Consider the following 52,936-nt stretch of genomic DNA (forward strand, 5'->3'; position numbering starts at 1 on the left):
GGCGGCTACCTATGGACAACCCTTCTTAGGAAGTTTTTCCTGATGTCAAGTCTACATTTTCCACTTTCCAACTCCTTACCTATGGGCAGAGCCTGCTAAGGCTCTTCTGAGATCCACTGAAATCCACTTTGACATGATATTTCAGATAACTGAACTCTCTGTTCCTCAATATGGCTCTGTCTCTATCTGTTTCTCTGTCTCTGTATCTTTCTTACTCTCTGTCCCTTTTCTTTACTCTAAAACCATCCCCTTTCTGTCTTCATAATTTCTTATAGCACAATCATATTCCAGCACAGTCATATACCACAACTTGCTCAGCCATTCCCTAGTTGATGAGCATCTCCCTAATTTCCAATTCTTTGCCATCATAAAAAGAACTGCCAGAAAAAATTTTATACATAGAGTTCCTTTTCCTTTTCCCTTGATCTCTGGGAGTATGAGCAGTATTGCTGAGTCGATAGGTACATACAATTTAATAGTTTTTTGGACATGGTTCCAAATTGCTTTCCAGATTGGACTAGTTTAAAACTCCACTATAAGTGCCTTAGGTACCTTTTCCCCCACACTCTTTCCAGCATTTTTAATATTCTTTTCTTATAGAATATGGGCAAACCCTGAGAATCAAAAATTCTGTGCTAAATCTTGAAGCTTTGCCACCTGCTTCTAGATAGGTGTACCAATAGACCTTGCGAAACAGAAAATCCCACTTCTTTACACAATCAAGGAGGCAGGCCTTGGTCCCAACACATTTAGTTCCCCTACTCTTCCCAAGAAAAATAGTGGGAAGGTAATAAACTGGAGCAAATCTAGGGAGCTTGGAATGCTAGAGGAGACTCATTTTGTATCAGTCCCTCCTAAATTACCTGCATTACAAGAAATGGCAATTTAAAAAATTAAAATATTGCACTAGCTTAATAAAGTTTCATGCCTAAAACAGTTCTCCCTGCTACTTGTAATTTATTACAACTCTGATGCAAAACTCTCCTCAATAAGCAGGGACTTAAACTTCCACTGACCCTTTATTCAGACTTCCAATGGGGAAGATAAGATTTTAGGATAAGCAGGAAAACCTTCAAAATTGTCTCTAATTGTCTTCTCAACGCTGACCAAGTTGAGGTGGCAAAGATAGACAGACAAGAAGGGAAGGAAGAATTAGGGTGTTATAATCTAATTAGAGCCTGAATTTGTAACTGAAATATATATTTCCAAATTGTGGTTTGAAGGCTTTTGCACATGTTGAAATATTTTAGTGGGTTTTTTTTAAATGTTGGGATGGGGTTTGTAGCTCTTTAGGATTAAAATTACATGAAAAGAGTAATGAAGACCTTTAAAAAAAATTAGTCTTTTTCCTGGAGGTAGACAGATTCATTGTTTCAGTAGAAGGTGATTTCACCCCCTAGAGGATGCTAAGAAAATCTCAAAGCAAAAGAGAGGAAAAAAAACGTTAAGCAAAATTAAATTTTAGGATATTGTAGCCACACGATTGTATTTTCTTCACTGAATGATTGAATAAAACTTATTGTTTAGATAAATTAGAAGCAAAATTTCTTAAAAGAAAGTGGAATAGATCATGTAACTCAAAATTTGAATAGGAGAGATTCAGTGGAATTAGATTGTAGATGACTGGGAAACAAGATGATAAAGTAGTGAAGGTAAGTGAAATGACAAATTAGAAGGTTTTGAGGTTTTGGGGGGTTTAATAAAAGTCAAGCAGAAGAGAAAAGCAAGAAAGTTGAGATGAGAGGATGAGAGATAGAAAATTAAAGTTAGAATCCATTTGTATTGATAATGTGAGGTAAGACTTTGAATTTAGGGAAAGGTTTGAGGAAGCTTTTTATCTCATGGACATAAAAAGTATATAAGAAACTAAGATGATTTGGAGAAATGCCTATTGGCATTTTAAGATTGACAGTACTCTATCAAGTTATAATATATATCAAATAGAAATAAATTTGCAGCATAGAATTATTTAGGGTATAGAATACTAAAATTCTTTCCTTGAAGGAACATTTTCCCTAAGGAAACAAATCTAGTTAAATAGATTTTATAAGTAAACTAAGTCAAGTTACAGATAAAACACTGCAAACTCCTATATTTAGAACACTACCAGGCTACATTTAAAAATCACAATGGCTAATGGAAAGGAAGGGATTTATATGTCACTAGAATAATCCCTGGAAGCTAGGTGGTACAATGGATAGAGTACCAGGAGGATGTGTTGCAATTTTTATGTGAGGGATATACATTTACATTATTGTTTATGATTTTCACATTTTGGAGTGCATCATGGACCCCAAATAAGGGAAATGAAAATGTTAGATGCCACCACAAATCTGTGGAAGATAACTGAAAGCAGTGGTCTCTTGGGAAAATTGAGATTTTGAATACTACCATTTATTACTATAAATTCAGAATTGTCCTTAAACTAAATTATGTGATTTTATTTAAAGTGAAATATGTTCTTCTAGTAAGATAATTATGGTGTTTAGTCCTCTACAAGTGGATTAGACCTTAATGCAAAATATACTTGATATTATTAAAGCAATATGCTTAGAAAATATATGGGAAAGAATTAAAAATATAATTGCTTCAAAATTATACTGCTTTTTGAATGCCATTAATATAGAATATACCATATTGATAGAATATTTTCTACATAACATGATTTTTAAAAATACATTCAACTGAATTGATGTTACTTGACTAAAAATTAATTTTGTTTGTTTTAAACTTTATAATGTTTATATCATTGTGAGACTTCTAATTTTTCTTGTATTGTAATTTTTGGGAAATCACTGTATAAGATAATGCTATATATTTTAAAAATGTTATCGAGAGTGATATAATTGTCTCCTAAAATTTAAGTTCTCTTTTAATCTGGATGCTGTTAGATTAAGAAATGAAGTGTTAGAAAATGTGGTTACATCATTTCAAAACTGCTAAGTATTTAATTGTATATATTTCATTTAAATAACTAATTATGATAATTGACTGGGAAAATACAACAGATTTTGCAGGTTCTCTTATCTATGAAGTGTTTTGGGGACTTACCAAGTTCCTTGGGACCTTCTATTTGAGCAAAGTTATAAATATTATTAGCCTGGCTGACAGCATATTGTGAAAATCTCAAGTAATGAGGTGGCTTAATAAGAAATTAGGACCTCTCACAGTTGAAGTAATGGGTTGTACAAGTTTGTTTTATAAGAATGGATTTTTGTCTAATAGATTGGCCACTGCTTATTTTTTGAAACTTTTATGTATTTATTGATTTTAAACTTAAATTGAAAATAGGAAGAGGAAAAAACAAAACAAAACAAAACATTGCCATAGGTATAGCAGAGTATAAAAGAGGATTCATGATATAAAGCAATAAGAAAGCCCACCTATAAAATAAATACTACACATTGTGTTCAGACCTGTCATTGCTTATTAAAATAGTAGAATTGGGTCTGGAATAGTGTTATTAAAGTTACACTTTTAAGCCATTTTAGTCTCAATAGACTCCAGATTTAAAGATTTTGTTTTGGATTTACGTGGATATAAATCCAGCATGAAAGCTTATAGTGGATCAGATCTTCCTGATTCCAAACCTGGTATTCTATCCACTGTTCCACTTAGCTGCCTGGGATTATTTTAGTGACAAATAAATCTCTTCCTTTCATTTAGTTCATTGTGACTTCCTTTAAATGCAGCTTTGTAATTTTTTAAATGTAGGATTTTGTAAGCTCTTTTTGTTACCTGAGTTTGTTTACTTACAGAGTCTATTTAACTAGACTTGTTTCCTTAAGAGAAATACGAGTTTTTGATTTTGTTCTAATTTAATTTGTTCAACTTTAATTGAAGAAAGCATTAGATACTGCATTTGTTTTACTAAGCCTATGTTACTTTTATGATCTTCTAAACCATAAAGGTGGTTATAAGTTTAAAAATAAAATTCTCTGCCTTTCTGATTTTCTACATACAGACTTTAAGTTTTCTATATAAAGACTTGTTAAAAAGTTCAATCTTGGGTCAGGGTTAGGATCCTGAATTTTTGAATCCTGAATCTGTGCTTAATTTTTTTTTTTCCTCTGAGATTTTTACCTTTATGATTTCTGTGTCTTGGTAGATTTTTTTCTCCAGCAATAACCTACCATCCAAACTCAAAGTGGACACATTTCTCATTGTAAAGTTTTTTTTTTCTTTTCTATTTAAAACTTAAATAAAAAATAGAAAAAAAAAAAACAAAATAAGAAAAAACAAACAGAAAAAACCACTCATATGCACAGTAGAACATATCCATTTCAAGAAAGCATATATAATAGAATGCATTATATTCAGAACTGTCCATCTTTTCTTTGCTTCCTTGTAGGTTTTTTGTTGTTCTCTACTGTGCACTTTTTATTTTATTCTTTTTTCCCCCTTCCTCCCTACCTCCCCAAGAAGGCTACCATTAATCATGAATGTATTTATGTTTACATATACACACACATGCAATATACATATATACACACTCATGTGCACACATACATATATACACATAGATACATTCATACATACATATACATGCATTATCTCATTTCCTATCCTTCTAACTCTTGTACTTTACTACTAACTGCTAACTTGCCTTGCTATTACTTAACCTCACCCACTCCACCCCAAGGATCCCTCCTGTATCCTCTCCCCCTCCCTTTTCCCTCTTTATCCCTTTCCCATTAAATCTGTACAACTTAACTTATTCCCATTAATCTACACATCTTTCTATATCTCACATTAACATATTCCCTCCACCTCTTATTTATTAAATTTTGGAGAGTGTTATACTGTGTTATACCTGTCTAGGTGTGTGTGTGTATATATCTTATTATTAAATTTACTTTTTATTAAATTACTTTTTTAATTATTAAATTCCTTTTTAGAATCACATCATAATCAGCTCTACCCCAATCTTTCTTTTTTTTATTATTTATTATTCAATTACTATTGACAATCTTAGATATATGATTTACATTTCCATGTATAAAACATAGTTTGTATGGACATGTATACATACATTGTATTTAACTTATACTTTAACATATTTAACATGTATTGGTCTACCTGCCATCTGGGGGAGGAGGTGGAGGGAAGAAGGGGAAAAATTGGCACAAAAGGTTTTGCAACTGTCAATGCTGAAAAATTACCAATGTGTATATCTTGTAAAGAAAAAGCTATAATAAAAAAAATTTTAAAAAATAGTTTGTCCTTATTGAGTGCTTTGAAATTAGAATTTGATGTAGATTCTTATATGTCAAATTTTCTATTGAGTTCAAATTTGCAACAAAATCCTGCGAATCTGACAATTCATTACATGTCCACTTTTTTCATTCAATAGTACACTTAATTTTCCTGGATATAATATTTTTGGTGGCAATCCTTGCTTCTTTGATTGTTGATGTATGTAATGCAAGACGTGTGGTCTATTATAATTGCTGATAGTTCTTTTGTGACTCTAATTGTAACTTAAGCATATTTAAATTTGATTTTGTTATTGTTGTTGCTTCTTGTAAAATTTTTTCTTTAATCTGGAGGTTTCAAAATTTAGCAATAATGTTTCTGTATGTTTTTCTAGCAGGACTTTTTTTCTTTTTTAAATTTCCTTTTTTTAAAAAGCTTTTTATTTTCAAAACATATGCACGAATGATTTTTCAGCATTGACCCTTGCACAGCCTTGTGTTTCAGATCCCCCCCTTCCCCCACCCCTTCCCTAGATGGCAAGCAATCCAATGTATGTTATACATGTTAAAATATATATTAAATCCAATATGTATAAACATATTTATACAGTTCTCTTGTTACATAAGAAAAAATCAGATCAAAAGAAAAAAATGAGTAAGAAAACAAAATACAAGCGAACAATAACAAAGAGTGAGAATGTTATGTTGTGATCCATATTCATTTCCCACCGTTCTCTCTTTGAGTGTAGATGGCTCTATTCATCACAATATCATTGGAACTGATCTGAATCATCTCATTGTTGGAAAGAGCCATGTTCATCAGAATTAATTGTCATACAGTCTTGTTGTTGCTGTGTACAATGATCTCCTGGTCCTGCTCATTTCATTCGCTATCAGTTCATGTAAGTATCTCTAGACCTCTCTAAAATCATCCTGCTGATCATTTCTTATAGAATAATAATATTCCATAACATTCATAACTTATTCAACCATTTCCCAATGATGAGCATCCGTTCAGTTTCCAGTTTCTTGCCACTACAAAAGATCTGCCACAAACATTCCTGCACATGTGGGTCCCTTTCCCTCCTTTAAGATCTCTTTGGGATATTAGCCCAGTAGAAACATTAGCAGCATTTTCAGTGGTGATTGGTGGATTTTTAAAAATTTCAACTTTCTCCTCTGGTCTATCACTTCAGGACAATATTCTTTGAATACTTCTTGTATTATTGTATCAAGGTGTTTTTTGTTTGTTTGTTTGTTTTATTTTGGTTTTTTTTGGTCATAGCTTTCAGGTAATCCAATTATTATGTTTTCTTTTCTTGATTTGTTCTCCAGATCTGTTGATTTTCTTATGAGATGTTTTCATTCTTTTCTATTTTTTCATTCTTTATATTTTGTTTTATTATTTCTTGGTCTCTTAAAAATTTTACTGACTTCCCCTTGCCCAATTCTAATTTTCAAAACTTCATTTTTCCCCTTAAGATTCTGGATCATTTTTTCTAATTGGTCGACTTTCTTTTCATAATCTTGTTTTTCTTGGATTGTTCTTTTTTTAGTTTTTTCTCAATCTCTTTCAATTGATTTGTAAAGTCTTTTTTGACTCTCTCATTTTTTTTTCACTTCAGTGTCTTCCTCTAAAGATGAACCCTTGTCTTCCCTGTTCCCACAGTAAGTTTCTATGGTTGAGTTTCTTCTTTTTTGCTGGTTCATTTTTTAAAAATAAGTATTTGTGTAAGCATCTCTAATAGTGGGATGGGGGATGGTGTCTCTAGTTTCACTTCAGCTCTCCCCTCTGACCTGGAACCCCACACTAAGACTTCCCTGCTCCAGCAGAGTCCCTGCCCCCCTGCTTCCACACCCATGGAGTGGGCTGGTTCCTTGCTGCCCAAGGCTGCATTTTGCTTTGCTGGGCCTGAGGTTCCTAATCAGCTGAGGTTCCTTCAGCTCTGGCTCTGACTGGACTCCCCTCACCATCCCAGTTGAAAGTTCCTGGGTTTCTGGCTGACACTCCCCACTGGTGTTTTTGGGAGTTCTGCCCTAGTCTGATTTGTTTCGGGGGTCTGTTTGTCCTGAGGCACAATTTTGTTCTCTATGAACTGACCCCTCCCACCCCCCAGAAGGGGGTTTCTTCAGGGGCTGAATCACAAAGTGTCTCAGCCTCTCCCAACATGGGATAATTTGGTCATGACACCAAGTGACTCTGGGTGGGGGTAGAACCGGGTCTATCCTGGGGTTGAGGACACTGGACATCTCCACTGCCACACCCCCCTGTGTCTAGCCCCACCTCCTCTGTCCCTTAATTCTCTGCCCCAGAGGCTGGGTCTTCAGGCTTGATTTTTGTAGTGGGGGTCTCTGAGGCTCTGGGGAAGGGCTGACACTGGCCCTCAGTCCCTGGCCCTGCAGCAGATCTCTTGGCAGCACAGAATGCAGCCTGCCCCATGACCCCTTACTGGCCCCCTTAAGCTTCCGGAGTCTGGAGTGCCCCAAGGCCACCGGCTGTTGTCCATCTGTCCCGGCCCAGCAGACTTCTGCAGCCTGGATTGGGGATCTCCAGAGAAAAGGAGGAAACGCCAAGGTGGGATGGGCCTTCACTGGAGGGGTGGGGGAAGGGCCGAGGGGGCTGCAGGTGGCAGTTCATGGGGGAGGGGACAGCTGGCTGGGTGGGGCAGGGATCGGCTTTGAGTTAACCTTCCTCTTGAATTCTGGGGGTGTTGAGTCAGAAACACAGCAGAAGTTTCCTTATCTTTGGCACATAATTTCTGTTTGGAAGCCTTCTGAGACTCAGTAAAAAAAACATCCAGGCTGCCATCTTGTTGGTCATGTGACCCAGAAGCTCTCCTTTCCCCCTTTATTTGCTGTTTATCCTGTTTGTAGTTTGTTTGGACACTGCTCTTTGTCTACTGTCTCCTCCTTTAACTGTAAGCTCCTTTTGGGCAGGGAAGGTCTTTGCCTCATTTTGTATCTCCAGCCGCTTTAGTACAGGGTCTGGCACAGGAGGGGATGATGATGGTGATGAACCTTTGTATAGCAATGGGCCCTGTGCTGGCAAGCCTCTGAGCGTTAGCTCAACTGCTTCTCACAATGGCTACCTACACCCCTCGCTGCTGCTAGTGCTGCTATTACCACTAGTACTACTACTACTACCACTACTACTACTAGTATTATCACTACTAGTATCACTACTAGTACTACTACTACTACTATTATTATTACTATTACTACTGTCACCTCCACTACTACTACTACTACCACCACTACTATCATTATTATTTACTATTACTACATTGTCACCTCCACTACTACTACTACGACTACAACCACTACTATTATTACTACTACCTCCACTACTAGTATTATCACTACTAGTACTACTACTACTATTATTATTATTACTATTATTGTCACCTCCACTACTATTACTACTACCATCACCACTACTAATATTATCATTACTAGTACTACTACTACTATTATTATTACTATTACTACTATTGTCACCTCCACTACTACTACTACTACTACCACCATTACTACTAGTATTATCACTACTAGTACTACCACTACTACTATTATTATTACTATTACTACTATTGTCACTTTCACTACTACTACTACTACTACCACCACTACTACTATTATTATTATTACTATTGTTACCTCCACTACTACTACTACTATTATTGCTACTACTACCACCACTACTACTGCTCTTATTACTACTACCATCACTACCACTACTAGCCTCCTACTATAACTTCTACTATTATTATTATTTATATAGCACCTACCATGTGTCAGGCATTATGATAATTATTTAAAAAATATTATCTCCTTTGATCTTCACAACAATCCTGAAAGATGATAATAATAATAATAATAATAATAATAATAATAATCAGCATTTATATAACACGTCCTATGTGTCAGGCATTATAGTGGTTTACAAATATCCCATTTGCTCTTTACAACCACCTTGCAAGGTAACAATAATAATATTATGACAACTACTACACTAACCAACATTTATTTATATAGTACCCACTATATGCCAGGCACTGTGCCAATTGCTTTACAATTATCTCATTTGATTCTTTTGACAATGACCCTGTGGAGTAATAATAATAATATAACTACCACTACTACTACTACTAATAATGGTAGCCAACTTTTATATAGTGTTTACTATGTACCAGGTTCTGTAATAAGTATTTTACAAATATAATTTCATTTGATCTTTACAACAATCTTGAAGGTAATAATAATATTACCTTAATAATAATTATAATTATGATAGTTACCATGAATAATAATAGCTAACATTTATTTATATAAAACTTATTATGTGCTCAGTGATTTACAATTATCTCATTTGATCCTCATGACAATGATACTCCTAAGTAATAGTAGTAATATTAATACCACAACTAATAATGATAGCCATCATTTAAATTGTGTCTACTTTGTGCCCAGCACTGTGCTAAGTGCTTTACAATGTAATCCGACTTGACTCTTACAACTACTCAAAGAGGGAGGAAGGTATTGTTATTCTCATTTTACAAATTAGGAAGCTGAGGCAAAGAGGTTAAAGCAACTTGTAAGTCCCTTTTTTTTTGAGGTAGGACTAGAACTTGGGTGTTTCTGACTCCAGACCTGGTGCTCTGTCCTGGTGCTCTGAGTCACTTGGCTGGCATTTAATAAATGTTTATTGATTGGCTGGGATATAACCCACACAAACAAAGAGTTTGTGTTGCTGGGTGAGTCCTTGATTATTTTTAAGAGAACAAGGAGTGTTAAGCGTGAGTACCACTGGACTAGACTAGTAGTACTAATGATAACAGCAATGATAATAAATAGCTAACATTTACTTAGTGCTTTAAAGTTGGTGAAGCATTTTAAGTAACCCATCTCATTTGATCTTCATCGCTACCCCATGAGTGGGCGCCATTATTGTCCCATTTTACTGCTAAGGAAATTGAAGTTGAGAGCAGTTAGATGCTTAGCCTTGGGTCACACAGAAGAATAGTCTGAGGTGGGTCTTGAACTCAGCTCTCCTTGACCCTATCTGGTTGTTCAATCCCCCAGAAGCATGTTCTGTGGGGACCGAGGATTGGGGAGAGGGACCTGCACTGTTTGTGCATTATGGTGGTTCCACTTTTCCAGCTTGTCTGAGTCTTCTCACTGATCCCCTTTTCCAGGGTTCCTCCCGTCAGAAAATGAAGCCTTTAACTTCATTTTAGGATTTCTAAAGTCTAACAAACAGGTAGGAACATCTTTCTGGATCGTCCTGGGACTGGAGCGTGGGTGGGAGCGCGGCGGTTGAAAGGAGTTCGTCCGCATCCCCTCCCTTCTCCATGGCTTACTTTGTCTGACTACGTATTCTATCCACCCACTCTGTGTTCTGTGAACATTATTCTCCTTGGGGAGAATCCCTGAGGATTAGGCAATTGTTCAGTGCTCTTCTCCCCTCCTCACTTCACCAAAGTGTCCCGCAGTGGGGACAGTAAGTGTGTTGGGTTTGGGATCAGAGGACCCAGGCTTGAACCCAAGATCTTCCCCTTTGTGTGTGACCCCCGTTAGATTATGAGCTTCCAGGAGGTAAGAAGCGCCTTTTTATTTTCTTTGTATTCCGCATTTAGCACTGTGCTTGGCACACAATAGGCGCCTAATAAATGCTGAGTGCAGACTGACTGACTGATTTGGGCAAGCCACTTCAGCTCAAGGTCCCTTCCAGCTCTCTAGCTGTGATCCCTTCTATCTAGCCTCCCTAGACATGGGTCGTGCATACCTCCTCCCAAACAGAATGATTCCCTTGTGTTCCTTGAGGATGAAGAGCTGCCCCTTCTATGACAGACTTTGATGAGGGAAGAAGTAAGCACTGTGTTGGGGAAAAGTAGGAAGAGCATGGACTAGATCCACTTGGTTCCACGCATCCCCTTTGGGATCCATTACAAAATAGTTTGAATGAGGGAGAAACAAGGGAAAAGGCAGGAGGAAGGCTGGGTGAGTGTATCGTTCTAGGATGAAGCCACGAAGATGACATTCTTGAGTTCTGTGAACATCCTGTGCAGTGCTGTGAAAAGTCAGGAACACCGCAATATGGACTACTACTGCAATAAATCCATGTTGGCCGAGAGAGTGGAGGTGAGGACATCTTTGGGGGGAGCAGGGGAGGAGGAGTGGATTCCTCCTAGTCCGGATGTGAGTCTTTTGAAAGCCAATCATGGAAGATTTGGGAACCCGGGGAGCATGGGAAGGGGAGGGGGGACAGGTCTTGGGCTGGGCAGCCGGGTCTCTTGGAGGGGAGTTTTTGGCCATCTATTCTTCCTGGATCTTTCAGATGTTGATCATTGAGGAGCCTGTTGATATGCTGATCAGTTCTTTGAGACAACAAGCCATGTTCTGCATCATGGAAATGAGGTACCTGCCCTCCCCTGGCTTGTTCCATTGGTCAAAAGGGGACCCTCTTAGAAATTTGGGATGGAGGGTGGATGTTCTTGCAACTTCTCTTTTTTCCATGGATATCTGGCTACTAATGTCACTCTCTTAGCATGGGGGCAGGAGTGGGGAGAGGGACCCTCACTTGGGCAGGGATGGGTGATAGATGATTAACAGCTGGCTTTCTGATAAAACATAATATGCATGACATACTTTTAAGTTTAATATTAATTATTAACATTTCTCCATCGATTTCTCAAATTGAGATAATCAACAAAACAATAAATCGAATCCTAATTTGTAGCATTTGTTGATTTCTGAGATGTAGGTACTCACAATGAAAATTTAACAGTCTGCTCTTTAGAGTCAATTTCTCCAGCACACACCTGTTTGAGAGTCAGTATGAACTCAAAACAGTCTGGGAATATCCTGGGAAGTCCAGGCCTCTGGACCTTGACCAGGACACCCAGAACCATTCATTCTTCTCTGAAGGATAAATGGAACAGGTTTCTTCCACAGGTCACTAAACAAATAATCAAATGAAAACACCCACTCTGGTCCTACTTCAGTTAAGAGTCTCCTTGTTATCCCATTGCCTCCTCCAACCCCAGCCATGTGAACCCAAAGTTCCAGCCCTTACAAAGGATGGAGTTGATACAGTCAGGTATCTTCAGCCTGTTTTCCTTGCCTCCCAACATGGAGACTGACACCAACAGGGAGATCGTTAGTCTATACAGCCAGGTAATTTCTACAGCTGCCCCTGCTTCCCCTGCCACCTGGTTTCCTCTTGGACTTCAATGCCCAAAATAAAGGGGAGGGTAGGGCTTCCTTCTGGCCATCTCTCAACCTTTATTGTTCACTCTGCAATTAGACTGTTCGAGCCTTGGATGAAATGTTACAAGGACTAATGACTGAAAATGAGGACCCCAGCATGCTGGTGTTTATTGAAATTGTGGAGGTGGGTAATGCTTCCCAAGGAGGTAATTTGTGGAAGAAATAAAAATGGCAGATAGGTGATGAGGACTCTGGGATTACATCTTACCTCCATGATTTACTCCCTCTGTGCCCTTGAGCATTTCACCTCTCTCATGCATAAAATAAGGTAATTAGATTATGATACTCAAACTCCCATCAGTAAATGGTATGAAGCTGGATGATTAGCTTGTCAGGTAAGACTGAAAAAGTTTTGAATATCATGGTATCATTACATCCACCAACAAAGTCTTATTCTGATGCTACCTGGCAGTGTTGAGGGTCATTTACTACTATGTATTATGTACCTAATCTATCCCATTGATCCACTGCTCTGTTTTTATCCAGTATCAGATTGTTTTGATGATTACTACTTTGTAATATAATTGAAAATCTGCTAGACTTCCTTCTTTCATATTAAAAAAAAGATACCTTTAATATTCTTGAACTTTTGTTCTTCCAGATGAATTTTACTACTATTTTTTTCTAGCTCTTTAAAATAATTCTTTAGTAGTTTTATTGGCATGGAACTGAATAAGTAAATTAACTTAGGTAGAATTATCATTTTTATTTTATTGTCTCTGTCTACCCATGAGCAATCAATATTTCTCCAGTTGTTTAGATCTGTTTTTATTTGTGTGAAAAGTGTTTTGTAATTGTGTTCATGTAGTCCCTGTGTGGTCCTCAGTTTTTGAAGGTTATTCTAAGAGAGTACAACCTTTATTGATTTCTTCCAAATTGAAAATGGTTCATAATGCCCTGGTGACAGACTCTGTTTACTATCTGAGAATCAGCCTAACAAAGCTGGGAGAGATTTGTCTCAGGTAGTCTGAAAACTAAATGAGGAATTCTTTGACCATGGCAACCTGTTAAACAAGGAAAGGTACAAATGGTCCTCAGTCCACTATGAGGAATCTTCACAGGCTCTAGACATGATAAACACTGAATAACAACAAACATAAGTTGATAGTATCTCAGACAGGAAAACTGATTTCAGACAAGGGAATAATTTCTGAATCAGTCAAAAAGCATGTGTGTGTTGCAGTTTAGCTATCGATTAGTTAGAGTAAAAATCAAAATCAATACCACTTAAAATAGTTCTAACCTAATTTAAAAAAAAAGCTTTTAGTGCTGAAAAATGGATAAAGATAAAGATACTGGCTTTGGTTTCTACTGTTTGGGGTTGAAGTTAGTAGATATGAAGCTTTCATCACAACTAAGAGGTCAAAAGGGCCACCAAAATGGCCTTAGTTAGCTAACAGTTTATCTTCTTATAAAGAAACATAAAAGCCGAGTTAAATATTCACCAAGGACACTCTCAAGGTCTCTCTTAAGAACTTTAGAATTGATTGTATGATGTGGGAGACACTGGTCATGGCGTGCCCTTATCAGAGAAGTTTTTGGGCTCTATGAGCAAAGCAGAATTGAATTAGTTCAAAAGAAACTTGAGATGCTCAAAGTCAGAGAAGCTGCCCCAAATGTTCACAGGGACTATTTTTGTCCGACTTATGGCAGAGCATTCCAAGCTCGTATTGTCTGATCAGCCACAGTTGTATGTAACTTAATTCTAACATACTGATGTCATTTTGGTCCTCTTCAAGAATGTAGGACAACTGCAAAATCTGACTCTTTTTGTGCAGCAAAATAACTGTTTGGACATGTATACATATATTGTATTTAATTTATACTTTAACATATTTAACATGTATTGGTCAACCTGCCATTTGGGGGAGGAGATGGGGGGAAGGAGGGGAAAAGTTGGAACAAAAGGATTTGCAATTGTCAATGCTGAAAAATTACCCATGCATATAACTTGCAAATAAAAAACTATAATAATAAAAAAAAGAAGGAAAAAAAAGAATGAAGGACAACAACCAATCAACCAATCACCCATAGAGAACACTGATAGGAGGACAGGGACAAGAACAGTATAAAGTGTGGATGAGCTATGATGTACACCACTGAAAAGAGTAATCACATGTGTGTGGTAGTGTTTCCTGAAGTACTGAAGTAATAATAATATTATATACTTACAGATCATTTTGAACTCTTTAAAAAATAACTAAAATATAAAGAGACATTCTTCTTGTAGAGTACTTATAATACATATAATACAATGAATACTGGTAGGTTAAGTCTGCTCCTGGTTCATGCCTTCTACTCTGCTCAGTTCTATCTTTGGAAGATACCATGATCTTAAAAAAAAAAAATTAGGCTATTCTCCAGGCTGTTGGAGAAATTCTTACATATTCTGGGGGTAATTCTTTCTTAGAGAGTTAAGTGGTAGTGGACAATTTAGAAAGTAATAGATGAAAAATTAAAAAAAAAAACACCTTCCTTTGAACCTCATGCCTAGTAAATTAGAGGCAATCCTCATCCCTAGCTTGGCCTCCAGGGAAGGGCTGTTGTGTCTTCAAGAAGGTGATGATTTCTATATATTCTCAATTTTCTTCCTAGATCATCATGCCCTGGATCTTGTCAGATAAGATCTTTGAGAAAGTCCGAGCTTTGAGTACTCTTTCCCGACAACTGAGATTCATTTGCAACTTTCCTACACTAAGAGTGAGTGTCCCAGGTTTGTGACATTGTCCTCTTCCAAGCTATGCCCATGGCACTGGGATGGACCCTTAGTATATGCTCGACTTGGGCTTCCTAGGGAATAGATAGAGGAGTAAGAGGATAGATGTTCATAAAGCTTATAAATTCCTTGCACAGCTCCTTCTGTTGCTCTCCTATGTGGTGGGATCTGATTTTTCTGGACATATTTATGATTGGGATGGGGGAGGATTATCCCAAAGAACCTCCACTTCAGCCTTTTCTGTGTCCTAATCTCCCTGTTGAGAAGTTGGAGAGAATTCCCTTGCTTCTATAAAGGTGGGATGAACGTAGGGTTGTTGAGAAAAACTTGGTCTATGGTGACCAAAGACTTGGAGTTTCAACTCCTGAGATGAAGATGAAAGAAGTAAAATTATCATGGGTGGAGAGTAGTTAACTCCAGGGTTTGGAGAGGTAAATGGTTCCCAATCTTTTACAAAGCACTTAGAAGATTTCAAGATTGGTGGGAACTTGATGGGCATCTTGGGCCTCTTCTGTATGGACTATAACTATGAAGTCAGCTCATGGGCCTCAGCGGCACTCCATTACTGCTTCAAATTCTTTGTGAACCAGAGGCGTAAGTGTTGAAGAAAAAAATGTTGATATTATATTCTGTGTTTTAGGGACAATTCTGCTAGAAGTAATTTTTATTGATTTAATATTATTCAAAATCCAAGGACTTCTATTTGAGAGAGAAAAATGTTTTATGTGATATAGTCTTACCGCTGTCCTATGCCCTCAGATGTTTCTTTCCCTAAAATAATTTAAGCTAACATTTATAGGAATCTTGAACTAGGAAAATATCATAAAGTCATAAAATACAGTTTTGGGTTAACATTCTACTTCATCCAATGGAATAATCATCATTTAATCTTTTGGGAGCACTCCTGAAAAAACATACAGTCTTCTTTGATTGCTCTCAAAAGTTCTTCCTCCACTGGTCATAGGTAACTTAACAAAAGGACAACCTCTGATCAATACCTTAATCCCTTCAGGAAATGGAAAAGGAGGAACTGTCCTTAGGTGGGTCAGTGGATCAATATCCTCATCCTTTCATTGGAAGAGAAAAAGCAAAGGTTGGACCTGTGGTATTTCTTCTTCTAAGTTTAATTATTACCCATCATCCATTTTCTGAGGTCTTTTATTCTTAAACCTGTATACATTTCCTAAAGGGAAAAAATCTGGAAAGGACTTTAGACTGGATAAAACATTAGTTTTTTTAAAAAAATATTTTCAGATCTCATCATACAAACCAATATTTCCAAGTCATATTTCCCAAAGAGCACCTCATAGATTAAATAAACAGTAAACTGACAGATATTTTAGACGGCACTGAACTCATCCCCCACATTTTAGAGATCAGTTTAAAAGGCTTGTCCAAAATCAAGTGGCCAGCTCATTAGGGGCAGAGCCATGACTAGAACTCAAATTCTTTAACTGATAGGCTAAACATTTTGATATTATTCTATTAATATTATATATCTTGTGGCCTTCTTCAATTTGGGATCCTCATTTAGCTGCATTGAGTTAGGATCTATCTTCTCCAAACTCACTTTTCCAAATCCCCACTAATGACACATTTAGTTCACAACAGTTATTTTTAACTAAATAGAAATGGAAATTACATAATCACAGCACATTTTCATCTTTCTGTAAACCTTAAACTCACTCTCCATCATATATGGAGACAATTGATGAGAAGAGAGGAGCCTTATTAACCACAGATGGGAAACATATGGGCATCTACATATGAGAAAATATACATATAGAAAACATAGATTACCAAAAAATTCTAAGAGAGCCAAACCATGACTCTTATACTGCCTAACTGCCAGGGTCTTCCACTGATGCTCCATCTCTTTTTTGTTGAACCTAGTCCTTATGAGGCATTGCTCCTTATTCTAATTGGTAGTCAATCTGGGCTGGTTTTTAAAGGTCGTCTATAGACTGATACCATCTATAGTAGCTGCTGTAGTTATACCTCTTTTAGCCAACTCTACCAACCAGAGATGGTGCAGTTAAGGAAGTTCCTCTCCTTTTGGTTGAGAGGCAATATAGCTCTTTCAGATATTCCCATTAACTGTCTCTTTCTGAACCTCAGATATAGTCCTTAGCTTGAGTGCTATCATCAGAGTTAACTGAAATACTGGGTTTCATCTAGAGCTGAGAAATCTTAACATAGGATCAAATTTAGGATGTCTTCAAGCTTGAATGAAAAAAAGACATCTTTATTTTTACTATAGAGCAGCTAGGTGGCAAAATGAATAGAGTACCAGACCTGAAGTCAGGAAGACTAATCTTCGTGAGTTCGAGTCTAGAGGTACTATATTGGAAATCCTTTTGCCTTCAGAAAGTTTATTGCTATGATGTTTTCTTCAGCTCTGTCAGGCTTCTTGTCCAATAATTATAAAGTTTTCTGCAGTTTCTTTTTATTCAACCTTCTCAGCAAAGTTTTTCAGTCAATGATTATGAAACACATTCATTTTTAGACATGCTGGACCAAAAGATACAGAATCCTCAGCTGACATCAGGTCTGACTTTTTATTAGTTCTTAGAGAATTTATTCTTTTAAATGGTTGTCTTCTTCTAAACTTTTTAGCTACCTGGTCTTCTACCATCTTCCTTGAATCTCTCAATTTAACTCTCACTTAACTTACAATAAGACACCAATTCATAATTCTTGTCATACCTCTTGGTTGAAGGTTAATCTACTCAGAGCTTTACTTCCTTAAATAGAAAAGTGATTGAGAGGCACTGGGTAAATTGTTTTACACTTATTCTTACAACCCCTCTGTTTTATGAAAGTAGTCATTACTGTACTTGTTAAAAAAAAAATTAAAAATTCCAGGGACCTTTTAGGTTCTTTTTAGAACCTTCATGTCACTTCCTCCAGTTTCACACCAGAGCCTCCCTCCCTCCCTCTCCTCTCCTCTCCTCTCTCCTTTCTCTACTCCTTCCCCTTTCCTATGCTCCTTTCCACTCCTCTCTTTTCTCTCCTTCTTCCTCTCCTCTCTCTCCTTTTCCTTCTCCCTCTCCTCCCCTTCTCTTAGTGTTTTTCTCTCTCTCTCTGAATGTCTGTCTCTATTTCCTGCCTCCCTTTTGACTTTGTTTTCTCCCTCTATTGTTTCATCTGGATGAATAAAGATGCTGCAGATAGAAACAGGTAATCCTGAAAGAGAAAGCTGAAGGGAAAAATTCAGGTCAGTATTAAACATACACAGTTTGGAGGGATTAGTGGGAATACCTGGGTAGAGATGTTTTATAAGCAGCTAGAGATATAGTTCTGAAAGTCAGAACATAGGTGAGGAAGCTAGGTAGTGCCGGTCTTACAGATGAGGAAACTGAGGAGGGCAAATTAAGTGACTTGCCCAGGACACTCAGGTGTGCTGGAGCCAACTAAACTGGTTTACATTTTTTAATGTGAACATTTAAACCTCAGAAATCAGGACATGCTACAAAGTAGGGCTATATTTATTTATTTTTGTTGACTGTAGAGATTTTAAGTGATAGTAATGTAGGTAAAATTTAAATGTGTGTCAAGTGCACATTTCATTTTTGGAGAGCAAGTTGTTAAACATTAATCAGCCCACCACTGCCAGAGGCAGGGTGGAGGGTGGGACAGAGTGTGACCTCACTCCCTCGCTTGGGGGAATCGTTTTTATAAATGCAGAAGTTGAGATTGCAGAAGTAGAGATTTCGTGGAAATTTTCAGTTTCAGGATTGACTGGCAGATGATGAGCCTGTTACTTCACACCCTGGCTCCCAACTCCCTTCCCATCCTTATTTACAACATCCCTTACCTTCTCTTCTCTTCCCACTTCTATTTCCCACTTGCTTTCTACCTTTTTCTTTGAGAACTGTAATCAAACCAGCCTCTGGAAAGGGTGTGCCAATAATTTTTCCTATTAACCCCCTCCCCAAAATAAATACAACATTTTCCTCTTGTTCCAGTCACCATCTCTGTAACTTCCCAGATTCAAAACATCATTTCCTGGCATTGGCTCTCATATGGTCTGCCCTATTTGAATGTAAGCTTCTTGAGGTTGGAGCCTATATCGCTTTTGTATTTGTATTCTTGGCACTTACCATAGTGCTTGGCACATAGTAGGCACTGACAATCAGCCTATTTGGCAAATACTTCATTTGGGGAAACTCTTTCTGGACCATATCTTTCTCTTCCCACTGTGCAAAAATCAGCATCCTTGATCCACCGAGCATGCTGGAGGAGAGAACAAGGGGGAGGACAATATATCTCACATACACCCATTCTTTTTACCCCTGCCCACCAAACCTCAGGCACCACATTATTGCCTGAGGCAAAAGACATGTCCTGGATCCAGTTTAAATTATGTTTTGGGGGAAGTGCACCAGCATGCTATTCTCTATAGCTTAGTCTTCAAAATTGCCACACCAACATCTTACTTCTATAGTCTCCCACAGGAGTCTAAATTGTTTAATTCCTGCAATTACAGTCCCAGAAGTTCCATTCCTAAGGAACCTATGGAAATCTGACCCCTATTTCTCCCACTCCTAAAAGTCACATTCATTTATTCATGGTCCATACTTCCTCAGTGTGGGAGCACTGTAGCAGGTAAACTGACTCCTGTCAACACTGATCAGTTTATAACCATAAGATGGAAGCTATGGTGTGCTAGAACTGGCTCATATCAGCTCACAAAACAATTGTTAAATTTTCAGTGTGACCATTTTATACCTTGGATAGCGAGTTACGAAGCAGGACTTGATTTACTTGTTGATTGATTATCTAGACTGAAGAAAGTAATGGAGAAAATTAAACAATTCAGATTAAACTTGAAAGTAAATACATTATATATATTGTCTTCCCTGCTTCTCCATCATTTTACAGCTGAAGAAATTAAGGTCTAAAGAGGTAAGAAGACAGAGATGTTCCATATTCTTTCTTATAGGCTTTTCCTAGTGATCTGGTTTCATGGGAATTTACCCGTCCTGTTGGGCAGAAGTTGTTCAACCTTGATGTTTGTCTGTCTCTGAGATTTGGGAAGAAGTGGGAGTAGGGAAGGAGATGGGAAAGGAGGCTTGCTTTTCTCTTTCCTTCCAATGGAGGAAGGTTGTGTTTCCTAATGGTGGCTTTGTGGATCCTAGAATCGGTTCTGAAGACTGAGGAAGAACGGCAAAGGCTTCTAAAAAACTTGCAGAAGGATTTCCAAGCAAATTGGGCCACCAGCCTGCAGTATATCCTTATGGTAACCCTGGCTCTCCCCACACAGCCTGCACTTGGGATGTTATTTGGTGGGAGTTGGAGGTGGGGGTAGGAGGAGAGGTTAGAATGGATTATGGGGCCCATGTTGATCTAGAGATCCATCCATAAAGCCTAAAACTGCATGATTAGTTGGGAGGCTCATTCCTGAAGTTGTTCTTGGCTTGGCATTTTAGCCATGCAAGGAATTCTTTCATTCTTTAATTAATACTTAAAAATATAATTAATTCTTTCATCTCTATGCATAGATATCATTCTATTTTATTTCAGCCATAGTATGTCTCCTCCTATTTTGCATATTCAAAGCACTCTGCTTGATTCTGTCAGGGTTACAGAGATAAAACAGGATTGGAGTTCTCTCTTTAAGGACCATCTAATATCTTGGCAGCAGTTTTGGGATAAGAAACCAGAGAGTTATGTTTGATAACTTTGATTTGCCTCCTTATCACCTCTTCTGATTCACTGCTTGCATCATGGCCTGAAGAACTGCAGGAAATAAGAGATGTTGGACATTTTTGTTCTTTTTTAGCTAAAACATTGAATTGGTTCTCCTTCAAGAGAAGGTGTCCCCCAGTCCTTTAGAGATTAGTATTTTTCTCAGACTGGTGCCCAATTGAGTCTAAATGGAAGCATGCTATCTGTCATTTGTAAAAGGTGATGGTCAGAGATGGAGAATCGAGACACAAATGAGGAACCCAAGAAACTTTCCCCCTCCTTTTATGGCTCCTTAATTTGGATTGAAATAGTAATCATTTTCCCAAACATCTGGTACTTGTACTCAAATCTAAAAAAAAAAAAAAAAAAAAAGCATACTAAAGCTGAAATGGAAATCCCTTTTGGATCATTTTTTATTTTGAAAAATCTGTCTCTTTATCCTAGAGAATAGAGTCTGTTGTACTTTGAATTTGAACTTTGCATTTGTTGATAGCTGAATCTTTCTCTTCTGTAAAACTAGCCACATAAGGCTGTTGCTGATTTCATCTGGGTCTTTGCTCTCATTTTGGGGGGTTGGAGGTAGAGGAAGGGACTTTATCAGAGGGAACACCTGACACTATTCTTCCTTTAGTTTTTCAAGAAATTTCTAAACCCCAATGAGAGGACAACCATTATAACATTGTGTGTGAAGGCCATGACCGTTGGTAGCAGGTATAACACTTGGGCACCTGTTCAGATGTTGGAGCAGTTAATAAATGAGCCTCTTCCTGATCTCAGCAAGGTAGGGAAATTTAAGAGACTTTTGGGCTTAGGGCCTCCCTAAGGTAGTTTCTTAACTTAGGATCAATTAGCTAGGTTTACAAATAATTTTTTTGATGCCATTATTGTAGCATATACCTGTGATCCCTGCTAATAGGAAAGGCAGAGGCTTAAAGAGTTCTAAGCTGCAGTAGAGTTAATGTTAATCAGGTGTCCCTGCAAAGTCTGGAAGTACTATGGTGAGTCTGCCCCTTCCCCCCCCCCCCCCCCTTCCCAAGGAAGAAATCATTGGGCTTTCTAATGAAGGATAAACTAGGCTAGTGTGGAAATAAGAGTGGTCACAGTGGACTGTGATATAATGGAAATTATTTTAACTAAGGTGGGGTGGGGAAGGCTTTGCTCCAAGGTGGAAAATTGCTCCAGAGTTAAAAATTTAAATGGCCCACTGACTGAGGATTATATTCTTCTGAGGAAAGATGCAGGTTCCCTCACATGATGTAAAACCTGGGGGGTAAGAGAATGAGGTGGACCTGAGTTGAGGTCAAGCAAGTGATAGGTTGGTGAGTTTGGAGTCTAGTGGAGATTGGTTCTCCGGGAAGGAGTAGGGCCAATTCTTTCAGAGAGAAGGCAAATCTCTTTTTTATTTTATTTTATTAAAGCTTTTTATTTACAAAACATATGCATGGGTAATTTTTCAACATTGTCCCTTGCAAAACTTTCTGTTCCAAATTTTTCCCTCCTTTCCCTCACCCCCTCCCCTAGATAGCAGGTAGTTCAATACATGTTAAATCCAATATATGTATATATATTTATAGTTATCTCGCTGCCCAACAAAAATCGGGTTAAGAAGGAAAAAATACCCGAGAAAGAAAACACAATGCAAGAAAACATCAACAGAAAGAGTGAGAATGCTATGCTGTGCTCCACACTGAGTTCCCATGGTTCTCTCTCTGGATGTAGATGGCTCTCTTTATCACTGAACAATTGGAATTGATTTGAATCATCTCAATGTTGAAGAAAGAGAGCCATGTCCGGCAGAATTGATTTTCATGTACTCTTCTTGTTGCAGTGTATGATGATCTCCTGATTCTGCTCATTTCACTCAGCATCAGTTCATATAAGTCTCTCCAGGCCTTTCTGAAATCATCCTGCTGATTGTTTCTTACAGAACAATAATACTCTATAACATTCATATACCACAATTTATCCAGCCATTCTCCAATTGATGGGCATCCACTCAGTTTCCAGTTTCTAGCCACTACAAACAGGGCTGCCACAAACATTTTGGCACATACAGATCCCTTTCCCTTCTTTATGATCTCTTTGAGATATAAGCCCAGTAGTAACACTGATAGATCAAAGGGTATGCACAGTTTGATAACTTTTTGAGCATAATTCCAAATCGCTCTCCAGAATGGCTGGATCCATTCACAATTCCACCAACAATGTATCAGTGTCCCAGTTTTCCCACATCCCCTCTAACATTCTGCATTATCTTTCCCTGTCATTCTAGCCAATCTGACAGGTGTATAGTGGTATCTCAAAGTTGTATTAATTTGCATTTCTCTGATCAATAGTGATTTGGAGTACCTTTTCATATGACTAGAAATAATTTCAATTAGAGAAGGCAAATTTCAACAGAGAATTAGGTTCCACTTCATGCTCTGACAATAACTCTGGGATTCTGTTTCCCATCTCTAGTTGTTTTGATCTATATTTTGCCACTGGACCCAGATGGTTCTAGAGGGGAAAGTTGAGACTGGTGACTTTGCACAACCATCCCTCACTGAAATCCAGGTCACTTGCATGTCCTGGCATCTCCTCCCTGATTTCATGGTCCTCTTTGAGAACAAAGGACAAACAACAACAAAAAATGGAGTTGTACCATGTAGTTCCTTAGGTTTCTTTCAGCCCTGAGAGTCTGTTGGACTCCATTTAAGGTACCTCAGCCCAGCTTCACTTAAAAGGTAAAGGAGCTGGTCTCTGGGATTGTGAACAAGCCCTTTCTCTGGGAGGAAGGGGAAGGTCTTGTTTCTTCATCATAAAACCAAGGAGTTAGATTAGTTGGTCCTTGTGTTGCCTTCCAGCTCCAATGCGATTCTTTGAGGATTCCTCTGTGTGTGTGTGTGTGTGTGTGTGTGTGTACTCCCCATTAATTAGACTTCTGGGGTGCCAAATATGAAAAAAAAAAACTAATTATTCTTGATAATGAAGGTCACTTAGGATGTTCCCAAATAACCCTCAATCAACAAGAACTTATTAAGACCCTATTTTATAACTGTTTGGACATGTATACATATATTGTATTTAATTTATACTTTAACATATTTAACATGTATTCTGCCTGGCATCTAAGGGAAGGGGTGGGGGGAAGGAGGGGAAAAGTTGGAACAAAAGGTTTTGCAATTGTCAATGCTGGAAAATTACCATGCATATACCTTGTAAATAAAAAGCTATAATAATAAAATAATAAAAAAATTTTTCTTATAGGGTCAGTAAATGAGGCTTTAATCAGAAAAAAAGACCCTATTTTATATGGGCTACTGAGCTGGGCACTGGGAATACAAATACAATGGTGAAACAATTCCTGTTTGCAAGGAGTTTAGCTTCTAATGCCTGGCAAGTATTCAAAAAAGCTTTTATTAAGCATTTACTATATGCCAGCATATACTATATATATATATATATATATATATATATATATATATATATATATATATACTATTTATATTCCTGCCCTCACCATAGTAAAGGGAGCTAAAAAATCAGGATAAGAAAAAGGCTGGATGAGAAAGTACTCTTGAAGTGATGGCTAGCTGGAGAAGAGATAACAAGTACATAAATACCTACAGCATAATATAAAGTGACCCTTCTGTCTACTCACATGGCCACTTCAAACTCAACTGGAAAGGGGGAAGAGTGTGTGAGACACAAAACAATTTCTACATAAGGAATTCCCACCAGTCACACATTAACTTAATTTTAAAAATGTAAAGTTATTCATGTTTTGTTGTATTTATTTATTTGTTCGTTCATTCATTCATTCAAATACTTCTCCATCACACTTTAATCTGGTTTGGGTTTACTAGGAAGTATTGTTGATGGGCTGCATGTTTGACATTGCTGGCCCAGAAAATGGCATCAGCCTCCCACTTGCTCAAGCATCTGCCCACTCCCATCTGTCCAACACTTTGCTGCTCTTGTGATTTGCCTCCTCCCATGGCTTCCTTTACAACCTTGCCTTAGCTGATATATATATATATATATATATATATATATATATATATATATATATATATATATATATACTATACTAGTATATATATACTGTATATATAGTAGTGTATATATAGTAGTATATGTAGTATATATATATATATATCTACTATACTAGTATATATATAGTATATATATATATATATATATATATATATATATATATACTTGTTGTCTTCCCCATTAGAATGTAAACTCTTTTCTAGTAGGAATTGTTTTATTCTTTGTATCCTTAGTGTACAGCACAAAATAGGAGAGTCCTACAGCCTTGGAGTATCCTGAGGTCTCTCTCTTCCCCTACTTGAATACCCTATGGTTCTTTGGCATTTATTTCCTTTGCCAGCTCATTTTTACAGATGAGGAAACTAAGGAAAATAAGGTTAAGGGACCTGCCCAGGATCACACAGCTAAGAAGTGCTTGAGACTAGACTTGAACTAGGGAAGATGAGTCTTCCTGACTCCACCCCTGGTACTCTATCCACTGTACCACCTAGCTGCCCCAATGGATATCTATATTTCAATATAATTATGGATTTCCTTTGTAGTCCTATGTAGTTTATTTTGTGCACTTATTAGTATTATTCTGAGAAGGGGTTCACAGGCTTCACTACCCTGTCAGAGGGATCGAAAACACACAGAAAGGTTATGAACTCTTGCTCTTGCTCACTGAGGGTCCTTTTCATGCTCTGGGTTCCAAGCTCTATTTATGATGCTAATTTCCGATGCAAAAACTCTATGTCTCTGAGGCTTACTACTATCCAATTCTGTTTCCTCCGTGTGTGGAGCCGGAGGCTCCCAAGAGGAACACGTCCCCACCTCCACTCAGGTGCCAGAATTGATCGAGATGATTTACAACAATCTGAACAACATAAAAGATTCCAGTGCCATCAAAATCATTGAGAAGTCTATTCAAGAACTGGCCCAGAAGTATCCTGATGAGGTCATGCTGATGTTTCTCTCCATCCAGGATAATGCTCAGTAAGTCAGTGCCACAGCCCCAAATCTATCTAGGGTCTCTCCATCCCCAGCCTTAGGATCTTCCCTCCCCCAACCTCTTATTACCTCTTCTCTCTCTCCTAGAGCCTTAAACTCTCAGCCACTTCCAGATCCCATCTCCAATTGTCCATGAGACATCTAAAACTGAATGTATTGTAGACATTTTAAACTCAACAGGTCCCAAGCCAAATTTGTTCTCTTTCCTCTCAAACGCTATTCCTCCTAGTCTCCTAGGTTCTTAACCGGCGGGTCATCTTCAATCCAATTTTTCTTACTCTTCACATTCAATTGGTCTCCAACATACCCTCTTCTCTCCTCTGACATTGTCAATACATCTGGATCTCACTCTGTTTGCTTTCTCTGTCAACTCCCAAGATTTTAGGAGCAGGAAACAAGGGAGGGCCTGGTTACCTTTGGGATGCAGGGTCTCTTGAGGGATAGTTCCTTGAGAATGCTACTCTCATAGCCCATTTATCTTTTCTGAAGGTGTCTGGGACAACTGCTTAGGTTAGAGATAATAGGTAATTACAGGGACACCTCAGTCCTGCTCCATGCTTTAGTATGGATCAGTCAGTAAGACGGATTCTCTCTGTTGCATCTTTTCCCCACTCACACTGCTTCTCTTTTCCAAGCATCAAAATTTATGTTAGACTCTAAAGCTTGGGAATCTGAATAGATCATTCCCCGAATTTTTCTGTTCCCTGTGAATGTGTGGTCAAAGGCAGATTTTACTTAATTTGTCCTTAAGAACATACAGTAATTAGTTTTCAGTTAATGAGTATTTATTTTCTCCTCCTGCCACTCTACCCACTTTGATTTTTTCTAACTGATTGATGGAATGCCTTTTTCTTTTTATTTGGCTTTCAGAACATTTTAACATCTATCATTTCCATTTAAAAGTGAACTACCCTCCCCCTCCAAACATTTCTGGCTTTGCATTTCCTGAAAGCCCATGTCCCCATCCATATAGCAGGGGAAAGTAATAATAAAATGAATGAACTGACTGTAGTTCAATCACAGAGTTCTCCTAACATTATGAACTCTCACTGTGGCTCCAGTAGTTTGTAACTGACAGCAGGGCTGTGAAATTACAAGAGAGCTTTCATAATTATCCTTTTCATTAATTTTTTATTATAATAACTTTTTATTGACAGAACATTAATTTTTTAATATATAGTGAGAGAACTATGAACATTTCTTTTCAATGTATAGTAGTTCCCCTTTCATTTTTTGAACAAATATGCAGAATCAAATAAAAACAAATTCCAACCTTGGCAATATCCAAAAATATATATTTCATTCTCCATCTCTAATTCTTCAGTTTTGTTTCCTCACAAGTCATCTGGAATTGTAATTGGTCGTTGCACTGGCTAGAGTTCTTAGGTGTTGCAAAAAAATTTTTTGTAGTTATAATGTTGCCACTCTATAAATTATTCTCCTGGTTCTGCTTACCTCATTCTATATCAATTAATGCAAATCTTCTTAAATTTCTTTAAATGTATCCCTTTCATCCCTTATAGCATAAGAATATTCCATTAATTCATTTATCATAGTTTGTTCAGTTATTTTCAATTGATAGGTATCTCTTTAGTTTCTGGTATTTTGCCACTACAAAAGGAGCTGCTATAAATATTTTATATGTGTGGTCCTTTTTCTTTTGATCTCTTTGAGGTTTCATTGGGTTGAAGGATACGTACATTTTAGAGACTTTGGGGGTATATTTCTGCTTTTTAGAATGGCTGTACCAATTCATGACTGGGCCAACAATGTATTAATGTGCCTATTTCCCTCCATTTATCTCCAACATTTGCCATTTTCCCAATCTGATGGACATGAGGTAAAACCTCAGTTGTTTAATCTTCATTCCTCTAGTTTTTAATGATTTGGAGCATTTTTTATATGGCTGTTGATAGCTTGGATTTCTTCCTTTGAAAACTGCCATTCCTAACCTTTGTATTTAATATGATTTTTATAATGGATATTAATGAACTGGTGAAGGATGTGTAAGACTCTGGGGATGAAGTAAAAGGAAGAGGAGGGGAATGAAGAGAAGAAATGAAGGAAGGAAAGAAAAAGGAAGAAACAGAGAAGGAAAAAAAGAAATGAAAGCAGAATCTAACTTTTCTTTCAGGCAGGGATGATTTTGTTTTTAAATTTTGTATCCCTAGGAACTGAGAGGCAGGATGGCCTAGTGGATAGAGAACTGGCTCCTGAGTTAGGAGTCCCTAATCATACTTGGGTGTATGTCTCTGGGAAAGAATGCTGTTTTGTGCCTATATAGTATAGGCACTTAATAGATATTGTTGCATTGAATTGAAGAGAAGGGATGGTAAGACAAAAGCAGAAAGAAGGGAACAAGAACAAAGAAAAAAAGATTTCCAAGGGGGAGAGAGAGCCAGGCAAAACCTTTTCCCTTCTGATGCTTTGTGGAACCTGCAAAAACATGGTCTGAGGTGGTCTAACTAATAATGGGTTTCCAACCCTACAGGGATCGAGAGCTGTGGAAGATCCTGGCAGCCTCCTCCAAAGGCTATGATAACATTCTGAATCATCTGCTGAAGAGGTTGAAGTCTTTAAATGTTCAGGATCCCAAGGAGTCCGAACAATCTGTGGTGATCAGCTCTGTGGTGGTACGTTGATGGAAAGCCAATAGGACAGGGGATGGAGATAGAGCTTGGAAGCAGAACTCCCAAACTCCATGGAGTGCCCACCCCTTTGCTTTCTTTACAATACCTGGGAGCAAAAAGGGTGCTTGGAGGGAGGAGAAATGACACAGGTTGGGACTCGTTAAGGTGATTGCACTGAGCTGAGAGTCAGGAGATCATTTGTGTAAGTTGTAGTAAGAAACTGAGTATCTTTGGTTCTTACTTTTCTCCCTTGTGGATAATGATTCCTGCCCCTACCTACCCCACAGGGATAAGGAGGGATGCCTTGAGATAGTAACTGTGAAAGTGCTCTGAAAAGCAGAAAATGAAAAGTTAAGAAAGGCCTTCAAAACCACAGCTAGGTATGGTCTTGACACACTATAACCATGTCCTGAGGGAGTATGTTATAGTGGCTTTTTAAGGGATTGAACTTTTGAAAGTGAGTAGACCAAATAAAAGTGATAATGCTATTTCTCTCTGCTTCCTCAGGCCAGCAGGGCTCTCAATGAGCTGCTTTTGGAATCCAGTTCTATGGTAGAGGTGGAGACCTTCTACCCTTGGCTGTACATGGCCCTCCTGTCTCTGATCTCCTTCCTCGTGTTTGAAGGGGGCAGCAAGAATCTCCCCAAGCAGCCAGGGATGCCTGAATGGCTGAACCCTGTGAGGTACTCCCCACAGAATCATAGGGTTTCAGAGTTAGAAAGGATCTTGGAAATCTTCAAATGCCATCGTCCCTTAACAGAAATCCTCTCTGCGGGCTTGCTGACAAGTAGTCATCCTTCCTCTTTTGAAAGAAGTGATGGGAGAGAAAGACTTTTTGAGACTGCCCATTTCATTTCAGGATTAACTCCAATTATTAGCAAGTTCTTCCTTATATATCTATAGGTATTAGTTTTGGTTTCTGGGGTCAAGCAGAATAAGTTTAATCCCTTTTCCCTATTACAAGTCTTCAAAAACTTGAAAATAGCTCTCACAGTCCCCTTCAATTTTCTTTTTCTTTTCTTTTTTTTTTTTTTCCAAACTAAACATCCCCAGTTCTATCTAAAGTTTGTCCTGTTTGTCAGTCTGTTTAGTCTGTTTACCATGGAACCCATTCTCTTTGTATGTACTCTAGTTTTTTAATATCCCTCCTGTGTGGTAGCCAGAACTGAACCCAATCCTTTGGTTTTATTCTGACCAAGGCAGCAGAGTACACCAGGTCTCTTGTCTCCCTTGTTTTGGACTCCAGATGCCTAGCCTAAGATCACATTATTGACTCATAGGAAGCTTTTAGTCTATGAAACCTCCCCAGGCCTTTATCACATGAATGTTGTCTAGACAAGCCTCTCCCATCCCTGTATATATGGGATTGATTTTCTTAACCCCCAGTGTAAGCCTTTGCAGTTATCCTAATTGAACTTTTTTTTTTACAACACAATGACCAAGCACTTAATAAATGCCAGTTCATCGACTGATTGTTAGATTCAGCCCATCACTCTTAACCTGTACTGTTGTTTTGAATATCTTATTCCATCTCCAGTACACAGTCCATCCCTGCTTCCAGTCATTTACAAATTTTGTAATCATGTCATCTCTGCCTTTATTCAAGTTATTAATCATGACATTGAACAGATCTGAACTGATGATTCTTGGGCTCACTTCTCTGGAGACTTCTTTCCAGACTACCTTGAATCAGTCATTATCTACACTTTGAATCTAATTCATTTGATTATAATTGATTACAGATTGATCTAACTTTACTTTTATCTAGTTTGCATTTCCCCACCTTACTCTCAACCATAGAATGTAAGGCTTTGTCTGATGCCTGTCTGAAATGTAAGAATCCTCCCTCTATGTTATTTCTCAGATGTTATTGAAGTAGTGCTGTCCAAAAAGACAAAAAGATTTCACTCATATGACCAGTTCTTAATGAAGCTATACCGCATGATCACGCTTCCTTTCTAGGTGCCCCCTAAGTATCCTTTTAGTCACATATTCGAGACTTTTGCCAAGAATGGAAGTCAAACTCAACTTATAATGTAAGGTCCATACTCTTCCATTTCTTTGAAAATTGAGGCAATATTGTCCTCCAACCATAGGATAAATACCTTTATTGTTCTCTACAACTTTCAAAGATCACAGACAATGGCTAAGTAATCATTTGCACAGATTCTTTCAGGACTCTCAGATGAAATTTGACTGAGTCTGGTGACATCCACTCATTGGGGCTCCTAGGAGCTCTCCTACCATCTCATGTGAGCAAAGGCTTTTTAGTTGAATGGGACTGTAGCAGATATCTAATCCAGTCCTTTCTTTTTAGATGAAGGAAGAGGCCCAGAGAACTGTCTTGGTCAAAGTCACCTAGGCAGTAAGAACTGGGATTCAAACCCCAATTCTCCTAACCCAAAGTCTAGGTACTTTCCATTGTATCAGTCTAATTGAGTTTAACTTCCCAGTTGATCACTTTTGTTTCATCCTTGCCTGTCGAAATATTGTCCTTGTCAGGAGAGAAAATGGAAGCAAAATACGAGCTGAGAAGTTCTGAGCTCATTTCTTTATCAGTCCTTTACCTTGTCCTAGTCACCTACAGGAATTCTATTTTTTCTTTCTTTGATCTTCTTATGGAAGGGAAGAAGGAAGGGGGCATGGAGGGAAGAAGGGAGGAAGCAAGAAAGGAGGGAAGAAGGAAGGAAAAAAGGAAGGAAGAGGAAAAGAGTAAGGAAGAAGGGAAAGAGGAAGGAAAGAATGAAAGAAAAACGGAAGTAAACAAGGAAAAAAAGGAAGCAAGAAAGTAAGAAGAGAGGGAAGGAAAGAAAGAGGAAGGAAGGAAGGAGGACAGGAAGGAAATAAACCAATAAATCAATAGACACATAAATTATCAAGAGCCTATTATGCGTCAGGCACATACATTTCCTCCCTCTATTGTCCTTAGCATTTTTTATGAACTTAAGCTAGTTCTGAGAGCCAGCATTCCTCACACTATCTTATATCTTATCCGTGTATCTAGTTATATCTTCTAGATACTCAGAGCTTCCCTTTAATCAATTCTTTTCCATTTGATTGAATTCAAATTTGTTTGGTTAGTCCATCCAAAACTTGTTTTTTGAATTTCCCAAAATAGATTGACTTATCTACAGATATGTGTGTGTATATATGTGTATATATATACATATATATATATATATGTATACATATATATGTATATATCTCAAATTGCCTTTATGGAAAATCAGGCAAATGTCTTTATGCCCTTGTGTGAGTTCTATAAAATGTAACCTCACAAAGACTTGTGGAAGGAGTTACTCCTTATTTCCAGCTCTCTTTATGAAAAGATCTAATAATTTTTTTTTCTAAAATTATCTCAGATTTTGGAGATTCTCACAAAATTCTCCTCATGTCCTGTGGCTATTCTTGGCTACTTTGGCTACTTTCTTCCTCTCCTAATGTAGTGTCCTAAGGAGATCTCTCACAGCCGTCTACTCATCACCTCTGTGACTAAGCATCCCCCTTCTCTTGTCTATACCAGTGGTTGGAATACTGTCTTCTGGGGGTACCAAGTTGTCTTTCTTCTGGAGTTAAGCAGCTCCCCATTTCCTCCAGGAAAATTTCCCAAATAAACAAACTAAAAAGAACTAGATAACATTATTTCTAAATTTGGGTTATCTTTCCTACTTTTGTTGTTTTTCGGCTGTTTCAGTAGTGCCTAACTCTCTGTGACCCCTTCACGGCAAAGATACTAAAGTGGTTTGCCATTTCTTTCTCCAGTGCATTTTACAGATAAGGAAACTGAGGCAAACAGGGTGAAGTGACTTACCCAGGATCATATAGCTACTAAGGGTCTGAGGTCAGATTTGAACTTAGCAAGATGAGATTTCCTGACTTTGGGCCTGGCACTCTATTTACTGTGTTACCTAGTGGCCCATCTGCCCTATTAGATTTCCCATTTACTTCTAATGATAGCTGTCAGTTATATAGACCTTTAAGGTTTACAAAACATTTTACCTATGACATATCACTTGATCCTTGTGAGATTAGTGCTATGATTATCTCCATTTAACAGATGAAGAACCTGAAGCTAGGAACGACGAAGTCCCTTGCCCAAGGTCACACAGCTAATAAGTATCTTACACAGAATTTGAACTCATGTCTTCCTGATTCCAAACCCATTGCTCTACCCACTATACCAGTGATGTCAAACTCAAATAGAGAGGGATCCCTACCAGCACACATTAACAAAAAAACTACAAATACTATTATATGGGTAGTGTGTGTTTTTTTTTTTTTATTTTGTTAAATATTTCCTAATTATAATTTATTGTTTCTGGCTGCACTCAGGAGTTTTACCTGCATTTCATGACCAGCAGAAGTCTGACCTTTGTGCATAAAGCCCTCAACTGTAGCAATAGACTCTGTGCCAGGGAGTAACATCATGCAAAATCACACTGACTCAGGACTTCTAGCCCAGCTTTACTAGTGATTTACTGAGTGATATGGGCCAAGTCACATAACTTCTTTGGGTCTCTGTTTCCTCTTCTATGAAATGATTGCTTGAAAAAAAAAGCCATTGTGTTCTATGAACTACAAAGTGCCATATAAATAGACATGCTGTTACTATGTTACTAGCACCTTGTAGTGTATCTGTAAGTACTTAATTCCTGTAGCCTTTCATAGCTCCAATATTCTATGCTTCTAAGAGACACAGGAAATGATTGTATTTGGATACAATAACAACAGCTAGCATTTATATAGTGTTTTGAGATCTCCAAAGCACTTTACATGAATTAGCTCATTTATGATCAAGGGAGAAACTTTTGGACCTCAATGTCCTCATCTATGAAACTGGTGTAACTCTGTTTCCCTGGGTGTTTTGGGCAAAAGTTAAATGAATGAGTAGTGAAAACACTAAGGGGTGATTTCTTGTTAAGGGACAGCTGGTAGGTGACTTTCCCACTCTTTGCCATTTTCACAGCTGTACCATTGAGGCCCTGAAGACTTTGATCAGCTCAGCTGGGTATGGGTACCAGGTGTCTTTCATGCAATATCACAAGACCTGGGAGCTCCTGGCTGATCCTGAGGGATACTTGGATGGAATCGCCTTGGTAGCCAAGTAAGCTTTCTGTCTGGGATCAACATCTTGGGCTGCACTCTCCTGTGACTGAGACCCTGGATTCTGTTCTCTGCTTCCCATGACAGGTCTATGATCATTAGAAGCTGCTGGCACATTCGCCCCATTGTCAGTCTCATCTTTAACATCCTCAACGGGATTGAAGTTGGGAGTTCGGTTACTGCCTTGGCTATCTTCACCGAGGTCTGTGAGACTCAGTAAGGGATTGTTCTGGAGGGGCCAGAGGCAGGAGGAAAGGTGGCCTGGGCTTCAGGGTGGTGCTGCATGGGTGAGGAGGCAATCTAGACATCCAGACTTGTCCTTATTTCAAGGATGATGATATGAATGATAATAACAATAGCTATTTTTAAAAAATGTAGTGCTTTAATGTTTGCAAAACACTTTGCATTTGTCATCGCATTTGGTTCATAAAACAACTCTGGGAAGTAGGTGGGAGAAGATAAGGGATAATAGAGAAGAGATTGAAGGAATCTTTTTGCAGATGAGCAAGCTGAGCACTGGAGAGCTTCAGTGGCTGGCTGAAACCCAAGTCCTCTGCCTCCACATCCCTCCTTTCACTCTATACATTGTTTAATTCAGTTTGCTGAGCACTCCCACTGTGGGGGCCAAGGCTGGCCCCTGATCTCTGAAAGAGATTATCTTTTAAGATAAGACTGAGACACAAATAGCCACTTAAAACACCTTAAAGCCACTTAAAGAGACATGGAAATGAAGTAAGAAGTGTGAGCTAATCATGACAAGAAGATTGTCCTCTAATTGGAGAGATCAGTCGGAGAAAGCTTCACACACAATATGACACCAGAATTGGATTGGTCTTATGGGAGTGAAATCCTGTTGATTTGAACCAGGGACCCCAAGATTTTCTCTGATTGATTAGGAAATGATCTCAGTCAGGAGACATCAAAACAAAATCTTGGGACTCAGATGAAATGAAGCAATGAGTCCAACAAAACAAAAACCAAGCCCAGCTATCCCCACCTTCACTTGCAGTTTAGTTTTAGTGGGTTTTAAGGCTAGTAACAGAGAGGGGTGATCATGAACTCTGTTTCAGTGAAATATTTTTCTTCTCTTAACTTAGATTAGAAAGAATTGCAGGTAGCTGAAGACATGGGAGAATGTTGGAGTTCAGCTCCTGTAGTGAGATGAAGTGTGATAATCAGGAGGCTAAGGAGAAAGAATTCAGTTAGAACTCTTCAATTTTATTGATCAGGATCACGAATATATATATATATATATATATATATATATATATATATATACCTTAAATGCTTATAGGTTTAATACAAAGTACACTCTATTAAAATTCTTATAGCCTAACAAAATCTACTATGATGTAAATGATTAAACCTCTTAAGCCCCGAATCTTGATTACTTAGAAAAGTAAATAGTTGAGATACGCATCAGTGTAAAATTTATTATACCATTATCTTAGGTATCCTTTTCCCAAATGCTTTTAGTCTCCTTGTGGACATTCATTCCTGTCCTAAGTTCAAAGTTTATCTTTAGTCTGTTGAGTAGTGTTTGCATTTTGTTTCACTCACTAGAATCCCAATTTATAGTATTATCAAACATGTCTCTGCTATAAGAAAAGAGATGTTGGTGAGCCAAGTTATAATAAAATTTAAGACCTGGAATGGATTCTTACCTCCTGGTCCTCTATAGTAGAATAATAATAAAAATAGTATTTGGAGAGATGTTATAGTAAATGTAACTTTGGGCCTTGAGTCATGAAGATCTGAGTTTAACTCCCAGCTCAGAAACTATGTGACCCTTGGGAAAATCACTTAACGGTTTACCTCAATTTCTTTATCTGTACAATGAGCTAGAAAAGGAAAAGTCAAACTGCTCTAGTATTTTTTGCCAAGGGTCATGAAGAGTTTTTCATTTCATGATTGAAATTGACCCCACAGTAATAAGCATAATAAAGGTATTTGGAGGAAGTGAACAAGGGAATGACTGATGGATATTTATAAATGTTGCTCTTAGCGAGAAATTCTCATCCAGAGGGCACGCCAGTGTTCTTTCCCTGAATTCTTCATTGATTTAATGCCAAATGTAACATCTAAGAATATGTCTATATATTCACAGCAGCAGCTCCATATTTTCAATTCAACATTTAAAACTCAATCCTTCCTAATTAGTTGCTTATTGATGTGTGTGATACAACTATCACTGATTGAGGTGGGGCAGCACTAGGATCTGATACCTCTACCTGTGAACAGATGCAGGAGGTCAGTCATCATCATCCATATATGGGCTTGGAGCCATTGTTTTTTCTCTCCCTTTAGGGGAGATGGAACCAACGTGTAGTGTTGAGATGAGAATATGAAGATGCTGCCAAGAATCAACTTACATGTTTTCCTAGATGTCACAATTGTCATGGGTATACATTCACATGAAAAAACACTCACATGTACTCTAGACCAAAGTTTCTCATTGAACTTTGAGTGTGAAAATTTGTAAATGCTCATCAGCCTTTCCCTCGTTCATCCTTCTCTAAATACTCTGATTATTGTTTCAGTCATGTTGTTCCCATATAGTTCCAGTCAGGCCTGACTCTCCGTGACCCCATTTGAGGTTTTCTTGGCAAAAATACTGGAGTGGTTTGCCACTTCCTTCTCCAGCTCATTTTAAAGATGAGGAAATTAAGGCGAATAGGTTTAGGTGACTTTCCCATGGTCACATAGTTGCTCAGGGTCTGAGGTGGGAAGTGGAATATGATGTCAGAATTATTTTCACAATAATAATATAATAAAGGGTTTTCATTTCCAAAATGGAAAATGTAGATCTGATGTATAGATTTGCCCATTTCTGAGGACATTCTTTCAGGTGTTTTGATAATTGGTAGGTATGAGCAGCTGGGCTCATACAGCTGGCCAGTCTTCTCTTCTATCTGTACCTTCACTTGAATGCTATTCTTTACACCATTTCTTCATTGGAAGGTATTACAGTTAGTATGTCAGCCATTCATCCATTGCCCTTTGGACAATGAAATTGTGATTCTTTGAAGACTGTGGTGTTCCAAGATTGGCAGTCATATAACATCATTGGGAGAATGTTGTGATGTTAAAAAGACAGACACAGATGTCCATCACATTAATAATGCCTTCGAGGTATTTCTTGATTTATCCAGTTAGACTGTAAACTTCTCTAAAGGTCAGGAAAAATGCCTTCTTGATTTTTTTTATATCCTACACAATATCTAGCACAGACTTGGACACACAGTAGTTACTTGATATATGCTAATGCCATTCATTCAAATGGAAGAATAAATGAATGAATGATTTCTACATTCATGTGTGGTCAGTCATTGGAATCCTTTGAAGCATTGTTAGCTCGTACTGCCAAGTTCCTGAAAGTCACAAACATTTCTCATTTGTCTCTAAGCTTCTTTTTGCCTTTGTTTTTGGCAGCTGCTCCGCAACACAGAGGTGGCAGTCATGACAGATGAAACCATCATCGAACTCCTTATAAATTTTCTCCAAAAAAATGAACCAGTGACCCAGCAGCTGGTGCTAAAGGCAGCAGGGAACTTTGGGATGCATAAGGAGACGGTAAAGTTGGGGGGAGGGGGATAATGTGGGAGATGGGGGCAGGCAAGGTAGCACAGCTTGAGCATTGTGCCAAAAAAAGTGCTCTCAACGGGTGCTGCCATCTAGGAAGGACTGGGCAAAGGTGGGGCCCTGGAACCTCTCTACCCGTTTCTGACCAAGCCTAAGGTGCTGGCCAAAGGCATCTGTTTAAGGGCTTGGAGCTTTATGGGGAAAAAATTCTCAGAGCAAGTTCCCTAACAGCTAGACTCCTAGGCCACATAATCAGTGTCCTTAGAGAATTTGTAGGAAACTAGGATTGGAAAATGCATGATATCACCCAGTTTGATGCTGCTGGAAGTTGTTGGAAACATTGGGAGTTGAGGATAAGGGGGACACAGATTGGGAGCTATCAGCTTCTGGCCCCTGGTGCCTCCGGGTGAATGCAACATGATTCTTTGGTCCATGCTCAAAGGCCTCCCCATTGGGGAAGGATCCTCCCACTTCTCACCCCAACCAGGCCATCTCAAGCTCAACATGAGGTTCTGGGAGGTGGGTAGAGTTGTGTGACATCACTGGCCCCAGGGAGCTGGATTCCAAGCTCCTCACCTTCTGCGGGTCTGTGCAGAACAAGTTCTTCCGAATGCTGCAGCCCTACATCCTGAGCTGCTGCTACTCCACAAACTCCAAAGTCGTAACAGAAGCATTTTTGGCTCTGAGATGCATTATCTACAACCTCACCTGGACCGACTCCGTCATACTGCTCATTGAGATTTCCTGTGCCCTGCGACCCTTCTTTGATGATGTGAGATTTCAGGGATTTTGGAGGGGGTACAGAGAGACAGCAGGTGGGGACCCTTTCTATGCCTTTTCCATGCCCAGCTGCCATCTCAGAAATCCCAAAGAAATGAATTCAACCTCTGTTCAGTTTTTACAAGTGTTTATTAAGAAGTATTCTGGATGCAAAGAATGCAAACAAAAATGATCCCTGACCTAAAACTGGTTCTCTACTAGAAGGAGGAAAAGGCATTGTGCACAGAAAAAGCACTGGATATAGACTCAGATCAATCTTGCCTCTTGCTTAATTTCAGTTTTTTCATCTGTAGAATGGGAATAATACTAGCAGGGTTGTTGTGAAGATCAACGTGGTACTATGTAAAAGAGCTATAGAAATGTTAGCTGTATGTTAACAGTATTATTAATGTCAATAATCATAGAAAAATATGTCCCCAAGGCATGTCATGGCAGATAAACACCTGGCTTTGGGTCAAGAAAACTTGCATTCGATTCCTGCCTCTTGACTAAACCTCTAAAATACAAAGCTGAGGGACATTAGCAGAGGGAATTTTCTAACCTGGAATTCCCCATCTCAGTAACATCACAGTCCAGACCTCTCCCTCCTCCCAAAATTGCATACATATAGCACGAGGGGATTTGGGGAGGGAGAAAGCAGCAACAACGGAGGCACTCAGGGGAGACTTTGTGGAGGCTGTGACATGTGAGGCTGAGCCTTGAAAGAGAAGAAGGATTCTGAGAAAGGATGAGGAAGAGAATGGCGTGGGAGAAATGATAGAGCAGGGACGTTGAGCCATTCTGAACAAAAGTGGCTTTTGAAATTGGGAGAATAGGTTGTATGCAGAGAAGAAGGATCCTAAACAAGAGTGACGGGGATGTTAGGGAAGATCAGCCCTGTTCTTCTAGATATATCTGAGGGAGGGTCAAGAAAGGCTTCATAATTGCACATGTTTAACCTATATTGGATTCTTGGGGAAGAGAGAGGGAGAAAGGGATGGAGAAAAATTTGGAACAAAAGGTTTTACAAAGATAAATGTTGAAAACTATCTTTGCATGTATTTGGAAAAATAAAATACTATTATAAATTTTTTTTAAAAAGGAAAACTTTATGCTGCTAGTAGTATCTGAGTGTGTATGGGGAGGTTAATTTGTGAAAAGCACAGTATAACCCTAGAAGGAGTGGGCTATAGTTATTTTTACATTCTTAAATTTTTTTTCCATTTTCAACAATTACTTATATAAAATTTTGATTTCCTTTTTTCTACCTCCCTCCCTTTCCTCTCTCTTGCTCAAGACAGCAAGCAATCTGATAAAGGTTATACATGTACAATCATATTAAACACATGGACCCTAGTTCTTTTAGCTGGGAGAAGATCCTAGCTGTGTATGACTGAACAAGGAGCTGGATCTTGTTAACTTCCAATCATAGAATATTTGAGACAGACAGGGAGGACCTTAGACTCTATCTACCCATAGGGCATGGATTTTGAGCTAGAGTAATAATGACAACAATAGTCAGCATTCATATAGTGCTTTTAAGGATTTGAAGCATTTTATAAAACATCTCTTATCCTCACAACAATCCTGGAAGATAGAGACCATTATTATGGCCAAATCCAACTTTTAGCCCAGGGGTTCTTAACCTTAAGTTCCATGGATAGGGTTTAGGGGATCCATGAACCTGAATGGGGGGAAAATTCCATCTTTATTTTCACTGCTCTCTAACGGCAATGTAGCAGTTCCTCTGATTATTGAAGAATGTGATTTTTAAAAGGGTCTCCTAGGCTTCATGGGATTTCCAAAGGAGTCTGTAACATCCAAAAAGTCTTCAATCACCACCCTAGTCCAGACCCTGTCTCTTCCAGATTGGGCCTTGATTTTTTTTCCACCCAAGGTTCCACCAGAGGCCAGTGGCACAGCTGGGATGGGAAAACAGGTCTCTGGATTCCTTGCTACTTTGGGAAGGAGGCTGGGAAGGATGGAGAACCCAGGGGCAAACATAAGGAAAGGAGAGAATAGGGAAAAAAAACAGCCCTCAGCCTGGACCCTAGCCAGATGTGTGTGTTTTCTCAGCTCAGTATTTTGGGGTCAAGGCAGTGCTGGGCGAGGTAACACAGGCAAATATTTTTGCACATGTGGGTCCTTTTCCCTTTTATATGATCTCTTTGGGATATAGGCTCAGTAGAGATGCTGGATCAAAGTAGAGCTATGATTCTAAGGTTGCTGGCTGAGGGGAAATACTAGTGCATATATTCATTTGTATGTTCCTTTCCTCTCTCTAGGAGTCAGATGACCTTCGCTATAATTCAATTGACATGTTTGCTGCCCTTTTGGCCAAGGTGAAACGAAGGTTCTTGATGGCTCCCTTTAGGTACCAGGTCCACTGCAGCCTGGTTCCCCTGATGTTCCACCTGCAGGATGAGAACATCAATGTGGCCCATGTGAGAGCCAAGGCCCCAGGTTCTGGATCTTTCCCTCCCACCCATATTATCCCTGTTCTTCTCGGGAAATAAGCACACCCTGGAGCTGACTGTGGAGAGAGATGGGATGGGTCATGATACATCACTAGAGGTTGTCTCTTTTTCCCCAGAGATTTTCAAAATTTCTAGCAGGGTTTCCCTGCCTGAAAGCAAGGGAGGACTGGATAATATGATTCTCTGAATCCTGAAATTATTATATGAATCATATCCAGCTCTGGGTCAGAAGTCATTATACAGAGAAAGGAAATACAGACTGACCCCAAAGCTTTCCTCTGGATATATGGCTTCAGTTTTTTTCCTACCTTTTTCTGGGCTGACCCAGGCTCAGTAGGGAAGGAGGGATGGAGGTAGGATGTGGGGGTAGAGACAGACATGGAAGTTAGGCTCAGAGGCAAATCACAGGGGAGAGATGAGGGCATGGAGGCCCTGACTCCCACTGCCTCCACCAACTCCACTATTTTTGCCTTACTTGTGGCAGATAATATGGGGACCACTTGTGTGATGCTGCAGACTTTGGCTTGGAGGGGACCCATGTCATGGGGCGGGGGAAGGGGGCCACTGAAGGTGGCTAAATTACTGTCCTGGACTTGACCACCAAGTCGGAGGGCATTCCATGTAACTGGTAGTATGAGCAGAGAGGCACCTGAGGCTCATGAGAGGGGGCCACACACAGCTTTGTGCCAACTGAGGAATTTCATTGTGACCTCCTTTGATCTTGTGGAGCTATCACAAGTCCACAGTGATTCAGACTTGTCACATTTCAGTCCCTGCCAATGTTCTCCCCTCCCCATCCAGGGACCACAGAACTTTGAGGGAAAGAAGGAACCTCCCTATTTTATCTCCTTTTGTCCTTGCAGGCTAGCAGGGATGGCCTCTGCCACTCTGCCAAAATTCTGGTCTGTCCACGCCTCAAGTCAGTGTGCAGCAACAGAGACATGTTCACCATTGGGAGGACCCTGGTAAGTCAAAACACCCTCATGTTGTCAACCATCCCACCAGGGATGGAAGTGTGGGGAGGCACATCTCTATGTATGACTATCATGATAGAGGGGGAGTAGCTGTGTCAGGGTCCTGTGGTACAGGGCAGAAGGAACTGGGTGTGACTCTCACCTCATACACTAGGGGAGCGAGCCTGGGCAAGTCATTCATCTTTTGGGGGCCTTCAGTTTCTTCACCCCTAAGGTGGAGAGTCCCTTCCTGTTCTAAATCTATGATCCTGCTATAGTCCTTAGGGGGTGATTCCCTCCTTCTCATCATCATGTGACTGTTGCCATGTGGTATTCTGCAGGGCATGGGGCCAAGAAGGTAATGGAGACTTAGCTTCGGTCCTGTGGGACCTGAGAGTGTCCAGCAAGAGTCACACTGACTTGTATGGGCACTGAATAATAATGGCTGTCATTCCATGTGATTTCTAAGCCATTTTACACAGATTATCTCAGATTTGATCCTCACCACAATCTTGGGAGGTAGATACTGGTATTACTCCCATTTTACAGGTGAAGAAACTAAGACTGAAAGGTTAAGTGGCTTATCTAGAATCCTACAGTAAGTATCTGAGGTAAAACTTGAACCTTGGTCTTCCTGCCTCTAAGGCTGCTGCTCCCAGCAATTCCCTAAGACCTCATATTTCCCGGTCAGGGCTGGTTTGCACTGATAGAAACTTCCTCTTGTGATGAAATCACAGGTCAGATAATAAACTGAAACTGGCCCTTTAGGTCTCTACTTGCCTCTTCTTCCAGCTGGAGGAGCAAAAGGACAAAATCCTCTGGTTTTTGAGTCAGAGCCTCAGCTACTTTAATAATCCCCAGTCTGGCATACGACAAGCAGCTGTGTGGTTGACAAGTAAGGCCTCCTCTTCTGTCCCGTCCCATCCAGTCCCGTCCTGTCCCATCCAGTCCAATCCTGCCCCATCCAATCCTGTCCTGTCTTGTCCTGTCCTGACCCATCCTGTCCCATTCTGTCCTGTCCTGTCCCATCCCATCCCACACAATCCTGTCCCATCTAGTCCCATCCCATCCCATTCTGTCTTGTCTCATCCCATTCCATCCTGTTCCATCTCATCTTGTCCCATCCAATACTGTCCCATCCAGTCCCATCCCGTCTCATCCCATCTTGTCCCGTCCTGTCCCTTCTTATCCCAAGGTGAGCCTCGCCTCTCCAAAATAAGAGAACAAATCTCTGGTTCTGAATCTTATTGAGAAAAGCACAGAGAACTCTTGTTTAACTATTTGAGAGATTGTTTTGCTACTATCCTTTTCAGCCCAAAAGTCCCCAGCAGGGCTGAGCAGTCTCCTCCCAGCAAGAAGGGTAAACTCACCAGTGGTCAGAGCATACACTTTACTACCCTGTACAGTATCACAGTATGGGAAAGGATTTAAATCTGGGAAATAGATGCTCCCAACAGTTGCCTGAGTGACCTATGACGAGGCATCGTCAGGGCATCTTGGATCTGGGCTTCAGATCTGCCTCACATACTAAATGATTGATCCTGGACAAGGTCCCCTTTTAACCTGTTTTCTCATTTATAAAATGGAAATAAGAAGAGCAAGGTTGTTGTGAGGATCAAATGAGATAAAACATGAAAAACTCTTTGTAAATCTTAAAGCACCATGTAATTGGGAGCCTTTTCAAGTGGGGGAGGAGGGAGGCTTCGAGAGCATGTCAAGAAAGCACTGTCTGACTACTGAGGGAACTTTGTGTCCTTGGATAGGCCAGATTATCCAGATCAAGGATCTAGAAGGTGAGGAGGAATATCAAACAGTCTCTTCAGGTGAGCAGTGGCCCCAATGCCAGACTTTTGTGTCACGGAGGAGGTAGGTGGAGACGAGGGCAAGGGTCGCGTGGGCCAGAAACTAGGGAAACCGTTGATATTCAAATAATAGAATCAACTCTCAATTATCTACTCTAGTGGAGGGGTAAAGAGAGGTGGGAGATCACCAAAATCCTGGTAAGGCAGCAGTGAACTTTCCTTGTAATTAGGTCCCACAGACCCACTACCTCCTCCCAGATCTAATGTATTTTTTGGCTCAGTTCCTCTGTTGGTTGAGATACAATTTTGGGTGAACTAGGAAGGACTGACATTGTTCCTGATGAGAGGTTTGGTGAGAAGTTGACTTTCTCTCCTTCAGGGATTCCTAACATTCTCATTACTTTGGAATAAAGTTGAGGTCATGCCTCCCTCCCATTTGTAATGCACAAGTTTTGAGTCAATCTGCACTTTTTTATAATGTTTGGGCCAAATCCCTTTTACAAGTTTTCTTCCTTATTTCTCTTTCTTATTCTCTTGGGCTCTCAAGTACTATTCCCTGGAAAATGCAGAGGGGACTTTTTGTAGCTGCTAATTGATACTCTGCTTCCAAGCACTGGGTTGAATCCCAGGTGACCATTTTTGAGGCTCTTAAAGCACTTTACACCTGATTAATTCCCCTGGTCCTCTGGCAGGAAAGGGAACAGAATGGGGACAGTGAGGCAGGTAACAGTAAGATCAGGAGGATGAGCCAGTTCCTTAAGTCCCAGCTCCATCCCGGGACAGTGTAGGTTTGTTGGAGACTTTGGACAGGGAGCCAAAATCAGTTCTTTGTACCTGTGACTCTCAGGTTCAAATCAGGGCGTCCGCCTTTCCCCGGGCAGCTCCTTACCCCTTCTGCCCCAAAGCCCAAAGTGCCGCTTACGGATTTTGTGTTGCAGCCCTGAAGCACATGAAGAATGACCCAGACCCCGCCGTCTCCTGTTTGGCGACACAGACCATCTGCATCCTGGGGGTCAAGAGGATTCAACAAAGACGCTGCTGGCACGTGGTTAATTTCATCTGCTGTCGGCACATAGGCAAAAAGGTGACATGCTGAGCAGAGGCCCAGCTCCTGTTCTCTGCCCCCGGGCCTTTGCTTGCCTTGCTTCTTCATCTCTCCTCCCCAGCCGCCCTCATAGGCCAGCCGCCTTCCTGGTGTGAATGCTGCTCCCTCACTGTCCCCATATTACTTTGTGTTTCTTCTCTATGTATTTGTCTGGAATCAGGAAGGTCTGAGTGCATACTGGGCCTCAGGCACCCTAGGCAAGGCAGTTCATTTCTGGCTGACTCAGTTTCCTTATCTATAAAGTGGGGATGATAACAGCACCCACCTCAGAGGGCTGCTGTAGGGATCCAATGAGGTAATATTTGTAAAGCACTTAGCATAGTGTCTGGCACATAGTAAGTGCTGTATAAATGTTAGCTTATTATATATAAGTGCTTGCTGAAATAAAATGAGGTTTCTGAGCCATGTACCCATGATGTTAATACTATTTGATTTCTGCAAAATTTTCATAATAAAGAGAGAAAATTGGAGTTGGCTAGAGTCAATGTCCCCCCTTCCCCCACTTTTTTCATATTTTGTTTGTGAAATATCAAGTGAAAATAACTTCATTTTATTCCCCCAGTCAAGTCATACTCTAGGCTGATTCCTGAAAACTGTTCCATCTCTACTTACAATCCAACAGTCCAAAAGACCAAGCATTAATTAAGTGCCTACTTAAGAGCAGACATTCTTTTTTTTTTTTCCTTTTTTTTTATTAAAGCTTTTTATTTTCAAAACATATGCATGGATAATTTTTCAACATTGACCCTTGCAAAACCTTGTGTTCCAAATTTTCCCCTCCTTCCCCCCACCCTCTTCCCCTCTACTAAATGGCAAGTAATCCAATATGTTAAACATGTTAAATTATATGCTAAATACAATATATGCATACATATTTATACAATTATCTTGCTGCACAAGAAAAATCAGATCAAAAAGAAAAAAAATGAGAAAGAAAACAAAATGTAAGCAAACAACAACAAAAAGAGTGAAAATACTGTGTTGTGATCCACACTCAGTTCCCACAGTTCTCTCTCTGGGTGTAGGAGGCTCTCTTTTATCACAAGATCATTGGAACTGATCTGAATCATCTCATTGTTGGAAAAAGTCCATCAGAATTGATCATCATATAATCTTGTTGCCATGTATGATGATCTCCTGGTTCTGCTCACCTCATTTAGCATTATTTCATATAAGTCTCTCCAGGCCTCTGTGTATTCATCCTGCTGGTCATTTCTTACAGAACAATAGTATTCCATAATATTCATACACCACAATTTATTCAGCCATTCTCCAATTGATGGGCATCCACTTGGTTTCCAGTTTCTGACCACTACAAATAGGGCTACCACAAACATTCTTGGACATACAGGTTTCTTTCCCTTCTTTAATATCTCTTTGGGATACAGGTCCAATAGAAACACTGCTGGGTCAAAGGCTATGCACAGTTTGATAGCTCTTTGGGCATAGTTCCAAATCGCTCTCCAGAATGCCTGGATCCATTCATAATTCTACCAACAGTGTATTAGTGTCCCGGTTTTCCCACATCTCCTCCAACATTTGTCAGTATCTTTTCCTGTCATTTTAGCTAATCTGAGAGGTGTGTAGTGGTATCTCAGAGTTGTCTTAATTTGCATTTCTCTGATCAATAGTGATTTAGAGCAACTTTTTATATGACTGGAAATGTTTTATTTTCTTCATCTGAAAATTGTTCATATCCTTTGACTATTTATCAATTGGAGAGTGGTTTGAATTTTTATAAATTTGAATCAATTCTCCATATATTTTAGAAATGAGGCTTTTATCAGAATCCTTAAAATGTAAAAGCAGTTTCCCAATTTATTGCTTCTCTTCTAATTTTGTCTGCATTAGCTTTGTTTGTACAAAAACTTTTAAACTTAATATAATCAAAATTATCTATTTGGCATTCAATAATGAGTTCCAGTTCTTCTTTGATCACAAATTCCTTTCTTCTCCACAGACCTGAGAGGTAAACTGTCCTATTTTCTTCTAGTTTGCTTATATCACTATGTTTAAATCATGAACTCATTTTGACCTTATCTTGGTATATGGTGTTAGGTGTGGGTCAATTCCTAGGTTCTGCCATTCTAATTTTCCCAGCAGTTTTTAATCAAATAATGAGTTCCTATCCCAAAAGCTGGAGTCTTTGGGTTTATCAAATACTAGGTTGCTATAGATATTGACTATTTTGTCTTGTGAACCTAACCTATTCCACTGTTTGACTACTGTTTCTTAGCCAGTACCAAATGGTCTTGATGATCACTGCTTTATAATATAGTTTTATGTAGCACAGCTGGGCCACTTTCATTGCCAAATTTTTTCATTAATTCCCTTGAAAGTCTTGACCTTTTGTTCTTCCAAATGAACTTTGTTATTATTTTTTCTAGGTCTGTAAATAATTTCTTGGGAGTTTGATTGGTATGGCACTAAACAAGTAGATCAATTAGGTAGTATAATTTTTATTATATTTGCTCAACCTACCCATGAGCACTTGATATTTTTCCAACTGATTAGATCTGACTTTATTTGTGTGGAAAGTGTTTTGTTCAATTAGTTGTGTTCGTATAGTTCCTGACTTTCCCTTGGCAAGTAGACTCTCCAATATTTTATATTATCAGCAGTTATTTTAAATAGAATTTCTCTTTGAATCTCTTGCTGCTGAATTTTGTTGGTAATATATAAAAATGATGATGATTTATGTGGATTTATTTTGTATCCAAACAAAATTAGTTTTAAAGCAAGAGGAGACATGAATATACTTTAGGCATCAAAGAAGATGTCTTTGAAAGAGGGAGAGAGAGAAGATTAGGGACAGAAAGAGTTGTTTGGAGATTTGTGGTAGGAAAAATAGCTATTCCATGTGGGCTTAGATAAATTTCTCCCTATGCAAGTCTTAAGACTTAATTAGTCTTGGAATAAGGCTCCAATCAGCTTCTTGGTCATCTAAGAATTGATGGACTCCTTACTACTGTGGGAGTCAACCCAGCCTCCAGAGTGACTCATCTCCCTATGGAGGTGAAGATAGCTGTATGTACCTAGATCAATGTTGGGTCATTGTTGGATATCAATATTTTTTCATTTTTAAAAATAGCTTTTTATTTTTTCAAAATACATGCAAAGAGAGTTTTCAACATTCACCTTGCAAAAACCTTGCATTCCATATTTTTTCCCTCCCTCCCCACTTTTCCCCTTCCCTAGACAGCAAGTAATTCAATATAGGTTAAACTTGTGGCATTCTTCTAAGCATATTTCCATATTTATCTTGCTGCGCAAGAAAAATCAGATCAAAAAGGGAAAAAAAATAAGAGAAAAAAAAACAAGCAAGCAAACAAAGGTGAAAATACTATGTTGAGATCCACATTCAGTCCCCACAGCCCTCTCTCTGGATGCAGATGGCTCTCTCCATCACAAGTCTATTGGAATTAGCCTGAATCACTTCATTGTTGAAAAGAGCCAAGTCAATCACAGTAAACTCCTTTTGTTAAATGTTAAGTGATCAATGAATCTATCATTACATTCAAATCTCCATACTCCTTTTGTTAAATATCCAGTGGTTTGTGAATGTATTATTTCATTAAAACCCAAAATCTGAACTGATTTGTTCGGATTGACAGAGGAGATAGCAAGAGTGGATATCAGGTAGAGGGCATGTGTTTGCTGCAAAGGGATATCTCTTTATTAGACACTGGAGCAGAGAAATAAAGGGAGAGAGTGAGGTCACAAGGTTTTGAGTTACAAAGTGGGGAAAAGAAAACTCCTTTCTCAGCAAAGCAAGTGAAGTCCTTTGCTAAGAGGAAGTAGGGAGGGGAGGTTCAAGAAGATAGGAAGTTTAGAACACCTGCTGTGGTTAATATGGTAGATAGTCAAATAGGGAAAAGTATAAGGATTGCTATAATAATGTTATTTGATTTCTGCAAAAATTTTTTGTTTGAAGGTTTTTTAGTTGAGTAGTGAGGGCTTGTTGATATTAGAAAATGTAAATTAGTGTTGAAAGTAGAATTTCAACCCAAATCTCTCTGATTCCTCTAAACCTAGTACTCCATTCACTATGCCAGATGGTCTTAATTACAGGGGTCAGTGTTGGAAAAGACCCCCAAAATCACTTATTCCAATCTTTTCATTGTATGAAAAAAGGAAAGCACAGCCAAAAGACTATAGATTTATTTGAATATTAACTTGGAATTAGGACAAATCTAAAAGGGAATTGAATAAATTTTCATTTCTCATTAGTTGCTTAATGAACAACGATTTATTATCTTATGAATGCATTAGGCACTAGAAATATAAAGACCCAAATAAATAAATAAAAGCTTGCTCTCAAGTTTATTTATCACAGAAGACATTAGTTTGGCACATCTTGAGCCATGTTGATTTGAATAATGGAAACTGGTATTTCTGCTTTGAGTTACAAGAGACAACACGACATATCTGTCTCTGGATATCCAAAAGAATATAATGGAAAAGCCAAACAGGGAACCTAGTGCTGCTGGCTTGTTTGGTTCCTAACATCCGACTGATCCTAATAAGTACGAACTGTATGGTTTTGCCCATGGATCATGTAGAGTTCTGGGAGGTGTTGTTCCATTACTTGATGGAAATAGTGACCATACCCCAAATACCAGGACTCCTATGAGCCAAATGCCTTCTGAATATGACCCAGATTTTGTCACAGGTGACTAGGGCCCCCCATTTCTATCTGCTCCTATACACTTGAGCCTGTCTTCGACTGAATTGTCTTCCTCTTTTTCCTTCTCCCCTTGTTATTTGATCTGTCTTTTATACTGCTATCTCTAACTCTCTTCTGAGTCCAGCAGCTGGTTAACCTGGCCTTGGGCCATAACTTCCAGCTGGAGCCATTGCTTTGGTTTGAAAATAAACTTCAAAAACAAGATGAAAAATTTCTCTAATCTCTGGTTTAGCAAAGAGATTGTCACCCACTCTTCCCCCACTCCCAGTTTCATCTCTATCTAACGCCCAGGTTCCCTCCCCATCTGTTACCAGTTGTCAGGGGTGTGTGTGTGAACTACTTTTACATGAAAGAGGTTCTGGGGAGTTATAAGACTCCTTAGCATGTTTATACCATGCGGTTGGTCCTCCCCATCTCCAAATGTATATCATCAATATGTAAATAATGTAATCAATAATGTAAAAATATTGCTTTTCAATATATATCTTGGATTATGAAATCTATTTTTCCCTTTCCCTGGGTAAAAGTCTCCAGAAATTGCTCTGAATCTTGTGACTTTGGGTTCCTACCTTTGGGTGTCATATCTCCAAAGGGTCAATCTAAGCATCAAAAATCAAGGCCTGCAAAGTGGGTTGACTTGGAAGTGAATGGGATCTGACCCTCATGAGAACAGGGCAACAGGCTCTAAGACAGGAATTGGGATTTTTCTCAATCTCAAGGAAAGGTTTTGAAATAAAATTTATTTTTCCATAAACTTGTGTGTGTTGTCCAGCTGGAGGAGATTCTAAGGACCAAATTATAAAACATGCAGGGGCACTTCACTTTGTGAACTGACAGGCTATTGAAAAGTTTCTATAAAATCAACAAAAATGTTTAATCTTATTTTAAATGGATATGGGGGTAGAAGCCGGTAGTAGGCTATTTAAAGGAGTTTGAAGTGAACTCTTATCCTAAGCAAATCACTTCCCCCTTAAATTTTCTATTTTAACTGGGTTTCACAAACTGTGAATGATATTATTTTTGAAAATAAAGCTTTTTTTTTTTAAAGTTAACTTGCTTGTGGAAATATGATCTGCATGACTTTGTATATACACAATAGTTAGGGTTTTCTTGCCTTGCCAATGGTGAGAAGGGGAAAGAATTTGAAACTGAAAAGAAAAATAAATAAAAGTTAACCTGGACCCATTAAAAGAGGCCTGTTCTCAGTATATAATTAGGATGGGACCAATGGAGATTTATCTTAGGATGCCAATTTTTAAAGATTCAGACAACAGCTCTCCTTAGCAAGAAGAAATCGAGCTTAGCACTTAATTAGCAATTTTTTGGAGGAGAAGTACAGTGAGGAAATCCTTCCAATCCAGTCTGACAATTGGTGACAATTCCAGAGTCTCAGACTGTTGCCTAAGGGGCATTGAAAAGGAATGAACCAACCTGATCTGGCTTAACAGTCAATTAAAAGTCAAGGCAAAACTTGAACACAGAAATCTTTTTGATTGAGCCCAGATCTTTATCTGCTACATTTGGCTGTGTATTAGCATCAATAATTATTTAAAATTAATAAATGCTTCCTATCCCTGTCCCACTCTAACCCCAGTTGTGGATTTGCTTGTCTCCCATAGTAGCATTTTCCCCACAGGGTCCTGTCCAAGGGACCAGTATCTCAAGACCTGACTCCCTCACATGATGGTGTCCTGAAGGAATACCTCTCTCCCATGAGATCATATGTTCTTGGGTATATGTACTCCATCACCCCCAAGTGAGTATATTTTAAAAAATTGACTCAAGAACACTTTTCATGCTATTTGTCCCAAGATTCAATGGGCTTGAGAAAGACCAGAAGGCTCTCAGAGATAGGTGGTAGGTAGCTAATCTTGCTCCCAGAATAGTGGAAAGAGCACTGGACTCATGAGTGAAAGATTCAAAGTCAAATTGCCATTTACCTTGTAACCATGAACATCTTCTTGGGCCCTATATTCCTTATCTGTAAAACAGGGATAATAACAGCTAACCCACAGAGTTGTTGTGAAGATAGAATTTTATATATATATATACACACACACATACAAATAAGTATATGTATGTATATGTACATATACATTATATATACATATATGCAAATATGTAAACTTTAAAAATTCAGTGTTTAGCACAAATTGGTGTTTGTTATTATTGATTGATAGTCTCTAAGGTCCCCTCCAGTTGTAAAGCCATCATCCTATATATTGTGAACTTTTACAATCAAGAGCCATTTAATAGGTAGGGGCTGTGTGACTGTGGGTATTAAATCACTTAGCTTTTCTAAGCTTGGTTTTCTCAGTTATGAAGCTAGTGGCTTTTTTCTTAGTACTTTGTAGGCATTTTTCAGAAGGGAGGGCCATGTTTTTGTTCCAAAAATGGCTTTCTCTCTTAACCTGGACATTTTCCCCCCAGGAAAATCAGGGTTAACATGTATAAAATACCTATTTTTCCCCTTTGAATATTCTTAACTTCCCCTCATCCAGGCCTCTACATGTCAACCCCAAGTTTGGAAAATCCATTTTGACTTCATACCTTTTCTGTCCTTTATCAGGTATTATATATACCGAGTATTAGATATTCTGTAAAAGAATTCTTTATCCAACAGCTCATCTGCCCCTCTGATTCTTGCTCCCAAGTCTGTCCTCTCTAAGGCTTTTTCTTCTAGACTTTGCCCCTAAGCAGAATCCTGCAGTCCCACAATTGAACATAATGTATGTTCAACACCAACAATCTTTTATGGTGGGGCTTATTCCTGCCCTAGAACTGAGCCAAGAACAACTCCTGCCCTGAGAAGAGGTGCCTCAGGACGAACTAGGCATCTGAATTTAAAGCCCAAGAATATTTTTGCATGATAGGACTTCTCCTCTTACCCTTATCTCCTCTACAGGGTACCTCCCTTTGGGTTCTTTTGGTTTCAAGGAAGGACACCTTGTACTCTAGTACCTCCCATAAACACACCCAGGCCATAACAATCCCTTTATATTAATTTTGCACCTATGCTATCTGTAGAGGGCCAGTACTGGTAAGTCCATGAGGAGGAAGAGTCCAGTCCAGTATTCTTGAGATCTGCTCTAAGGACTCAACTCAGAGCATTAGCTCATCTCTTTAACAATGGATGAAAGATAAATTTAGGATAATCTTGATGGAGAATGCATGTGACAAGAACAAGGCAATACAATAATGCTATTTACAATATTTTAACAAATACTTTGTTATACTTTCTGCTATTTATAACCCTGTTTGACAAATACCTTACTTTGACAAATAGTTACTGTTATTTATGACCCTGTTGTGATATCTTGTTATTGCTAGTTAGGGTAGAACTAAACTGTCTAAATGATCATGGTCTATGGATTAAGCCTGAAAGGTATATAGCATCACCTGGAGGTAGCTGGTGTTACATTGTAACACTAGTTTAAAGAATATATAAACTCTGGCTCAGATTAATAAATGGAAATTGCAAAGCACCTGGCCATGGATGTTCATTTCAGATTCACACTGTTCTCTGGAGCTGGACTCCAACAACTATCTAGTATTACTTACATTTTCATGTGCTGTTTGGTCACTTTGGTTATGTTAGACTATGTACCTTCAACTTAATTTAATGGCTAAGTAACTAACTTGGTGTCCTGTGCTAGGCCCTGGAGGATACAAAATGGAACCATTCCCACCTGCTGTAATCAGAATATTTTGATTGAGTTACTAAATAGTAATTTAGTGGAATTACTAAAAATACTGTGGAATACAAGCTTGAGGAAAAAAGATTCAGAATTTCTCTCCTGGCCTCCCCCACCTTTGTATCCCTGGTACTCAGCTCAGCGCTGATTATATTGGAAGAATGCTACTAATAGTATAGTAAAAAGTTGATGGTCCGATTCAGATGAAGAACAGGATGAGGGTAACAAGAACTCGTGTTTATAT

The 52,936-nt window shown here is 38.9% G+C and overlaps 1 protein-coding gene across 3 annotated transcripts; it reads left to right on the forward strand.

The window, feature by feature from the left end:
- The first annotated feature begins 7,603 nt into the window (after positions 1-7,603).
- Positions 7,604-44,975, forward strand: LOC100923971 (maestro heat-like repeat-containing protein family member 7). 3 transcript variants are annotated; one of them, XM_031937112.1, is made up of 23 exons: positions 7,604-7,770; positions 10,391-10,455; positions 11,214-11,336; positions 11,533-11,612; positions 12,242-12,371; positions 12,502-12,588; positions 15,060-15,164; positions 15,639-15,774; positions 20,322-20,422; positions 21,503-21,652; positions 25,733-25,884; positions 28,391-28,532; positions 29,037-29,212; positions 33,496-33,633; positions 33,720-33,834; positions 37,065-37,205; positions 37,810-37,986; positions 40,259-40,417; positions 41,314-41,415; positions 42,172-42,298; positions 43,167-43,226; positions 44,144-44,289; positions 44,873-44,975. In XM_031937112.1, the coding sequence occupies exons 3-23, from the start codon at positions 11,229-11,231 to the stop codon at positions 44,891-44,893; spliced, it is 2,553 nt and encodes an 850-aa protein (XP_031792972.1). In that variant the 5' UTR covers positions 7,604-7,770; positions 10,391-10,455; positions 11,214-11,228; the 3' UTR covers positions 44,894-44,975. The 3 variants fall into 3 exon arrangements, with proteins under 3 accessions (XP_031792972.1, XP_031792973.1, XP_023359834.2); XM_023504066.2 differs by having other exon boundaries at positions 7,605-7,770; positions 42,196-42,298; XM_031937113.1 differs by lacking the exons at positions 42,172-42,298; positions 44,873-44,975 and having other exon boundaries at positions 44,144-44,229.
- Positions 44,976-52,936: the final 7,961 nt, after the last annotated feature.

The sequence above is a fragment of the Sarcophilus harrisii genome, chromosome 4 (genome assembly GCF_902635505.1).
Source record: "Sarcophilus harrisii chromosome 4, mSarHar1.11, whole genome shotgun sequence".
Classification (NCBI taxonomy): domain Eukaryota; kingdom Metazoa; phylum Chordata; class Mammalia; order Dasyuromorphia; family Dasyuridae; genus Sarcophilus; species Sarcophilus harrisii.

Bases quoted from the DNA above. Each gene is read 5' to 3' on its own strand.
- LOC100923971 (XM_031937112.1), top strand. From the start codon at position 11,229: ATGACATTCTTGAGTTCTGTGAACATCCTGTGCAGTGCTGTGAAAAGT. The intron at 12,589-15,059 runs GTGGGTAATGCT...TTTTCTTCCTAG, and splicing joins TGTTTATTGAAATTGTGGAG to ATCATCATGCCCTGGATCTT. The intron at 33,835-37,064 runs GTCTGTGAGACT...TGTTTTTGGCAG, and splicing joins CCTTGGCTATCTTCACCGAG to CTGCTCCGCAACACAGAGGT.